We start from the raw sequence: 72,089 nt of genomic DNA, 5'->3' as shown, positions 1-72,089 counted from the left end.
ATTCATGCTCGAGAGGTCAAAATTAGTCAGCACGGAAAAATCATAAAAAGTCAAGTCAAAGTTTGACTTTGACAAAATGACTATTTTGCCCTTTGACTAAAGTTAGTGGGAAAATCCAAACTTTTGTTGGATAATTTCACTAACAAAATAGTGGGCTAGGTGTTGGCTTATAGTGGAGACATTAAGCCCACTTACATAGTGGATTCTAGGTGTTGGGTTTTTATGGATTTGTTTCATGCAATTGTTGCATGGCTTTTTTTCTATAAATTAGGCTTTCAATTTAGATGAAAAAACTTTTGCCCATTTTGCCAATTTTAGTTTTAAATTTGGGTTGTAAAAATCAAAATTTTGGAGAAAAATTTTCAACCCAAACTCATGGAATTCCATTTCTTTTTCCATCTTTTTCTCTCTCTCGGGTTCTTCATTCATCGGGTCCCACAACCTGGTTCTGAGTCTAGAGGATAGTAGTCAACTCTAGTGGTTGTCCGGAAGAGCTCGGGTCGAGATTCAGTGAGGAAAAGCGGTTTTCGAGAGCTTCAAAGGTAATTTTTAATTTACCATTTTTTTTGTCCTTCAATTGCATGCTTTTTTCCTTTAAATTAAAAGCAATTAGAGTATAATTAGATCCTTTTTCCGCTACGTATGTCTCTTGTTCCATCAACGCATACCTTTATTTCTCATTGCATGTACTAGAATCAACTTAATTTAAGGACGGTCAATTCATGAAATATTTCTAGAAGTTAGTGGTCCACCAGCTTTCTTTCAAAATGATCCTTACAAAACTTCCTAAGTATATCGCATGAATCATTTCAGTCTATTAGCAATAAGGACATTGCTGCGTTTAAATTTGGAGGTGCCAGTATTTATTTTCAACCTTGTTACTTTTAGACATTTCAACTTAAAAATAATAAAAATAAAAAAAGAATATATATCATAACGTTGAGATTGGATCTTACTCGTAGTTGGATGTCCGCATGACACCCATGAGGGCAAGCCAAAATGAAGGTAGGAATAGTGATCAACGTATAAAACAAGTGATCACAACTCTGCTGCCAGACGGGCATGAGTTTAGATTGAGAAAGAGCGTCTTGCTCGTAGTTGGATGCTCGCATGACACCCGTGGGGGCAAGCCAAAATGAAGGCAAGGCACGTGGATCAGCGCAAGGTCACAAAAAAAATATCTAAATCGTGCAAGGATAAAAATCATTTGGAAACACCCTGGTTGGAAAAAGTTTTGAAATAAATCATGCGATATCTTGGAAACAAGTCAAGTATTTTTTAAGGTTAAACTTGCGGTCCCAAAATATTAGAAATATTTCAGGAAGAGACCAGGATAGAAATTAAGAAGATTTTGGTTCATAAAATTTGAATAAGGCACCTCGAGAAATCTAGGTAAGGAAAAGGCGGCTGACTCACTAAAGAAAATCGTTAGTTTATGCTTGAGGACAAGCATTGTTTTAAATTTGAGGGTGTGATAACGAGCAAAAATGCACGTTATTACAGTGCAAATAAGTAAAACAATGAGGGAATGCGACGGTAAAAATACATAAAGTCATGTCCAAAAGCGTTAAACTAAGAATATTGCGATCGCATGCTCTCATCGCATAACCGCTGCTAATTTACTTATTTTTTGCAGGAAAATTGCGTTGGCGCAAATTAAATTGTGATCCAAGGAATTAAGCGTCCACGCGCATGGAAAGATGGCAACTGCAAAGTCATGCGATCGTATGCGCTCGCGAAAATTCGCTCAAGAAGGTGGCCGCATAAAGACGACGCATCAAGGTGAAAGCATAATAAATCATGATGGGATGGAAAGCTGATGACGGTCGAATCCGAATTTAGTTGACAAGTCGTTAATGACACACTGTAATAAGTATATTCAACTTTTCGGTGACCATTAATCGACGCATCAGACAGAAGATTTAATGACCTCCCATCGTTGCAATCATTAGAAAGAAAAGCTTCTTCACCTTGAGCTCTATAAATACCGAAGGCCACCATCGATAAAGTAGTTTGCCATATAGAGAAGTTAGATCACATACAAATAGATAGCCATTAGTTTGTAATTATTTATATACTTAGAAGGCGGAGGCGAGCAATGAGAAGAAGACGCCGAGAGGACATTCCTGGACAACTCAGAAGACTGCTGGGAAGCGCTACAAAAGGAGAGAGGGCCAACACTTGCGGAAGCAAGGATGTTCATCTGAGCAGAGTTGGAAAGAAAAGACAGTTTAAAAGGCCACGGGAAGCAAGACATTACTACCGGGCTTCTTATCTTTGCATTTTATTATTATTTTATAGTCTGCATTTAATCTATAGACAATGGAAATCTCAATTCTACTTGAGCTCAATCTCTCTATATCTCGCATGAGTAGCTAAATTTCCAAATGGGTTGAGAAATACTTAGCTAGCATGACCTGAGATCTTCACTTTATGCGATCATCTTGTCTTATGCATGCATCATTCATCCTTTAGAGATTGTCGAGAGGGTGGTTTAAAGATAGAATCTAGGCTTGGAAAAGTCATATTAGAATCCAGGCTCGGGAGAGTCAGATTAGAACCGCGTAAGTAAGAGATAGAAACTTAGGAATAAGTTCTGTTTGCTATTAACGCATTGCATGCACCCTAGAGAAAGGATATGATAGTATGCGGTCACCTTGTGTATGTGTGCATCATTCATCATCGCATAGACAAGAATAGAGGCTTAGGAATATATCCTATCGACATTATCGTATACATTGCATGCGTTCTAGAAATAAGAATTATGGCATTTGCATTGGAAGATGATTTGCTGTTGTGTGTGTGTAGCATGATCTCATAACTTGAACACAATCTTAGGAAGTGTTAGCTAAATTCCTTCTCAACCTGTTCACCGCATACTCATTGTACTTATCGTTGTCATCAACTCTTTACTTGAATTCGTCGCATAGGATTTATACGTAAACAAAACACCAACCAAACTTATTTGTTTTTGTCACCGCAAAGGAATCAATTTTACTGACGCATTGTAACTCAATAGTCCCTATGTTCGATCCTAGACTTACCAGGAAACCTAGTGAGATTTATACTTGGGTTTTACTAGGAAAACTTGCATGTGCAACGCATAACTCATCACCACAATTACCATTATTTCATCACATTCACAACACATCAATAGGTTCCCGGCGGTGCAAGTGTGAAAGTTATCCCTCTAAGTAAAAGAAATGCCAATTACGTTCTATGTATGTGAGTTTTTTTTTCTTTTTTAAAAAGGCACCCTTGTATTAGAACTGCCTCTATCAAATGCAATTTAGGTATATCATAGACCGATAACCGGGCCGGTGTAAGGCGAAGAAGAATTGAAAGTTGGATGCCTTCTTTCTATTAGTTTATGACTTTAAGTAAACTAAAATTAGGTAGTCTTTTCTTTTATGATTTTGCAAGAAAAAGACCTTTTCTTTTAAAAATAAGCTTCAACCTTTTGTTAGCAAAGCTTTGAATTTCTAAATGTTTGCTTATATCCTTACTTCCTCGATTGTTGAAAAAAGAGATGAAAATCAATTCATTGTGTAAAAACACTTGAATGTATAGACCATTAGGATGTGAAGATGAAAATGTACCAACTTGAATTTGTCAATTTTGAATAAAAGAATGAAACTTTGAATAAACAATAAACAATCCATTTTTGCTTGAATTTATGCATATTTCTAGTTTAGACTTGTTCGGGACGACCAAGAGTTAAGTTGGGGGTGTTTTATTAGGTTTTTAAAGGGTATATATTTTCTATGATAATTTTTCCAAAATTGTGTTGATTATTTGCTTTAATTGCTAATTTTGTAGGTAAAACGATCCCCGACGCGTTTAGGAGTCATTACAAGAAAATTGGGCCAAAGAGATAAAAAATGACCAAGAAAATCAACAAATTGTGAGAATCAAGTATCATCAAATATCATCGAGTAAAAGGCTATCGAGCATCGAGTATTCTATAGTTTACCATCGAGCGATGCATCGAGTAAATGTCAGTGAGTATCATCGAGTAATCGACCATCGAGTAAGGGCTGTCATGTTATTAAGCATCGAGTATCATCGAGTACTATCGAGTTTCTTCTTATTCATTTTTTATCGAGTAAAAGCTATCAAGTAAAGGCCATCCAACATCGTGTATCAAGTAAAGCATCATTGTGCATCGAGGAACGAGTATAAGACAGAAAGGTCACTTTTGCTGCAAAAACTCGATGCATTGAAATGCTCCTCACAATGTTGCAACGCTCCAGATTTTGACGCAATTCATCCCCACGGCTCACGACACTATGCTGCTGGTATAAATTTTGGTTCAGTTCTTTAGCAAAAGGGGGAGAGAAAGAGAAGAGGAGAAAACCCATTTTTTTAGAGAGAGACCAAATTTACAGAGCGATTATTATAATTTTTTTGAGAGATTCAATCAATTTGTATTCAATCTTTGTATCAAATATGCAACTTTCAATGGATTACTTTGAAGAATTTCATCATCTATGAGTAGGTAATCTTTTTTCTTGGGGAATTATGTAGATTGACACTTTCTTGAGACTTTTCCTTGAATTTTCTTTCATGTAATTACTTTATTTTGAATGTTCTTGTTGAGATTTAGAATAAAATTAACTAAGATTGAATTGACAACTCAAGATTAATTAATTTTTGTTTGCAAAAATTACATGGTTCTATAACAAAATTGTAATTATGGTTGCAAATTAGTAGTCTTGATAGAAAATATGGATTTCTTTTCCTCTTTTCTTTAAAGAATCTATTAATTCAGAACGTTCATGCAATCAATCTTGAATTTTCAGTATTTTGATTTCAAGATTGGAATAGTTAAGAAAACCCATGAATTTAATGTAGTTTAGGAATTAATTGTGAAATGTCTTTAGGAAGCAATTAAGACCTAGATTAGGGTTAATTGTCAAATTAGCTAATTAGGACATTAGGAGTTTATTCTTAATGAACTATTGAAGAATCTAATTGCATGATTCTTTGTTAAGTCAATGATAGAATTGCTTAGTTTACATAAAATCTTCAAGATTTCATTTCAATTGAATCTTGTCTCACAATCTCTCTTATTTCTCTCATTAATAGAGGTTCTCTTGGGATCGACTTCTTACTCCACTATTACTACATGTTAGTTCTAGTTGTAGCTATAGTATTATAATTTCATTTGTTTTGGGTAAGATAAAATTAACGACACCTATTTCATGCCAAGCAGTTCCCGAGGACACCTCTCTCTATATATACTATGGAAACATATTTACATAGCACATGGGTAATCACCAAAGATACATGAGTTTAGTGTATTAAAAACTACTTTAATCAAAAACTCATTGTCCATAAGCTTATCTAGAACTATTTTCAAGCTACAAAATGACATTTTATAACCTCAAGCAATTTTTACATAAGTCACAAGATTTTTCAGAATTCTCAAATAGTCACATGAATACATATTCCAGCTAAAACCATAAAATTAATTTATCTCAAACATTTCTCTAAAATCAAACTTAACAATGGTTTTATCTAATACCATAATAATAATACTTTTAATAACATAAAATAATTTATAAAAAAACCACTCACAACTACTATGGATAAGACATGATATTAATTGTGGGAAATTTGTACAAATGACCCAATTTTTGGGTCCAAAATGTCAAATGACCAATTTTTAAAATATAATGTCAATTGCCCCTCTGCTGACATCATCGCCATACAAAATTACATAAATTACCCTTACTTCTTTGTCTTCTTACCTTTTTACTGAGAACCCACCAAAACTAAAAACTCTTCATTCAAATTTTCAAAGGCTAATGACTTCGTATCGCTCATAAACTAAAAAACTCTTTAGAATCCATCATTTTGGCTTGCAAACAATTCTACTGCAGCCGAAAAATCGAATCTGATCGGTAAATCTTTCAATATATGCCTGAAAATTTCTTACACTGATTGATAATGGGGCTTTGTGGGTCGTTTTGGGTTTAGAAATACACTGATATGGTTTTTTTTGTTTTTTTTTTTGTTTTCGATGTGTTCTGTGGTTGAAGACGAGTAGAAAGAGTCTGTGAGCGAGATAAGTGAGAGTGAAATTGGTAGAGCGACACCGGAGAGAGAAAATGTGAGCGATATAAGTGAACCTATGGTTTTTTTGTTTGTTTTTCTTGTTTTCGATCTATTATATGGTTGAAGACGAGTAAAAAGTGAGAGCGACACCGGAGAGAGCGACACCAGCGAGATTTAAAAAAAATGTTGTTTTACATTTTTTTTCTAAAGGAGTTTACTGATTGAATCTTTATTTCATGCAAGAGTGATTTAAGATGGCAACACATTTCAGAATACCCGAAGCCGACCGATTTCCCGGTCAAGTAACCAGCTTGGCCCACATTGCTAATGCAAATAAGATTATGAAAGAGAAACTTACGCCAAAGCAGTTGAACATGTTCAAGAGAACAATTTTTAGGTGATTTGTAGACGTTGACATGGTGTTTAACAGCCCAATTATCTATCACATGTTGCTGAGAGAAGTGAAGAGGATGAGATCAGATTCAATGTCATTTTCTATTTGTGGAAAGGTTGTCACTTTTTCGAAGGATGACTTTTTGTTGATGTATTTTTGTAATCGAATGATGAAGGACACCTTACATCTCCGTCAACTTGAAGAAAAATACAAGGACTTGGAGTTTGAAAATGATGATGATGGTGTGAAGATCACAGTAGTTTACTATACTGTGGTCGCAATGATGGGGAAAAACAAAAAGAAAAATGCAGTGGACCTCAAACGTTTCAAGGACGTTCAAAACTTAGAGTACTACAACAGTCTTGATTGGGGTACCATTATTTGGGAGAGGACATTGGATGCCCTAAAGACTGCGTTGAATGATAAGAGCAGTCTATACAAGACGAGAGTTAAAGGAAATAAAAATTATGTTGTGAAGTACTCTTTACATGGATTTCCACAAGCATTCTAGGTAAATTTACTTAACATAATAATCGTGTTGTTTGATTTAACATTACTATTATTCTTAATATATTTTAAATTTTATTTAGGTATGGACGTACGAGATCCTAGCTTCATCAATAGCTGGGAACATTGCGGAGCGAAGGAGCAAGTAGCTTTGCTCCGCATATTACGATGGTCATGCTCCCACTCACTGTCCTTCAAAGTACTCGAGAGAGAGATATTCGAGTCTAACAATGTACGTTTACTCTATGCATAATATGTTTATCTGGTTGTTAAATTGACACTAACTAGTTGATGAGATACAGAAATGCACGTCATCTTTGGTCTTTTATTTAGAATTATGAGGGTTGTTAAGCAGAATATACAGCGATTATGTTTGGAATTCATGAGAAAATGAGTTTTCGTCCATCGACATTAAGAATCTTGGGTAACCCACTATTATGCGTTATTATGCGTTCAATTGTTTTTTTTATAGCAATCACAGAAAGCGATCGCATGCGCAGAAGCCAGGCTATCGCAAAGACGACCACATGCGGGGATCTCTCCATCGCAGATGCGAACGCATATGTTTGACGCATGGATGTTACGGCCATTAATGCATGCGTCCATCACATTGAAGTTGCGGCTGTCAAGCGAATGCGGTCATCATATAGATGTTGCAGCCATCAACCACATGCGTCCACACATGAAAGTTGCGACCGTCAAGCGAATGCGATCATCGCAGAGAGATTGCGGCTACAAAATAATAACCATAATAGAGGGATGATCGCAAGGTTGGTGAAATGCAACATGAATGTATATCTCGGGAGTATCAAAAGATGATGTTGACATTTCACCTACCACAACGTTAGTAGCAGAGATTTAGAAAAGAACCATCGCGCAGCTAGTGTCAGATTCAGAGCAGGTCCATTAATTCTGTCGGCGATCAAACTCTATAAATGGAAGCCGCTGAGTAGAATTTCATATCATCGAAGTTTCTACCTTCGGATGGATCCTTGTGATCCAGACGAAATCGTTAGAAGATAGCTTGAGAGTTCTTCAACCTCTTCATACATTTTGAGTGACAACCGAAGCCTTCACCAAAGTTAGAACTCGAGAGAGTCTGCTCCACCGCCCATCCATGGTACCACCAGCAGCCTTGACACACATCTGCTGAAAGCAAGACATTGCTTCCAACTGGTTCTTCCATTTCTCTTCTTTTTTTGTATTGTATTACATTATGCTTTAAGGAATTAATACGTTTTGTGATCAATATATTTCTATATTTTCCTTCGACTCCATCTCCATCTTCAGCATCCTTTACTTTCATTGCATCATTGAGTAAGATTGTTAAAGTATCGCATACTCAATCATGTGACACAGGAATATGAAGTAGCAAACCACCGAGAGGTGTACGTTGCATGAGTGTTGTGAGAAAATCTTACTTGCTTAGTGTGAAGCTGTAGGAATGCTTGTCTATAAGCGAACGCAATACTTGTCTATGAGTAATATCAGCAACAACTAACTGCCCGAGAGGGTAAGTGGTTGGTCGCATTAAGCAATGTAAGCAAGTGTTCACTAGGAATAGGAATATTCTTACGTCAGCCCGGTTTATGCGATTACCTTGTCTTATGAGCGCATCATTCATCATTTAGGCATACTTGGGAGAGTAGTCTAAAAACCAAATATAAGTCTTGGGAGAGTGAATTAGATCGCATAATCAAGAATTGAGAACTTAGGAATAAGCTCTGTTTGCTATTACACAGCGTATGCACCCTACAGATAGGATATTGCATGCATCTAGAAGTAGGAGACAGTGGTATGTGGTCATCACAGTTATGTGTGAGAGCACGTGAGCGGGTTATGGAGGCTTAGAAATAGGCTTCTCGGCACTATCGCATATACATCGCATGTGTCCTAGAATTAGGCACAAGTGTTTGTAGCATGATCGCATAGCTCATGTTGGCTTGGGTTACTCTTGCGGTCAAGCTTAGTGTTGCAGTGAAGGCATCCTAACATTTTATATATTTTTCCATGCATTTTACTACGTGTCAACAGTTTCCGTGTCTCTACCTTTCATTCGTATTCTCACTGCTTGGAGTAGGAGTAGTTATTAGCTTACAACCCTTATCATTCTTTTATTCATCTGCCGCAAACACATCACCACATAGAATTTAGTTACAATTTCCTAAGTTCGACCTCGAATCACCCAAGAAACTTGCGTTCGTGTTATACTTGGCAAGAGCGCAAGAAAACTTATGACAGGAATGCATGGTCATCGCATAAGAGATCAACGTATATTTTCATTCCAACGCATGACCACCGACGCATGAGTTTAAACGCATAACCTAAGACATGCATCGCATATTGTGTTCACAATTTTTAGTCACCAAGTTTTTGGCCAGTTTACTGGGTTGTTAATGCAGATAAAGGTTAAAGAGGGCACTGTCATGTCAGATGCTGAAAGGGAGTTTCGGGATACCCCAGTGGATAGACGACCTATATTTGATCTAGGTGCGGATGATGATAGTTCTGAAAGTGGAAATAGGTCGACTAGTGATGAGGGTAGTCCTGAAAGTGAAAGTGACGGTGATGATCACCGTGGAGATGACAATGATGAAGTTGTCAGAGTGGAGGGAAGAGATGAACCTGAGCATTCTGAGCACGAGGATGCTGAATATGGAAGGGTGGAAGGAGGGACATACACACCTAGTGATGATATGTTCCATTATGTGATGGGGGACGTACGCGAGGAGGAAGAGTTGAACCAACTTGATGTCTATCTTGCGGACTTCCGTAGAGAGCGACCTATGGATGAGGAGTGTCCTGAGTGTGCTGCCCGCCGTAGGGAGGAAGCCAATCCCAACGAATTTATTTATTCGTACCTGCGGACCATTGACAGCTCACTATCGAGGTTGGATGGCCGTATATCGGGTTTAGATAGTTGTGTATCCAGTATGGAGGGAAACATGACGAACATGAAAGGGCAATTGTCGGCCATTCTGTCATTGTTGCAGTCTATGTGCAAAGTTTGCATTTACTATCATTTTATGTTTTTATGTGTTTAGTTTTTATGTGTTCGTTAACTCATCATTTTACTTTACTAATTGAAGGATACCACGATGAATGAGAAGACGACCAGATCACCCATCCTATCTCAGGATCCCGATACCAATAATGTGACTGCCTCTGACACTCTCGTCCCCCCTCTACAGCTTGATACCATCAGTTCAGCTACTCCCACCCCCTCTACAGCCTGATACCACCACGACATCACCAATTGACGTCGAACCTATAAAGGTTAACGTCCCACAAACGTAGCCCGATATGTCTGTCTTACTCACCATGCCACATATAGAGGCTGACATGTCTGGCATCCCAGAGGCCAACACTTCTGGGATTTTTACGACCACAGAAGAAGTTACACTTGTGAGTAATTTATTGATCAGTAATCTTTGTTTATATTTTTATATTTCTTGATGAGTAATGTTTTGTTATCTGTTTATGTAGGAATCTCGAAGAATTAGTCGTAAGAGAAAACCTGTTGATAAATATACACCCCCAGCTTAAGTAAAGAAGAAAAGTGTGGTTAAGCATCCTCTCCCAGGTGTAGCTACGTCACTATCCAGAGCGATCGTCACATATAACGTAACACATGATATTCCATACAATATCCTTATAGAAATGATGGGTTGGATCTCAGACGAACATACAGACAACGAGGTTCGAGAGAACTCCTTTAAACCACTCGCCAAGCAATTCTTCAAGGAATTGATTACCCTAAATTCGTTGGTCGAGTGCGATGTAAGTTTCCAAGTCTTTACTTCTTTACATGTTGGCTATCTTGTACTTTTATTGACATAGTAATTTTTCGTGCAGACCATAAATACTTTATTTTATTTTATGAAAAACAAATTTTATATCCGGCCCGACATGTGCATGCACAAGTTCACCATCTTGCCAATTGGTGTAACGGTAAATTTTGATATTTCATTTCTTAACTTCTCATTATATTTCGTTAAGTTTCCTAGTCTTTACTTTTTTACTTAACTTTTCATTTTATTTGACAGAGTCACCTTAATGCTCAAGGCAGGGTATTTAAACAAATAAAGAATAAAACACTTCTAGAGGCTGCTCTAGCATAGGAAGATGAAGACACGTATAAGAACTACGTCACCAGTAAATTTGATGTCAAATGGGCAGATATGGATTTCGTTTATACGGCGATGAATATCAGTGACCATTGGATGGTCCTTGCAATGGACATTAACAGAGGCCACATATTCGTGTTCGATTCACTTCCGTCATGCACACTAATGACAAAGCTGGTGAATTGGCTAGAGCCATTGACAGTCACAGTACCATCCCTACTTCACTACTGTGACGTGGATCGTTCAAAGTCGGACCTATCCCCAGCCCGTTGGAAAATCTCACGAACTATGAACGTCGACATACAACACGGGTCGCTTGATTCTGGCATCTTCACAATCAAATTACTAGAACACCTGGTGACTGGTGCTGATCCATCCGTAATCACACGGGGTTCATGTTAGTTTTGCTAAAACCTTATTGGATGTTGTTTTTTTTTTAACAACGGGTATTTGCTTAAAACCTAACATAGGTTAATGTGTTTTTCTTTTCAGTAACTCATTAGTATTTCTGTTTAAAGCTTTTAAAAATGACAGATTATTTACAGTGGAAAGAATTGCGTGAAACGAATTTTGTGGCAAACGACCTCTATCCCGCTACTCTCCAAAAGAGGAGACAAGACACTAAATATGTTTATTGGTCTTGGAGACATGTCTGGTAGAGAATGATGATTCTGCCTGGATCCTTGATTCAGGTGCTACCAATCATGTCAGTTCCTCTTACCAAGGATTCAGTTCCTGGCAAACGTTGCCACAGGCAGAGATGACTCTTCGAGTCGGTAATGGTGAGGTTGTTTCAGCTGTTGCTGTAGGCAGGCTGAAGTTGTTGACAAGAAACATTATCTGTTACTGGATAATGTGTTTGTAGTTCATCATATAAAGAGTAACTTAATCTCGGTTTCTCGTCTCATTAAACAAGGCTATACCGTCTTCTTTTCTGAGAATAAAGTGTTTATTTTCAAGAATGGAATGGAGATTGGTTCGGAGTATAATGACAGACCGAGAAGCTCGGGCTTATGTTCTTAATTCGAATGATTCCCCCGAAAAGTATTTAGTGCCCATTTCGGCCAACTGCCGGTTGGTTTCATTATCACAAGGCTGCTCCAAAATTGGCTTGGAACAAAAATATCAATATGGAAATATTTATCCTCCATCGTCTCACTGGCAGACCTTGACCCCTGTTTCTAGAGATCCCCAATGACTAATCCTTGCAAGATAAATTGACGAAACAATAGCTGGGCCCCTTTTTTGTAATTCCTATGATGCAATTGCCTGTTATCCCTAGAGTAACTTTTATCTTCAATGGAAAATAACTTATATGTACTAAGGCCGTTAGTCATAAAAGCTTTATTTAACACTGAAATGTTCAGTATGGAAACAACATCTAAAAGACCAAAGGTTTCTCCAAAGGAAAACGCCCATCTTTGGCATCTAAGGTTAGGTCACATCAACCTCAATAGGATTGAGAAGTTGGTGAAAAGTGGACTTCTAAAGAGTTTAAAAGAAAACTCCTTGCCGGTATGTGAATCATGTCTCGAAGGCAAGATGACCAAACGACCTTTTACTGGAAAAGGTTACAGAGCCAAGGAAGACTTGGAGCTTGGACATTCAAACCTCTGTGGTCTGATGAATATTAGAGCTCGAGGTGGGTCTGAATATTTCATCTCTTTCATAGATGATTATTCAAGGTTTGGGTATCTCTTCCTAATGCAACGTAAGTCTGAAGCTCTTGACAAGTTCAAGGAGTATAAGGCTGAAGTTGAAAACTTGTTAGGTAAGAAGATAAAAACACTACGATCTGATCATGGTGGAGAGCATATGGACCTTCAATTCCAAAACTATATGATAGAACATGAGATTTCGTCCTAACTCTCGGCCCTAGGTACACCTCAGCAGAATGGTGTATCAGAAAGAAGAAACAAGACCTTGTTGGACATGGTTCGGTCTATGATGAGTTATGCTCATCTTCTAGACTCGTTTTGGGGTTATGCAGTGTAGACTGCATGTTATATCCTGAACAACGTTCCCTCGAAAAGTATTTATGAAACACCTATTGAGTTATGGAGAGGCCGTAAAGGTAGTTTACACCACTTCAGGATTTGGGCTGTCCGACACATGTGCTAGCGACTAACCCAAAGAAGTTGGAACCACGTTCGAAGGTTTTCCTCTTTGTGGGCTACTCCAAGGAAACGAGAGGAGGATACTTCTATGATCCGAGTGAGAACAAAGTGTTTGTTTCCACTAATGCTATCTTCTTGGAAGAAGATCACATGAGGGATCATAAGACACGAAGTAAGCTCATTTTACGTAAGATCTCTAGTGAGACTGAGACTGCTAAGGGTTCAACAAGAGTTGTTGAACAGGCCGACAGATCAACAAGAGTTGATGAGGTCGGAATGTCTAGTCAACCAGCTTAATAGTTGAGACTGCCTCGACGTAGTGGGAGGGTTATGAACCCACCAGATCACTACATGGGTTTGACTGAAGCCCATAACATCATTACGAATGATAGGGTCCTCAAGTATCTTCAGAGAACGAGTGTATGTGTGTGTGTGTATGTGTGTGTATGTGTGTGTGTGTGTGCGTATGTGTGTGTGTGTGCGTGTGTGTGATACTACTGATAGAACATGTTATAATTTATGTAAATTAAGCATGTTATAATTTATGTAAATGTACAATTTGTTCTTTCTTTTCTTGTAAAAATTACTTTCTCTAAAAAATAGAAATTGGGACGATCTCACTTCCACTCAAGATTCTCTTCAATGAGATCCTTCAACAATAGGGAAGGAGCGAATTCCTTCTTGTGTAGTTATGTTCCTAGCTCCCCAATCAGATGAATTCCCAAAATGATAGGCTTATTGAGTTGACGAATCTAGCCACTTTCACCCATACAAATCGAAAGACCGCCCTCATAGGCAAGAGTTCACAACTCACTTAGGATTCAAGTCAAGTCACCTATAGTCATCCTGGTGAAATGTAAGTCTCTTCTAGCAACGGTGTTGTAAAGAGAGACTATTCATTTCGTGGTTTGATCTTATACAAACTCTTTGTATAGGATACCCCCACTCACATGTCTCCACATAAATTATCAGAATCAGGTCATTTGTAGCACTTTACAACAATTGTGACAACTACAAAACGGGTCATATCAGTAGTATTACAGGATAAAACACCCAACCTTATCCATATACTACAAACCATTTAGATTATCACTTAAACATGATCCACCTAGATGTCTCCACATACATGTTTAAGTCACATCGGATAATCCTAGATCTTTGTATAATGGATTATTGCATATAAAACTAATCAACCATTGATTCACATAACATATAACTACAAGGCTTTAGGACATACATCCCAACATTAGTCAGGGTGGCCGTTTGAACTTTTAGTGCAGTATCTCGTTAAGCCCATGTAAACTAGCTACTCTAATGGTGTCTCACTCATATGGCCAATTATAACTCATTGTGGCCATGTCTTCCGGCAAAATTCGAGCTCCCTTTACTGTCTCTGAGAAGATCAAACCTCCTGCAGCAGCATCAAGCATTGATTTAGTGGGTTCTGTCAAACCATTATAAAACAGCTGGATTTGCAACCAACCTGGGTAGCCGTGCTGAGGACACTTTCTAAGCATAGCTTCAAATAATTGTTCACCTTCACTATGCCTGAAGGTTACAATTTCAGTCCTAAGCTTTGTTGATTTTGCTAGAGGAAAAAAATTGTTCAGAAACACCTAAGCCAGCCCATCCAGGTGGTGATGTTGCCTAGTGTAAGAGACTTAAGCTAGTCTTTGGCCTTATCCTACACAGAAAATGGAAATATACGTAAGCGAATAGCATCCGGAGTAACACTATCCCCTGCTACAAATCTCCAGAAAGAAGCATATGTGCCTATGGGGGTCCTCAATTGGACTTCCCCGGAATGCACATTCTCGTGCCATTTGGATAAGTCCTGACTTCTACTCAAAATTATTGACATCAAGAGGCGCATGTGTAATCCCAGGTTTGACTGCAGGAACACTACTTGGAAGTGGTCTAGAATCGTTCTGGGTACTGGTTGTACAACCATGGAATCGAACATGGGTCTTAAATTTCTTCTTATGTTTCATCTGAAAGTCATTCTATCTCTAGATCAAAGGAAGAAGTTCAGACCGGTAACTATGTCGCATGAACTACAAAAACAAAAATAAAAATAAAAACAAAAATACACCCTAAATTAAAATCAATTTTACCGTCTTAATATTAGTCAAATAAAATAAGACTAATCTCTTGGCAATAGTGCCGAAAAATTGGCACGCGCAAATGTACGTATCGAATTAAAAAAATCCCAATACTGGGTATCATCCTCAAGGAATTAGATATTAGATTTGACTAGCTATCAAGCAATCGTCTTAACTTTATTTAGGGAATTGAAATAAGATGGTTTATAAACATAAAACTAAAGAAAGCAAATAAATATTGAAACTAGAGAATCACTTGACTAAGATGTCCTCGGGTATTGATCTCATTCAATATTGTTATGGACTCAAAATATTTTCTTTCAATTAAATCAATGTATCAACTTAGGCCTAGAAGGTCTATGATCCAGGTTTCCTCTTACGAGCTCCACCCTTTCTTATGTCTAAAAGTCAATTCTACTTTCATACAATTGAAACTAAAAAAATGTAGCATCGAGCCTCTTCATTCTTATCCTCTAATGTTTTCCTATCATTCTCACGCATATTCCAACATCAGTCTATCATGATAGTCCCGATTTAGAAATCTCTTTGTCAAGCATATTTAAAAGCCTAAAAACAATTAAATGGTTATCAAGCATTCAATTGAGAAAATGCAAACATAAGAAAAAGTCAATGCGTTCTATTAATCAAAATAATTAAGACTCTATAATTCTTAAATTTGGATTTTTACACCAACTTTTGCTTATTTCAATGTGAACTGCTCTTGTAACTTGATTTCCTAAAATTGACTAAATAAACCACATCAAATCACATCAACTACCAACAATAGCCCCAAATTTGAAAACGAGAGAGACACATTTTAAGTGCTTTTCAGTAACTAGCAACGAGTTCGGGGATTGGTGGCCAACGCCACTTCAGTGATCATCGACAAATTAGTCATTTTTCATCGCCCATCGGTCCCCATTCGCCGACAATGGTGGTGGTAGCGAAAGCCCGATCGGCTTTGGCAATCACCAGTGGTAGGTAGTGGTGGTTGATCATGCCTTGGTGGGAGCAAAGGTAGAGAGATTCGGAAGGGTAGTATGGAGATATTTGGATATTTTTTATACATTATGAAAATTTGAGATATTTACAATTGAACACTCAAAAACCCTTTTAAAAAAATATATCGATTTCAAGTATTTCTCTCAGATTTACTTTTTCTCTCAAACTCATTTATTAAAAAGTCATTTATTTTAAATAGTTGCCAAAAGTTACAATCTTACTAAAATATTTTTGAGTTGAAAAATTTCACACATAGAAAAAATGTCAAATTATTTACAGAAATAGCAAAAAAAAATACTAATAAACATTGATAGACTTCTATCAATTCTATCATTGTCTATTATCAACCTCTATCAGTCTCTGTAAAAAAAGATTAAATTTTGCTATTTTGTGTAAATAATTTTCCTTATTTTTCTATTTTTAAAAATGGATTAAATACTTCAAAAGTCAATAAAAAAAAAATACACCCTGAAAACATGTAAAACCACTAAAAAAAGAACCCTTTTTTTTCTAAAATCATTAGTACTATATATGTATATCATTTGTACTGTGTATGTATATACATATTTTCAAAAGTCATCCTATGCTCACTCTAAAATTTGAAAATACCAAAATTGAGTATTTAAGACCAACATAGTCAACCTTAATAAAGTTATTCACGCTTGAAAATAAGCCACTACAAAAATTACGAATAAAATAGCAGTAACTTTTTAACTATTAAAGAAAAAGAAAAACTAAAATCAACAAAGTGCTTATACTATCAATCTCGAAATTAGAAGGAAAAAAAACTTATATAAACAACTACATGACTTTCTTCAATATTCTCACATCACCACAGGAAAAAAATCAAAGAGAACAACTCAAATAAAATTAAGAGTAAAAAACACTTTTGGTCCCTCAATTTAGATCAAAATACCAATTTGGTCCTTAAACTTTGATTTGTAACCATTTAGTTCCTAAATTAAACCATTACCAATAAAAGTTGAACTAAATTGTTACTTCTAAAAAAATTTAGAAATGAAATTGATTTTTAGCCTAAAATTAAAAAGAGAAGCGAGAACCTAACCTGCAGCTAATAGTCCTCATTGGTAACAGGGCATTCTAAATTGATAGAATTTTCAAAAATATGACCCCTAAACTTTTTAACTTTCAAGTCTTTAACAACAAATCAAAACAGATCTTCAGATTTTAATTGATAAAAAGAATCAAATTATTGATGTTTCAAGACATGATCATTAAAAGAAAAAATAATAATAATAAAAAAATGCATATAAGCCACATTTCTCATTAGACTGGGAAAGAAAAATCTGCACATCTTTTCTATTTTACATTCAAAACTAAGGATACAAAGTTTCATACTTTTGCTAGCTAAACTGCATCACAATAATATAACACTACGGCGTGGCAATTGAGATCAGCCTCGGTGACGACAATGGCAACGATACCATAACTATATAATCACATCGGTGAATAATATACCACCTTCCATGACTTGACAACTCGAAACCCAGATGAAGCTTCACTTTTCTCTCCACTTCAACGTCTTCTCAACTATGCTTTCAAAGTTGTCTAGGCTAAAGAGGTCCAGAAAATTTAAACAGACAATGGCTAAAGCCAATGCTGAGTGTTGGTTGGCCATATCTCCTCCGTTGCTGCAAGATTCTTGCAACGGGAAATCATAGCCGTACTACCGATATTCGACGCTATGAACCTTGAGCTAAAAATTATAAGAATCAGTTACCATAAGGGAATGTTAGCATTTAGGCAGTGTGTTTAAGCATTTCCACCATCTGAGCTACTGCAGGCTTGGTTCGGTAGGACCCCGTTGCCAAAATCTCCATCCAAGCTCATTTGTTGGACTTCCTGTGGGGAGAGGATCTTGATGCTCCGTACACAGTTCACAAAGTCCCTGAAATTTTGAACAAACTCGAGTAAGAATAACAACTATGAGCTTGTAAGAATAAGTACAACGAATGTAGGATGTTTGTATGAAAGAAGTAAATGAAAAAGACTTACTCCCAAGGATCATCGCCTACGAGCAAAACGTCATTTTCATGATCCACATAAACAAGTTTCCAGCCTATTTTTTGCCTGTCCTCTAATTGTCCCTCGATACCGAACCTACGGGCAAGATCTTGTTTAAGCTCATCATAACCCGAGTAACGGGTGATATCAATAGATCTCCCAACAGCTCCACGTTTGTAAACCTTCAATATTGAAAACCAAGCAAGTTAAACATGGAGAATTTATAAGAAAATAGAAATGTAGGAATACTACTTGGTCAGGATTTTATTTGTAACCATACCTTCGTGTAAGTTCGCATACGCTGGAACGGAGGTGGAGGGGCCCACTGGTTTCTATTCAAGAAGGCATTATCGTTTATCGTTGAATCCATGGAATTAAATGTCATGTCTGGAATACCAAATGATTGGGAAACTATAGAGGAAGAAATTTCCTGTTGAGGATCTTTCTGCGCATCGTAGGTGGTGAGCATGGCCCCAGAAGAAAAATTATTGGAGAAATCTTTCCCCAAACCTCCAATGCCTTTGTCTAACAAAGGATCGGAATTTAATTGCGCTACCATTTGTCCATCGACATGATTCCCGTACGGAATGTTATGAAGATCTGTTGGTACTTCCAAATCATGAGTACTATCTTTAAATAACATTGGCTGTGAGTTGAAAGACATCATGTTATTCTGCTGTAACTGAGCATCATTCTGAGAAAGGCAAGCCGAGGTTGTGGAGGATGACGTGTCCAAGAAATCCGTCTGAGCAACGACACCACTCAAGAAAGTTTGTTGTGCAAACATTCCATTGCTTTGATTCTTGGAAATATTCAGTGAAGGTTTAACAGCAGTCTTCTGTGGCAAATCTTTATGAATTAAGTTGGCATTTGGTGACATGGTATCCAATGTATTTGAACTGAATATTGTTGCAGCTGATTGAGCAACATCCTCAACCAATCCCGTGGTACGATGAACCCTTCCATTGGCTACCGGTTGAACCAAACTTGGACAATTGTTCGTGGAAGGTGACGTGGAGCAAGATGGTATGTCGTCGGTGATTCCAGATTGGCCAGCCCCTGCTGCTCCTGTCACTAAACTACTAGTAGCTGCAGAGAGCTGATTGTTTGTTTGGGTCGGAGGAAGTCCCATTGGCCTAGACATATCAGAAAGTACAGTAGATGAAGGTGGTTGCTGTAGTTGAGGAAGTTTTGGTTGCAAATGCTGATTCGAGAATCGATTATTCGTCTGGCCATTACAATTTGCTGCCTGCTGTGGTAACGCATTTGATGGAGGGCCTGTAGCTGGGGTGGATTGAGGAATGTCGAGTATTTGGTTAGACGACATGGACCTGGAAAAGCTTTGGGATGCATCTACCGACTGTCTCTGCTGCTCCGGTAGTTGGGCGAGTTGAGCAGGCTGAAGTGCAGACTGCTGAGCCAAAATCGATTGCTGCTGCTGCTGCTGAAACTTCTGTAACATCTGTATTTGAACCTGATTATCCGACATTTGCAACTGATGATTTAACTGCTCTGGGACCGGGGACTGATTCATATTCTGTTGTTGATTCTGACCTAAAATTTGCTGATGTTGCTGCATTTGCAGATTCTGAGGGACAGTCCTCTGCAGCTGCTGGTTTTGCAAAGCAGTTTGCTGCTGTAGGATCCCATTAGTGTGAGGCTGCTGCATTATTTGAGCCTGAATCTGACTCGAGACTGCATTTTGGTTAATCAAATTCTGTCGAGTCTGCTGAGACATATCATCCAACTGCTGCGGTGCCTGCACCACAGACCCCAACGAGTTCATACTTGACGGTAGCTTAGGTAGCTGATCTAACTGTTGAGCCTGAGAAAGTAGCCTTTGTGCATTGAACTGTATATTGTTTGATTGAGGAATTTGCGCATTTGACAAACCAAGTTGCCGAGAAATATCGACACCACCAAGGTTTGGAACCATAGACCCGGAAAACGAATGCATGTAATTTGGCTGCATTGAATTAGAAAGTGAAGGGTTTTGCATATTCATCCATTGGACTAAGTTTAAGCCGGGATATCCCTGATCTTTCATGCAAAAATCATCACCAAACATTGTTCTTTTAAATATGCCATCCAAATCGGAGGAGTCATCGTCTGCAAGCAAAAACTAAAGACATTAGATTTCCTCTCCAAAAATAACCAGCTCAAATCCAGACAAATATTCATCACAAGGCCAAAAATAGTGGTCCGAAAACGACTTGAGTTTCTGGACTGTTGAATCTCTCTTCTAAAATTGATTAAAAAAAGATGTTAGATATGGATTGTCTATTTTCATGAGTGTTAGTGTGTTACAACACAAAGGTCAATATCCCTTTTAGGTTACTAACAGATTTGTAACGATGAATGGACACAACTCAAAGACTTGACTTAAGAATTGAAAACAACTCTTAAGTAAGTATTGTACCTGGCATTCCTGGTTGCCTCGGACGTTTTGATCTCAAAAAAGGAGGGGGGCAAATGAAAAATGGAGCAATAACGGGCTCAATCTCCCATATGGAGACTCGATTTCGTCTTTCTCCTCCAGTCGACTCATCCCACCCAACCTAATCATGAATGCACTATCCTTTAGCAATATCCCAAACTATAGGTAGACACAATTGTTTTCATATATAAAACCATTTTTCAATAACTCAAATATAGGGGGAACAATGCTGCTAGCGAACCTGTAGATTACGCCATTGTGAGCCCTTCCATCGGACAGGATCAAGATCACTTATACCAGTAATAGTGCCCATATACCTGAAAAAAAGATATATGATTTTTTCCACAAGAATTGAAACATGTTTTGAGAATCAAAAGACAGATAAACAGGAAACAAAATTCACTAGATCTACCTTCTAGTTCCAGACTCTTCAGTCTCGAACATCATTCTGAAGCGCATTCCGAGTGATATTTGGTTTGCAGACACTGCCTTGTAATATTTGGCAAGAGGAATGACAAACTCTGAAGGACTTGCCCTGCATTTCAAGGGATATGCATTATAATACTTAAATTTCTTTAATTCATCAACAAAAGATTTATCTTCACAATTATCTATATTTACAAATTAGCAAAAACATTTAAGTGGTTAAGTAACTGACACGAACCTCGGGTTGTAGAAGACAGTGAAAGGGCTATTGTTTGCAGCAGCATGGGCAGCAGCTGCAAGAATACCAATATGCATACTGTCACTTGACAACACTGATGATGATAAGTTTGTAGGTTGCCTGTTTGCTCGCCTAATGCCCAATAGAAGCTGTTGTTTTTCATCTCTGCTCAAGGAAAAATAAATATCAAGAAAGATCAGGTTTTCTGATACAACATTTCCTTCTTTGTGAAACACTTGCTTCACTATTAAAAAGCATCAAAGTTTCCCTTATTATTTGATCGGCTTAATCGATCCACCGAACAATATAAGTTAATGATCATGAACATGGATTTTTATTTAACAAGTAACATCCAGTTAATACCAAGACATATCATCATCACCTTATGAACAAAACTGAATCGCCAGCAAGAAGTCTCTTTCCACTAACAAATAAGCTCCAACCCGTTGTCAGCAAATGGCGTTTTGGTTGTCCTACATTGAGGGAAGAAAAAAAGAAACAAAACAAAGATGCAAGCCCGTGCTTAGAGAGCGAATCTCGAACACTTTCACAAACTGTGCTCAAATTAAGATTTCCAAATGACTAGCAATAGTTGCACACCTCGATATATGTGACGGAAAGTCCACACGTTATCATGCAAATCTTTAGCAACAAGCTCTTGTGCAGGGGGTTGCATTGAGAAATCCTAGCAAGCAAACAGAACAAAATTACATTTTGAAATTGACACAGAATAGATAAATACCATGGCAAAAGTAAGCAAAAATCTGCTCACAAGAGGGGGGAAGATCTTCTCTGCAGCACGGCGCGGCACGGAGAACCCACCATGAGTACTTGTGTCACTTGCAGTCAATGTTTTACAGAAAAACTCTGGTTGAGGCTTATTAGACTTGAGAGCTAGATCTGATCTCAACAATGCATCCTTGTCAAACTGCAAAGTAAACATCAAGAGAGTAAGGTTGTATTGCCAATTTGAGATTATTTACTTCTATATCAAATCTAGTCCCAATGGTTCGAATTCGAGACTTGGGAGGTATTCCCAAATTCTCACCAAGAGGTCCACCCTAGGAAGGCAGTTTAGCCATCAATTTTGTTTTTCTAATGTAAAAGCCACTTTCGTTAAGAAGAAATGAAAGAACACAAAAGGACATAAGGAAAAAATAGTCCAGGAACACCCAACCCCCAACTAACTATACGAAAAGGGGGTTCAATTCAAAAGGATGGACCTAAAGGATAATTACAAAAAGTCTTAGTAATGAAAGTCCAAAAAGACACATTAAGTCTAGCGAGAGACTGCAACTCCTCACACAGCCTGTCTAGCACCTCAAAGACTCGTCAAATGTGGAAAACTGAGAGAATGAAAATCTTGTAAGAAAATTGAGTAGGGAGCTTACAGAAGGAACTGGTAGTAGTGTCATTTGAGCATATACTTCATCTGTCTCCGGGTCAGCCTACAGATATAAAAAAGAACAAAGTTAAAAAAAAAAGGAAAAAAAAAAAGAAAAAGAATGTAAATTGTGAAAAAAAAATGGCTCCTAAACTTCGCTTTTTGTTTTGAAAATACTCTTATTCTTTTAAAAATCACAATATTACTATAGCGTATCATAAACGTTTCAAAACTAACTCCTTACAATTTCTTATGGAAGTTGGGATCCAGAACAGTGTGACGGTGACCCAGATGGTCATCTGAATTTCGTTCTAGATCATTGCCAAACAATTCTAGGTCCAAATTTCTGTTCAAAATTCTAAAGATAGTTTTGAAACGTCTGTTAAAAGGCTAAGGGTAATATTTGCAACTTTAGAAAGAATAGGAGTATGCTTGAAACAAATGATAAAGTTTCAAAGTATTTTTTAATAATTAAACCAAATAAAAAACCCATAAATTGAAATACACTAAAAGGGAAGAGAGTGGGTGCAGCAAAGCTTGCAATCATACATGTAATGTTACATTATGAAGCAAACATAGTAACTTGGAAGGAAGATTTGGGTAGTTTGGGACTTGGCCATCCACATCTTTCCTCAAAGATGCTGCTACCTGAAATTACAAATTTAATTTATTAGATGGGCACACATTTACTCCAAAAAGGAAAAAAAAAAAAAAAAAAAAGATTTCTATTCATAAAATACAAAAATAGTCATTTTCAAGTATGGTAATTACAAGAATATTCAATTCAAATCATAATGAAAGAAAACCAATAATTCAAATGGTTTTGACTAACCCTTTTTTTTTTTTTATTTAATCTTAGTATTTTCCACTAAATATTGATAAGTTTTATTTTATAAAAATAAAAAACAATAAAATCAAACTGCACATGAAATTAATGTAAAAATTGAAATTACTTCAATAATATAAAGAACTAAGCCAAAAATTAAAGAAGCATGTTTTTTCATAGAATAATATATATTCTTTAGATGGAAAAAAGATTTAAATACTTATTATTTAAAAATATATATTTAAGTCCTATTTTAGTACTATCCCATACAAATTTTATTTTAGTTCCACAAAAAGCTAATTTAGTTCCCAAAATTAATTTTCAATTAATAGTTTGACAAAAATCAAATGTCATTTCAAAATTTTAAAACATTTACCGATCAAGTAAATGAACAAAAAAAAGCATACCTTGTAAGATTCTTGCTTAATAATTTATATAAAAATTAAGAATATTTTTTTCCCTATTTTCCTTTTTAGTTTTTTTTTATTATTATTTGCATAAATATTTCAATAGTGACCATAATAGAACAAATAAGAAAAATTTAAAAACGAAAATAGAATTTAATGATTTTTCTTTTATGGGCTTTGTTTAGAAGTTATTAATTTAAACCATTAAAAGAGAAGACAACAAAAAATAATTTTCATAAATTTTTCATAAATGAAGCTAAGGAAAGACATAGGACAATAATTTAATCCAATGTGTAAATTAAAGTTGTAAAAGGAGAAATTCCAATGGTTAAATGAAGGATATAATAACAATAATAACAATAAAGAACAAATAAAAGCAACATACAAAAACGGCGCATAATAGCAAAATAATGGCTCTAAGTGTAAAAAAGTAAAAGGGGAAGATAAAGGGAGAAAGAGAGAGAGAGGCGCCGCCGCCGTCACCGCCACAGCGGCCCACCCACCTGTTCGCTGTGTCCTTGAGGAAAATACACCACGTGGTAACCGGCCGGCGGTAGGTTCACCAGTGGACCGGCGCACGCTTGCCATAACTCTGGATTTATGATCTTCTTCTCCAATCCACCTGCAAATTCACCATCTGTCAGTCGCTCATTCACTCAAGCTTCTACGGTATGTCAGATACAGAATCGACTGTCTTGGTTTCTTGCTTTTTCTGTTTGTTTCAAGGGAAAATGATCGAATTCTCGAGGTTTTTGGAGGTTTTTGACGAGTTTTTTTCGATGAAATTGCTGGTTTATTAGGTTTATTAGGGCTGTAGCAAGTAGATTCGTGATCGATTTTGAAGAGAAATTGATAATACTGTAGCGAGTAAAATTTATCATAGTTCGATTGAAATTAAGCTTGAGGTAGAATTCACGAAACAATTCCTAATGAATTTCTGAAAGTTCGATAGAAATGAAGCTCCAGATTGAATTCACAGACTTACTGAAGGTATTAGAAAAATTTCTAATCTCTCTGGTTCAACGAACCGTAGCGAAAATTAAGCTCGAGATTGAATTTACGGGAGTAAATTCTTGAAAATTTTGGAAAAAAACTTCCTAATCTCTCAGGTTTGTATTAAAGCTCGAGATGAAATTTTCAGGTGTTCTTGGAGATTTGGGGAAAAAACTCCCAATCTCCCTGAGCTCGATAAGATTAAGCTCGAGACGAAACCGAGGAAGAAGATTAGGATTTACGAATCTCACTGTCTTGATTTTCCTTCCTTAGGAAGAGAGATAGAGAAAAAGAGAGAAATAGTACCTTCGTTGGAATTAGGCACGGCGGCGGCACCGGCGGCACCGTTCGCCGGCGTCTTCATTGCTTCTCGCCGTACGTGAACTTGATTGAATTAGATGTAAAACCAAACAAAAAGTAGAAACACCAACTGAAATCTCACTGATTCATCTTCTCCGGGGGAAAAGGAAATTTCCAGTAACTTAAAACAGATCGAAGAACCAAAAGTTCTGGAAAAAGTCAGCTTTAAGAATCACTCTGCCACTTCTTAGATCATATCTCCAAAAAGAGGGAAAAGGAAATAGGAAAGTCCCTCAAAATTTCCCCGAAAAGTAAAAGAGAAAAAACAAGCAAAGATGAAAAAATGAAGAAGAGGTCAACAACAACAACAACTATAACTGTGGAACTCCGGTGAGGGATTCCGGCAAAGTCGCCGGAAAAGAAAATCGTAAAATTAAAAAGAATCGCAAAAAAAAAAAAAAAACAAAAATGGAAAGAGGAGACAAAGAAGAAAAGAAAAGGTTTGGTTTTGCTTAGTTACAGAGAGACCAAATGCTGAAGCAGTGTTCCCTATCTTCCCCTACAATCTCCAGACAAACTTCTTCTCTCAAACACATAAAAACTTTCCATTTTTTTCCTTTCTCCTTCCCAATGTTCTTCTTCTTCTTCTGCTTCTTTTTCTCTCTACAACCCCAAAAAAAGAAAGAAAAACAAAAACAAAAACAACCCTTTTTTTCTCTCTCTTTCCTTGAAATTAAACTAAAAACTTTCTATCTTTCTCTCTCCTCTGTGCTTTGCTTTGTTTATGTCTTCTGTTTGAGTTTGCTTTCCTTCTGGGTCCTTGAAAATGGCAATCTCTTAGTACTATTTTTCTTTTTAGGGGGTTTTTAATTCACACCTTAATCATGGTTAATCTTTGTATAAAACTGTTTACTTAATCCCCAAAATGCCCTTCCATCATAATCAACCAACCCACTATCTAAAAGGGAAAAAAAAAATAAAAAAAGAGGCAAAAATAAAAAACATTTAACTAGACAGCATCATGTGCTAATTTTGACCATTTTCTTGACCATCACTATCTCCATGTTATTAATTGCTAGCCCCTTTCTTGCTAAGTTTTATTATCCCTTTCCCCTCCTCTCTCCTTTTTTTCTTCTTTCTTCTTTTCATTTTAATTCTATTCTAGCAAAAAAATGAAACCATGCCTTGGTTTATATCATCTCAAACAAAATTGGTTCACTAATATACTCAAACAGAACAATAATAATAATAATAATAATTATTATTATTATTATTATTATTATTATTGATTCACACCTAATTCATAACTATTTGACTTTTTGTTTTTAACAATTAAATTTATAAAGACTATCTGATTGATTTTTTTATTTGTTCTCGACATTTTAAGGAATTATTTTCAAAATTCAAACTGAGTATTGAAAACTAAAAAAAAAAAAAAAAAAAAAAAAGGGGCAAATTGAAAAAACCACTCATAAAGTGTGGTGGTAATTGCAATTGCTTCCTAAACCTTTTAGTTGTAAAAATTTGATCCTAAAAAAGTGTTAAAATTGGCTCTTAAGTTTACAATAAATGTAGAAATTGGACCTACAAATGGTAAAAATTGAACATTCAAACTTATACCATTATTATATTTGTATACTTATGTAAGTTTGAAGGGTCAATTTTAATCTTTTATGAATTTGATGGCTTAATTTTTAAGAGTGAAAGTTTAAGGGTATAATCGCAACCATCATCATAAAGTAGGAGTGATTTTTATAAATTTTATAATATATATATATATATATATTTATACACTTATGTAAGTTTGAAGGATCAATTTTAATCTTTTATGAATTTGATGGCTTGATTTTTAAAAGTGAAAGTTTAAGGGTATAATCGCAACCACCATCATAAAGTAGGAGTGATTTTTATAATTTTTTCAAAAAATTATTTATTTATTTATTTTTTTTTTTTATAAAATTTAGTTAAGATGGAATCCATTTTAAAAAATTGTGAGAAACAAATAAGGTGAATAGTGTTTTATTTTTCATTATGTTTTTTCTTTCGCACTTTTGGGTTTTTTTTATTAAAGGACTAATTTTCAATTTTTCATGCTTCGTGTTCCTAGTTTCCAAATATTTTTTTTAGTGATCTATGTATTTGGCAGTTGATTTTATTTTTCATTTCTCTTGTTAGAAAGTTGTGCATAATTTTCATGAAATTTAGCTTGGTTGAGTAACGATTTTGTTTTTAATTTTTGGAATTTATACTTATTATTTTTAAATTTTTGTATTTTAAAATTTTACCTATTTTAAAGAAATATTTAGTCAAATTTTAAAAACAAAAACTACTTTTTGAAAATTACTTATTTTAGTTTTTAAAATTTGTCTCGATTTAAAAAAAAATATAGACGAAAAGTGGATAATAAAATATGTCAAATTTATAAATAGAGAAAGTGTTTATATGCTTAATTTTTAAATGCCTAAATTTTTTGTTTGTGGTTTCTATTTCAAATATTTTTTTTAAAAAAATCATAGAATTAAGTTATAAATACTTAAAAGATGACACATTAGCTTTGAATTTTCTTTCCTTGAAAAGTTCATTTTTAAGTAAAACTTCCCTTCTCTAATTAAAAGTTCCAAAGAATAAAGAGAGAGTTGCTGTAGATAAATTCTATTTATTTTTCCTAGAATTAGGAAAGAATTACTTAGGACATTGTTGTTTTTTTATTATATTCTTTAGACCAATTCTTCTCATTTTTAACTCTAATACGTAGCTCAAATAAATGAGACGTGAGATACTTATTTATGTGTTGTCATGTAAGATTCCTCAGTGTCGTAAGGAAATCAACAAGAATTAAAGTAAAATTTTTACACCGTTCAAAAACTAACTTGGGGTATTTAGAAGTACAAATGATTGTGAAATTTTAAAAAAAAAAAATTAAAAATCCCAATTGAATATAAAACAGTTCTTTTTTCTTATTTTTCAATATTCAGTTGAATATAAACCTAAACTGTAGGTTTTTGAAAATTTCAATCATGAACGATGAAGTTTTAAATATCCTTATATAATTTTATTTCAACTTCAAAAAATATATGTATAATTTTATTTCACAATATTCTTCGAAAAATTAACCAATTTTTTCTTAAAGATAATATGGTTCTAAAAGTTTAGTTAAATTGATCTGAAATTAGGAGAAAGTCTTGTAAAAAAATTAATCTAAAAAATCAACTAAAATAAACAAAATAGATTTAATACAGGAATTTTTTGGCATTAGGAATTTAGTGGAAATTTAATTTCAAGACTTGTGCACATCCATACCTTAAAGAATATTCAATCTTGTGAAAAAGAAGATGCCATAATTAGAAAAGGTAACATGTAAGTTTGAACAAAACCTTTAATCCTTGACTTTAATGCTCTGTTTTTACTATTTTTATACTTAAAAATGAAATTATGGTTGATAATACTTATGTTTTTAAAGAACATAATCGTTAACACACTAATAAATTCTTTGTTTCTTTATATATAAAAGTAGTAAAACTTTAAAATGATAAACATATTTTTAATATTTCTTGCTTGTAAAATTGAGTTATGATCTTTAAAATATTTTTAAAAGGTAGTTATAAAAAAGACAAATTGTAAATAAAGATAACTTTTTTAATCTTCTAGTTATGGAGGTTTTTATCACAAAGTTTAGGCATTTTTATGGCAAAGTTTTGGGCGCTTTGTTGGTCAGCTTTTGGGTGATATATTGACTTGGTTTTAGGTAAAATTCTTTCAACTTATTTTAAAAGAACGTGTTGATTTTATTGGTTAATCACATTTATGTTCTATTTGATGAAGTCAAATTTATTGGATTAAAGTTCATCCAACAATATTGAAATCCCCCACCCCACCCTCTACTAACTCCGAGTTTTATTTGGAAATCATCTTTGTTTTGGGTATCGTTCTTTCTCTAGTTCAAGATTTGAACATCTAATTTCAAGGAAAAAAACAAACTTTTTAATAGTTGTAATGTTCGAGTTTAAGAGGAATACGTAAAAGAACTAGAGATCACATCTTAATGAGAGGGATCTTGAGGATATGAAAACACGATTAACAAATGCTTAAAAGAATTGATAGCTACAACCTATATCAACAATATGGGTATTCCTTTTTGGTGGCTCAATTATAAAGCCTACTAAAAGTACCTATGTTGGTTTGTGGGAATAATTTTCACTTTTGGAAGCAATTTAAGACAAGTAGATAACATTTTCAGGTCACAAGAAAATATTGGAACCATCAAATGCTAAATCTTGATTCAAATATTGAGCCTAGGGCATCATAGTAGAACTTAATGATACAGTTGTGCAACTTATATAAATCAGATCATGTGTCAACTAAGGTCTTGCGGAGGAGATATTTTAACTTGTTTGTTTTATTTCAACGTTATGTGAGGTTGAAAATGCGAATTTTTTACTTTTTCATTGAGTATGTAATGTCTTAACTAGTTGAATTATGTTGGCGTAAATATTTTATCTATAGAACCATATTCATGTCCACAATCACATCTTTGTTTCGCTATCTTATAAAATCTTCTAAAAGTAACTTTAAAACACGTTCAAAGTCTAAAAAGATTATTATACTAACAAAGTATAAGTTACTTATTTATAGTGTGCATGTGTAATTTTCACTTAAGTCAATATCGTTATTCTAACATTATAATATATCATTTAACATCAATTAAAACTTCTTAACTCAAAGACAACATCAAATAAAGATGTTAAATCGAGCACAGTTCAACTAACATATAGCATGTGTTAGCAACCAAAATATATGTGGTTCTAATCCTTCCACTCTTGTTATACTAAAAAACATCAAAGTAAATATTACTTCATATTTTGAATTTTCAATCTACACCATTTCTTACTAAATCCATAATCAAATTTCCAAACCTTACTTGTCTCCCTTTTGTCCTTTTGCAAAATTACATGATTAATCAATTACTTATGTTACAAACGCATTCATAGAAACTTAAATAGACATTTATTAAGGATCTACAAAGGGAGAGTTCATGGGCAAACTTGAGATTCAAAATGTCATGGAAAGTAAAATATTTTGTAGTAAGAACATATATATATATATATATATATAAAACATTGGGAACATAAATAGAATTTTCAAATGCTTGAAAATTAAGATAGTAATTTAAACCAACCATAATATTTCAAAATTAAAATATACAAGTACTTAAATTTAAAATATGGGCCATTTTATTTACCTATTAAATTGAGCAATAAATTGAATGCATCCATCAATCAATCAATAAATCATTGTCTTAAAAACTTAGAATTATTTAATAGAATGATCCTTGCTGTCTTTAAGATAATGTTAAAAGAACATACAACTTGGAAGATTTTGCCCATAAATATTGTGTAAAAGCTTACATTATACTCACATTGGGCGTCAAGTTTGATTATGTCGGTGCATAAATCTAGACCAAGAGGCTAATGTTATGATTATTATTTTCTTCTTCTAAGTTTCGATCATTTTTAATTATTATTATTGTTTATTAGGTTCTAATTTTGGTAGTCCTTCAACTTGATATTATTCTATTTTAATCTCTAAATTCAATTTTAATTTTAAAAATATATTCTTTATGTTATTTATTTTCTCGTTAATTTTGTTCAATCGATGAATGAAGTGAGTTTAAACATGTTTAAAGAGTAACATATGCATACATTCAAGTCATATAGATTATCTGCTCATTGTAGAGCGCAACCACAAAGAACATGTCATGTTGAACTTTTAGTATCTATTTGACAAATTTTAAACAAATGATAGAGACAATAATGAAACTTTTATAAGTATAAGAACAAAATTGAAAATAATTAAGTTTAAACCATATGACCAAAAATTAAAATTTTTAGATATGCTATCACTTATGTAACAATTAGGTCGGTCTATATTATACATCTGTCATGAGGATATATATGTTTGAAATTGTTAAGTACATTATTAAACCCATTTATAAAAATTAAAAGAATTAAATATTCAATAAAAAGTTTTGTTGTTTGCTTTTTATATATATATATATATATAATTATCTTTTTTAGTTTTAAGATCATTGTTACTGTTGCATTGTTTATCATCGTTGTTATTAATATTTTTATTATTATTAATGGGTGAGATCTTGTATTTCTTTGATCATTAATGTGCAAAATATATTTTTTTAGTGCAATAAAAATGGGAAAATTCGAACTTCAGTCTTTTTAGTGACAAATATATTTGTATCTCAATCGAACTAGACTCGTTTAGGTAGGTGCAAAATACATTTAGACTCTAAAAAATTGTCTCAATTTTTTTTACAACTACTTCGTTTCATTTTGATTTATTTATTTGTTTTTGAAAAATTACTTTGGTTTATTTTATTCTAAAAGAACATGTAGAAAAAATCATATTCTTAAAAGAAAGGTATATTATAATCATGAAGAAAAGACAAAACAAAAACAAAAGAATACATACATAAGCCTTCCAATGTAAGCGAATTTAACTCCTAGCTAGCTTGACCTGTAACTTAAATATACATATATATAAGAAAAATAGTATATTGAAAACTAACCAGACTCCAAAGCACAAACCTCCTCACAAATAATAGAGAAGAACCAATCGAGCAATCTAAAAGTATTCCAAACAACTTTTTCAGAGACCGAAGAAGAGAGATTTACCAAACTAATTCCAAAATTACTGTTAGACACCCCGTAGGAATGCCACCTTCTCAAATAGGCCTCTAACCACTGCTAGGATCTCCATATTCTCATAACCCACATAGACAAGAGACTGAGTAGAGTCACGTATGATCTAGTTGATCCTGCATTAGCATTCAATTTGCAGCAAGGACCACAACACCTAACTCAACTGACTCTCCAACCTAGATGGGGAAGCTGACTTGTCAACACTAACCTCAAACTCCTTCGCATGTAGAGGAATTTTATGAAGTGAACCAACGTCAGGGACAGAGCCGCAAGCTTCGATAAGGTTCCGATGATTCCATGCATCTGACAGAAGGATGGTCGCAACCTCCCTATCCGAACCATGGAAGAGCTCCAACAATCTATGAAAGAATTCCCGAAAGACCTGTGAGTAAGGGAAGAGGAAAAGCTAAATATCTTAAGTAAACTTGCATCCTCGAAAAATGTGGCTTGCCGTCTCAACAAACTTTATACAGAAAAAGCAAAACCAATTAGTAGAAATTCTTGTTTCAACGATGTTACTCACGGTGGGGAGGATATCCATCATCGCTTTCCACACATTAACTTTCACCCTCAGAACCACATTGAGCATTCTAACTTCAATCTTTGTTGCCTTTTATTTGTAATGTTATATTAACTTTTAAATATTATTTATATAAAGTTCTAGTTCTTCAATTCAAAACAAGTTTCCATTTGCTTCCTGGCTTTTGTTGTAAAAAAATTACATATGTAAATATATATTTTCAATAATGGTTAAGATTGCGTTAAACATTCCTTCGTTCGTGTCCACTTATCTATAATTTAATATCCTATGAATTTTCTCAGTATCTAAATTTTTGTAGATTTGGATAAGTTATCCTTTAGGATTAATCGAAGTGCATGAAGTAAGATATTTTTTTCTTTTTCTTTCTAATTATAATCAAATAGATGGTACAAATATTCGAACATCTTATCTTAATTATAAAAAAAAGTACATGTCAGTTGTTTTGATTGAGCAAATAAAATGGTTGGGTGCGATTAATATATGTTTGTGATTTATGTTTTCTAATTTTTAATGAAAAAAAGATAAATTTTAACACAATGTTTTATAATTTTTATTGTTTCAAAATTACTGTAAATTAACTTTGATTTAAAAGAACAAAGAGGCATATGACATGGACATTCAACTCTTTCTGACAACAGATGTATGATAGGCTAAATTTGAAAAGTTAAAAGTTATTTAATGACTAATTTTTAATAAAAAAAATTACCCCTTGTATTTTTTTAATCTTTTTTTTTTTATGTTATATATTTTTAAAAAAACAAATTTAGAGTGGGCCTCAATTCAATTTGGTCATGGTCTTGGAATTATATATGAATTTTTAATTTACATTTGAAATTTTAGAAATTTCAAGTATATTTTATCAATTCCTTATGGCTTCAAATTCTAATCATCCTTTCATTTATTAAAGAAGTAATGATGTGACAATATATGTGCCTTCAAACTTGCCAACATATATTTTTTAAAAAAACATATATTTTAAAAATATATATATATTCTCCAATTCCTACCTTCTATTTTCATGAGTCCCAAGGTTGTTCTTGGGAAAATGACCCAACAATAAACCATACACAATTATTTAGTTCCATCACTTTTGTGAATGTTTTGATACTCCTATTATTATTGCCTTAAATTCTATTGATTCTTGATTTTTTGTGATTATTTTATTTTTATTCTGAAATTTTTTTTAGAGGTTATCCTTGTCTTCAAGGTTTAAATATTCAAAGTTAGTTCCCATCCTTACTTTTTTTTTAATTAATAATTTAGCAAAATTCTCAAAATAAATTTGATATTTTATTGTGAATTGAATATTTAAATTTATAAAATTTAAGAATTTATTTGACATTTTAAGATTTATTATTCACAAAATTGAAAGTTTAGGGACCGAAATTAACTTACAAAGAAGGTTAGGTCAAACATATTTAAATGATGTTTATTACTAATAAGGTAAGTCATATTGTTCTTGCATGTTTAGTTTTTTTTCTAAAAAAAAAAGAATAATACTTTAATGTAGAATATAGTTATGTTGGGTCGATTCTTTTTTTAATGTTTATTTTTTTTAGTACAATAAACTTGAGATACGAAAATTTGAATCTCCAATCTCGAGAGCGAAAATAAATGTCAATAATTGTGTTCCTATTAACCATTCTAATGTATAATTTAGTTGGATTACATTTGATTAAGCGTCAACCAGAATTTAGTCCAACGATGATTAATTTGATCTTCCTCGTTTGAAGTTGAAAGTCGGACTTTATATTAAAAGAAATAATAATAGGTATTATCTTTGTGATTTTACTTTGTATCATAATTGTAATTATGCATTTTGTACTCATCAAGTTTCCACATATGGCAACCTGCTAAAAAAAATGCATCTGTGATCATTTTCTCTCTCTTATCTCATGTATTTTTAAAGAAGACAAAATATTGTGAACTTGCACTTGTAGAAATTAAATGATAACAACAACAATATATTTTTATGGAAAAAAACATTAGTCTTGAAAAAAAAAAGTTAAATTATATGATAACAACAACAATATCTTCTTTGATGTATACCTCTCTCTATATATTTTAATCTATGTGTATTTAGAGAGAATTATACCTTATTAACTCCTTACAGGTGTGGCTTAAGAAGCTTACGACTCTCTATACTTCATAATTTCAAGTTGTTTACAACTTAATCCCTTACCCCAAACGCTCTCTTAAAAGTCTGTTTAGAATAATCTTTCAAGTACTTCAATCAATTTCATAGGCACCTCCACACCAACAAGTCAATTGTCGGATTTATTCTTTCATGTACTTCAAGAAAATAAAGGACAAATATCAATGTATATCCCTAATATTTGAATCAATTAAAACTTTGAACTCGTAATTGTATCAATTTGAACTCTAAACTTTCGTAATCGTATCAGTTTACACCCTTATCTAGATTCTATTCGTACAATATTGTGGGAAACTTATAAGTTGAGTCAATTAAATTCTTGACTTTTCTTAAGTCAATCGATTTAAACCCTTCATTATGATTACTTTTGAAAATCATCAATGCATTAATTCTCAAATATGTGTAGACTTTTTTAGATGTCCATTTTACAAAATGGACGATTAAAAAAAAATTATGGATGATTTTCAAAGAAAATTATGTCTAAGAGTTTAAATTGATTCATTTATGAAAGTTTAGGTGTTTAATTGAAACAACTATAAGTTATATATGATTTTTTTTAAATGTAATAATGAGTGCAAACAAATACAATTTAAAAAATTCAGAGATTAAACTAATATAATTATTAATTCAAAATTTAATCTAATACAAGTCCTAAAGTTAGTGGTGGATCCAGGATTTTATGTAAGGGACACAAGTTCATATAAATTAATTTTAAATGTATTGATATAATATTTAAATCTTATAATATCACCAAAGAGAGCATATAATTAACTGGCATACGAACAGTGACATATTCAAAATTCATGTTAGGGGACACAACTTTATATAAGGTTAAAATTTTAGCTTATTAACTTCTAAATTTGTGTCATATATAGTTCTTAAACTTCAATAAATATTTTATTAGATCACTGAAATCTTGATTTGTGTGCCTAATATGTACTACCAAACATTTTTTTCAATAAAATATAATATAACTATTGGCTACAAAGTTGAAAATTTGAGATTCAATTAGAAAAAAAATAATTTTTTTTTGTCTAATAGAACAACAAATTTTTAAGTATTTTAATATTTTATGAGATTGTTACTCCATCTTTTGATCTGAGAAAGCACGCGTTAATATATATTTAAATCATAAATACATATTTTTTATATTTAATGAAAAACAAAGTACATATAAGTAAAACGACATGATGTGAAGGAGGCACGTACTCCTGACCCATTTATAGATCTATCTCGCTTGAAGTTTATGGATATAAATTGATATTTTATCGAAAAATTTAAGTACTAAAAGAAAGGATTATTGAGCAATTAGAATATCCTTCCCAAAGTGGATGTTAGGAGGCTAATACTTAATACTAGACACATTCCCAAGTAGGTAATTCCTCAAGAGGTGCTTGTATAAAAAGTTGCTTTATATAAGAAAAACCACTTTTTTCAAAAGCGATTTCCAAGATACTCAAAAATTAAGATTGCTTATTGAAAGTTGGGATAATGACGTAATAATAGGTAGCTGAGAAGGGCAAAAGAGTAAAAAAGCTGAAAAAAGGAAGGGTGGTGGAGGGTATTGAGTGCCCTTTGCAAGGGATGCCTAAACTCACATGCCCATTGTACGGACGGCCAACTTGTGATTTGTGATTGAGATGATCTTTCAAATTTAAACCAAAATGGTGTAATTAATTATGACTCCTTTTTCATAATTATTTGCATATTTTTATTTCAAAATTATTTTTTCTTTTTAGTTTTTAAAGTTTGATTTAGTTTCGAAAGTATTAGTAGAAAGTGGATAACAAGACTTAGAAACTTGTACGTAAAAGTCAACTTAATGTTTAAAAGAAAAAAAACAAAAAATCAAATGATTACCAAATGAGATATAATCTGTAGTTTTATTTTTTATTTTTTTTTGAAAATCTCATTTGTTTTAATTATGGTGTTTACCTTTTTAAGTTAAAAGATTGGATTTTTTTTTTTTTTTTTTTTTGCAGAATTTCAAAAATAAAAACAAATATTTTTTTTAGTTTTCAAATTTTGGTTAAAGATCTGAAAACACTTATAAAAAGTAAATAACAAAACAGAGTAATCAATAGATAGATGTACTTTTTATAAGATCAATTTATAAAATCTAAAGGTTAGAAATGAAATAGTTATCGCACGGGATCAACACAACTCATTTCTAATAATTTTTTTTTAGGCAAGTTGAATCATAAGCAAAGAAAAGACAATTACAACATATCTCCTCGTCAAGAATGACAGAGATAATAATATCTCAAAAAGTATATTTTCAAATCAAAGATTAATCATGAGAGGATGCCAAACTGTAATTTTTTGGGGTAGTTTTATTGTCCTCCTGAAAAATATGACAAAAGCATAAGGTATTAACAAACTTTAAAAAAATAATAATAATGTTCTCAATAAAAATTCAAAAATAGAAAAGAGAGGAATCCACCTATGGATGAGATTGATTTGAATGGTTGTAAAAATTATATTAGCCATCATCATTATTTAGTATAAATTATATGATCCCCTAATTTGTCAACATGTATTTAACTTTTCCTTTGATTCACAAGTTTGAAAAGTAGGAATGTTTATGGTTTAGGATTGAAATACTCGAATTTGTATTGTTTGTATTTACATTTTTCTAAAAGAGTAACTTTTAGAAGTTTGAATTCGTATAGTATAAGTGAATTCATATTTTATAATGATGTAGCCTAAGATATGAGTTTAGAAAATGTAGATTTAGGTAGTTTGTGAGAGTTAGAAAAATGTTATCTGTTGCCAGATGGTCTCCTTCTTCCTTGGCGGCATTAAAGGTGAACTCTAATGTTGTCATTGTTAACGATAAGGTGGGTATATGAACTATCATTTGTGATTCAAAAGGCGATACACTATGACGCGCTAGAAAGCTTCTAGCCCATGATTGGTTTAGTGGAGCTCAATGAGATGATTGCTTTTCATGAAAGATTTTCTAAGAAGTTAGAGACAGGTTGAAGTGGATTACAAAATCTTGTAGAATCTCTTAAAGATCGAGAACAACTTGTTAAGCTAACCAGCTGCAAACTTTTGTGGATTTCATTTGTAATTTTTATCATCAAAGTAGTGTAATCCTTAGGTTTTTTTTTTCTTTATCAATCGAGATTGCAATTCTGTCGCTTATGAGCTTCTCTTCCATGTTTATAAACATTGCTGGTTAGGGATTTGACTAGAAGATCATCCTCCATAAGTATATTATATTATTGGTTATTATAGTTTACGTTTTGCTTAACCATCTCGTTTGTGTTTTGTTATTCAACAAAAAAAAAAAATCTCAATATTAAATATATATATATATATTTAATATTGAGATAGCTAACTACGGATCATATATATTTGAATGGTACCATATTTGATATCATGACCAATAAAGTATAAAATTTAAAGATTATAATAATATAAAATTGACATGTATATAACTTCAAATCAAATAATTATAATTGAATGCTAACCTATACAATTATTGATTTATTAATTCTTGTTATCATTTTCATTATATCATATTCTAAATTATTTGTAGATAGACTCTAGATTACAAAAGATAATGTATTGAAATTTAGTATAGATTACAATAAAGATTATTTACTCTAAATGAAAAATTGGACTTTTAGATAAATTCTTTTGAAAAAGTATAAAAAAGTAAACATTATCAATATTTATGAAAAAATAATAAAAATAAAAATATTAAATTTATTTTCTATGAATTGGGAAGAGTGAGTTATCTTTAGTTCTTTACTATCAACATGAACAAATATTATCACTTACATGATGTATGCTTTTCAATGTGTAGTTGTAAGAATATTAGTTAGTTTTTTTAAAAAAATATCATTTAATAAAAGAATAAGAGTTTTTGGCGCTTTGATTAGACAATATGTTGCATAAGTTGAGACAAAAAAATTGAAATCTCACACAAATGATGGATTGATTAGAACCATGGGTTGACATATGGGTTTGATTTGAAGCACCACTTAAAATGAGAGATAATTGAATGACTATTTGACCACTAGAGATAAGACTTGGCATATATCACTTGAACAATGAAGATGGACTTAGAGATTGACAAAAAATAATAATAATAATAAATTAAAAAAAATTAAAATCCAACTTTGTGTCGAGATTTGTAATGCTTCAAGTTCAGGATTTATGGATTATGACTTGAATTCAGATTCGACATTTCCTCTGCTTTTTATTTGATTTGGATGTGATATCTACTTAACTTGACTTGTTTTCTAGAGCATAAAGACCGTTGGAAAATCAATACGGATCCTAATATGTTTCATCTTCATTCACATACTTGCTAAAAAAATTCTTTTAGAGATTGCTTAATGTAAGATTGTTCTAAGTCAAACACAGTTTAACTTTTAAAATAATTCTCGTGAATCGAAGATATACATATTCTTGATATAAGTAGTAATTATCATTTTTTATCGTCTTTTTTAATCATTCATTTCTACAATCAATTTCTTTTATTTTCCTCCGCTCGAATGTCACATATTTCACTTGCTTTTTTCATGATTGGGGATGAAAATTATTAGTATTTCCAACCCCAATTTTGATTTTATATAAATATTTAACTAAGTTTTTCACAAAATATTACAATGTTTTAATTTAACGAAAAATTGATGTACAAAATACACACTGACATGCATAATTTCAAATTACAAAATCGATAGTACAAACTTTTATATCAATTAAATTATGCTCATTTTGTCAGTTTAATATAATATATAAAATACACTAATATACTGGTGTATTTTCAAACATTACAAAAAGTTCAAAATTTATAGAATTGGCATAATTCAAATCCAATCTAAGTTCAAATATATTATACAATACAAACAATAAAAGTTCTACTTATACTATATTTGAATTTCTTTCAACATTTTTCAAGATGTATGTTAAATTTGTTTTATTTAGTAAAATTTAATTTTTTTTAAAAATAAATAAAAGGCATAATCCAAATCCAACAACCTAAGTTCAAATGTAATATCCTTCTAAAAAAAGAAGTTCAAAAGTCATATAAAGCACAATTGTAAAAGTTCAACTTGTGCTATATTTGAAGAAAGTATCATTGTCTGATACACACTAATAAACCTTGATAAACACTGTTAGACATTAACAGATGTCTATCAGTGTCAATTAGTGTCTATCACTAATAGATTGTGACATTTTGCTATATTTTAAAATATTTCCAGTACTTTTTCTTTTTATTTAAAACGATTTCCCAATAATTTTAATATGTTTGAAGACGTATGTTAAATTTGTGTTATTTGAACCATTAAATAATATATTAATTATTCAAATACTCCCTAATATTTGTTTTAAAATAATTTTTATTGGAATTGGTGTCCTAATTCTCCCGGAGTCTCGTAGTTTGTAAACTGTCCACATTGTTATGAATAAAATAAGAGTCATTTTATTTGACATTTACTCATATCCAATAAACAAAGCTCCATGGTTATTGTATGTAAACTTAAACATGTATATGAGATATACAAGTGGATCATGCTTTAAGTGATAACCTAAAAAGAATTGTAGTATAAGGATTAAGGAGGGATGCCTGATCCTTGTGACACTACGGATACCGCCCGCTTTGTAGAGGTTTGCAAGTGTTGTGAACTACTACAGATGGTAGATCCTGACCATTCATGTGGAGACATGCGAGCGGAGGTGTCTTATACAAAGAGTTTGTATAAGAACGAACCATGAGATGACTAGTCTCATTATATAACGTTGTTGATACTTGAGACTTACATCTCACCTAAACGACCATAGGTGACATGACCTCAATCCTGAGTGTTTTGGGAACTCTTGCCTTTGAAGGCGGTCCTTTAATTAGTATGGGTGAGAGTGGCTAGATCGCTAACTCAACATGCCTACCTTTTTGGGAATTTGTCTGATTTGGGAGTTGGGGACTCAATTACATAAGATGAAATTCACTCCTTCTCCGAATCAAGGATAAGTAGATAGGTTGCTCCCTTAAGGGCTGATTTTAGGTCTTGAACATAGTGGCCACAACTTCTCTTTAGAAGAGAGGACTCAGTCATAGTAGAACTATGACTTATGTTCATTAGATGGAACAATGGTATTTAAGAAGTTAGATGTAACTACAGGGGCATAACGGTTATTGGCTCAGCTGTACTTACGAGCGATCTGTGAAGGGTTATCGCACTGTTGATTGGTTGATATGGACACAAAATATATATGTAGTAAGGAGAATGCAGCTGTCGATCTTTAGTGGAGTCCTGAAAGTTAACGAATGGTGGATCCCGTGACTAAAGAGTTTAGTCAGTTATTCACGTACTATTGGAGTTTCAAGCTACATGTCCATAAGGTCCCCCTGGTAGCTCAATTGATTTAAGTTGAGAATCAGTTCTTGGAGTTTATTTGAAATGTTCAAATTGACAAGAAGTAATTCGATTATACATGATATGATCAGTGTGATGTATGAGATACATCAAGTGGAGGATTAGTGTAAATGAGATTTACATTAAGTACCATGAAATAGAAAAAGAGCTATGGTTTATATATTTCATAAGATGAAATATTAAAACTATAGGTTATAAATATAGTATGGTAAGTTGGTTATCATATATATTTATAATAATATTAGTTATTGGATAATTATCTATTTTTCTCTAATAACCAATTGAGTGAGAGGTTATTGGTGGTTTCATGATAACCGTGAGATAAAAAGGAAAAATGTTTTCCTAAATTTAGTAGATTTGAGATTTGCAAGAGTTGCTATTCTCGAAAAAACTCTCGGAGTTGCTGTCAAGTGAATTGGATTCACTAAACAATAGCTGAAGAGAGACTAAACGATCGTGGAGTGACACTACACGATAATTCACTCAGCTGGTCATCTTCTAAACAATCGCGAGGCTTTTGCTATACGATAGCTTGTCATCTTCTAAACGATTGAGCATTTGTCTATACGTTAGACACTTCTTATCTCTCACTTGCTCAATCGTTTACACGATTATTATTCCTTCAGTCTCTTCCTCTAACCAAGTCCACACAGACCCCACACTTCTGGAATCTTACACTGAGAATACCAAGGTAGCCATTGTGGTGGTGTCTTACTCAACTCGACTGAGTTGAGGTTTTGGAGGTCGTTCGTTGAGTTCAAGTTTGCTGTTGATTGTGATGTGTTGCGGTCGCTGTATTCGAGCATTTGTGTGTTGCAGTCTTGAAGATTGAACGAGCGTTCATGATCAAAGGTGTTTGAAGATGAGTTTTCAAAGGTGTGATGTTCTATCCCTTGATCTTATTGTAAAGCATGCTGTAATTTCGTATGTTGTATGACCAGTTAGTTTCCGTTTGTTGACTGTAATTGTTAGTGTTCAATTTCAAATAGAATTTGGAATGATCATTCCGCTGCTCATGAAAATCCTCATGTCTGGTTTCTTTCAATTTAAAAAAAAACTTTATGTTAAAAAACTAACTTTTATATATATAACTTTTTAAGATTTTCATTTAGGTTTCAATACAAAATTTGAGTATCATATCATAAGAGACTAAACTTAATTAGAACTTTTAGCAAGATATATGATTTACGAGATTGCTTCAACACACTTTGATATGTAAGGAGTGATTATATTCCACGTGAATGACAACTTGAGCTCTATCTTTTAATACATATAGTTTTTTTCCATTTTTTTTTATAATTTTCTTCTTAGATAGAATTTCTCGAAATATGATAGATTGATCTTATTCTTTCAATCTTTCTTCCTATTTTTTCCCCTCACTCTAGCTCTTTATTTTTACTTTTGTTCTCGCTTTCTATGTTATCCTCACTCTTATTCCCACTCTTTCCTCTCCCTCTCGCTCCTTTATTTTGGCAACAACTTCTTGATTTGATTGAACCTTTAACATAAATCATGATAGAGAGTAAGAGGAAGCTAAGAGAGGAAGAGAAGGGTTGCGAAGAAGAGTGGAGTGGGAGAAAAAATAGGAAGCGAGAGCGAGAATTAAAATTATGAAAAATGGTTTCCTAACACAAACAAAGGGTTCGGAACACTTATTTTGTAAATGTTCCTTATTTACATTTCTCAATATTGCTGACATGAACATGATTCAATGGTGATTTATATTTACTCATTTTGTGAATTTGAATGTTCGAATTTTCATGCATTTCACATTTGTTGTACTAAATCATTTTTCATTCAAGAAATATTTTCTAAAATTGTTTACCAAATTTTGTTAGGATATATTTTGGTTTATTGTTCCCCCTCCTTTGAAATATATTGATAAAATTACTATTTTACTATTTTCATGCTTGCAAATTAATGAATTAGGGTCTGTAGTTTGATAGAGGATCCAAATTCTATTTTATGTTTTTACATTTATTGACTTTAGCAAATATATGTTTGACAAACAACCTGAATTCTATTTTTGATGACTATTTTCAAGTTTGATCCGTGTATGTCTCCACATACAGTTCAAGAGTCACAAGACATCTTAGGATGTTAGTTTATTAGATTTAGAGTTATTAAGACAAAATGAATACAACACAAGCAATAACACTTATTGAAATAATATCGATAACTCTTTACTGATGATAGTCAATTATTTACATTTACTATCCACAAGTTTTAAGGCATAAAACCCAACAACATGTATAATTTTTCATACTACTTTCACTTTTTGTGTGTCACGTCAGTATGCTTTTAAAAATAGAGCGGGACCCATTAAAATTAATGTGGGGTCCATTAGTATTTATAAAGACAAATTTATAGTATAAACACAGGGAATATGGTATTACTGTAGTATTAGAAAATTTGGATTTTTTTTTTTTTTTTGTATGGATGACCTTTTTTTAGGGACCCAAATGAAAAATAACCCACAGTTGAGATACGAAGAAAAAACGAGCTTCTGCTTACGATAGCATGTTGTCAATTTACCCATTCGATCTTGAGAACTACCCACACGCTACAATTTAGAAGTACATGTTCTACGTCTATGCTTGATTCAAAAGTTCACTTTGTTGGGTTTGATGCTCTAAATCTCGTGGTTCCTGTAGTTTCTAATTGTAATGTACAAACGATTTATTTATTTAATAAAATATGAGGTATTTTATTCTACATTTAGTAGCATTAACCCACTAACCCACAAAACCAATAAACTAATATCCGAGATTATCTTCTGTAGCTTAAACATGTATGTAGATACATACATGTGAATCATGTTTAAGTGATAACCTAAATGATCTGTAGTAGATGAATAAAGATAGGTACCTTATCCTGGTGACATTACGAATACGATCCATTTTTTAGATGTTATAATAGTTGTAAAGTGCTACAAATGATCTGATCCTGATCATTCATGTGGAGACATATGAGTGGAGGCATTCTATACATTTGTATAAGACCGAACCATGAAATGGTTAATCTCATTATATAACGTCGTTAATAGTAGAGGCTTACATTTCACTAGGATGACCATCAGTGACATGACCTAAATCCTGAGTGAGTTGTGTACTCCTGCCTATGAAGGCGGTCTTTGATTTGTACGTGTGAGAGTGACTAGATCACCAACTCAATAATCCTACCATTTTGGAGATTCATCTGATTGGGAAGTTGGGAACACAGCTACACAAGATGGAATTCACTCATTCCTAATATCGGGGTAAGTAGATAAATTACTCCTTTAAGGCCTGATTCCGAGACTTGAACAATGTGACACCACACACTCTCTTAGCCCGAGAGGGATTTGGTCATAGTTAGACTATGACTTATTGTTTATTAGAGGGATCAATGGTACTTAAGGAGTTAAATATAACTACAAGGGCAAAATGGTAACTTTGACCCAGCTGTACTTACGAGAAATTTGTGAAAGGTTATTGCACTGTTGACTGGTTATATCAAATGGACATAGAAATATATCTGTAGTGCAAAGAGGGCAGCTGTTGGTCTTTAGTGAAGTGACCAACAGTTAATGGATGTTAAGTAATTTAATTAAAGGAGTTTAATTAATTATTTAAGTACCATTGGAGCTTCAATCTACAGGTTCATAAGGTCCCCTCTGTAGCTCAACAAGAATTATTGAGAATTAATTTTGGATTATTTTGAATTGTTTAAATTAATTGAGGAAATTAATTACATATGATATAGTTAATTTAAATTAATTATATGTGATATAATTAATATAATGTATTTGATACATTATAATATAAAGTTTATTTTGAGAGAAATTAAATATTTGAATATAATTCAAATAGTAATTGTATGGATGAGTTCATATAATTAAATTTAACATGAATTGGATTTATATTAAATACCACGCATTATTGAAAAAAATTCAAACTATAGGTTATATTGTATTTGATAGAACATTAAAATTATAGGTTATGTGTTATATTTGATATGTTATATAGTTTAATATATACTATATGATAAGGTATATATATATATTAGATAATTTATTATTTATTAAATTATTTTGAATAAAATTAAATTAATTTTTTGAAATTAATTGTCCCAGGTTTAATCGTGATGTTGTGGGTTGGCTGAAGATCTTCATCTTCGTCCTTTTGATGTTTTTTTCACATACTGATCTCTGCCATTCTCTTAGAACACACAGAAAAATAATAAAAAATTCTCTTCCTCTCAAAATTTCTTCCCTCTCCCAAAAGATAGCAGAGTCCACAAACTCTTGCTTATTCTTATCCCTTAATGAGAATACAGAAGGTTCTCTTATGGTGGTGACCATTTAGGTTGTTGCAGGTTTTTGGAGACCGAAGTGTTCATGATCGAATCAAGGAGAAAATTCATGAAGATCTTGGTTCTTCAAGGGGGAATAATTTTCTTCCCTAATTCCTTAAGCATTTGTAAATTCTGTTATTTTGCATAATCTTTTCTCTGTAATTTTAAATTCTATGAAATCTAAAAATTTGGGAACAATGTCACTTCTGCATTGGACATCACAGTCCTTCACACTTGACACTACAACAAAAATGTGATTCCATGACATTTAAAAACTGTCATATTTAAAATTTGTGACAATTATTTTTAGTCTTTGTAATGATTGTAAAAGTACGGGCATCAACAACGGTTTTTGAAAAATGTCATAATTAGTCTTCTAATGACAATAATAATTGTCAACATCGAACAATTATAAACTACCGTTGTCAAATATACTATGATATGTTATCATTGTCATCAATTGATTCAAAATTGGGTAATTTTTGTAGCATTATGAGTATTGACGACAACTATAAAATGTCAAAAAAGAATATGTAGTGACATTTTTTTCTTGTCAAGAATATCTAAACCATGACATCCTGTTTTCAAGAATATCAAAACCATGACAAATGTTTTATGTCAACAAACTTTCTATAACGACACATTTTGTTGTCACAAATTTTTTTATATATGACACTTTTATATTATCAATAAAATACATGTCTTGATAGTTTGTTACTTTTTTGAACCTTGTGATTTCCATCATCAACTAATCCTATTTTAATACAAAATCGGTACAAACATGAATAAGAACTTTCATATATAAGGATAAAGCTAATAACGTTTTTACAATATATATATATACACACACACACAAGAAACTATCAAATACCCTCAAAGGGACAAATACAAGCAAAATAATAACTATACTTGGTAAAGGTTTTTACCAAAAACTAAATACAACAAGGTATTATAACGAGTAACTATAATACAATAATTTTTATCGCTAACCAAACTAAAGGAACCGTGAGGTCTACTGCAAAAGTGGGATCGCCCCAATTTCATTTTTGAAGAGATTAAAATTACACAGAATATAAGATTATGCATAAACATAAAAATTACAACATGCTAAAACAAAGGGGGAAGGGTGAAGAGTTAGAATTCAACTTACCTTTGAATAACCAAAAGTCTTCACGTATTACCTCGAACTGGTCACGAACAATTCGTATAGGAACAACCCTCAACGTGGACACTACCAAAAGAGATTCTTCTATATTATCTGTAGGGGATGAGAATCACAGGAGATGTGGGCTCTATGATCTTTTGGGTAAAAGAAGAGAGAGATTTGAAAGAAATTTTTTTTTAAGAGTGTGTTCTAGGAGAACAACAGGGTGTTCCTAGAAAAATAAACTAACAGAGACCTTCTCCATAATCTTCTATGAAGAACATGAAAATGTGGAAAACTTAACAACCATTCACATCTTCCACCAGAGAGAAAAGAGGGGAGGGTGTTACAACTCCCTCTCAAATTAATTTAAAAAAATTAATTTAATAATATAAAATTAATTTAATAATATAAAAATAATTTAATAAATAACAAATTATTTAATATATATATATATATATATATATATATACACAACCTTATCATATTATATATATTAAACTATATGTTATATCAAATATAACACAATCGTTTTTATATTGTATTAAATACAATATAACCTATAGTTTTTATTTCTCTCAATAATGCATGAAATTTAATATAAATCATATTAATATTAAATTTAATTATATGAATTCCATCCATATAATTAATATTTGAATCATATTCAAATGCTTAAGTCCTCTAAAAATATACTTTATACTATAGTGTATGGAATACATTATACTAATTATATCACATATAATTAATTCCCTCAATTAATTTGAACAATTCAAATTAATCCAAAATTAATTTTCAATAATCCCTGTTGAGCTACAGAGAGGATCTATGGACCTGTAGATTGAAGCTTCACTAGTACTTGAATAATTAATTAAACTCATTTAATTAAATTGTTCCAACATCCATTAATTGTTGGTCACTTCACTAAAGATTGACATCTGCACTCTTCGCGCTACAAATATATTTTTGCGTCCATTGGATATAATCAATCAACAGTGCGATGACCCTTTACAAATTGCTCGTAAGTATAGTTGAGCCAAAATTACCGTTTTTCCCCTATAGTTACATCTAACTTCTTAAGCACCACTGATTCCTCTAATGAATAATAAATCATAGTCCAACAGTGACCAAATCCCTTTATGGCCAAGAAAAGGTGTAGCGCCACATTTTTCAAGCCCTGGAATCAGCTCTTAAGGGAGCAATTTGTCTACTTACCTCAACATTAGAGAAGGAGTGAATTTCGTCTTATGTAGCTGTGTTCCCAACTCCCCAATTAGATGAATCCCCAAAATGGTAGGCTTATTGAGTCGGTCATTTGGCCACTCTCATCCATACAAATCAAAGGACTGCCTTCATAGGCAGGAGTTAACAACTTACTCAGGATTTAGGTCATGTCACCTATGGTCATCCTGGTGAAATGTAAGTCTCTATTATTAATGACGTTATATAATGAGACTATTAATTTCGTGGTTCGGTATTATACAAATCTTTTTGTATAGAACACTCTCACTCACATGTCTCCACATAAATGATCAGAATCAGATCATTTGTAGCACTTTACAACAATTATAATATCTACAAAGCGGGTCATATTCGTAGTATCACCAGGATACATCAGGATAAAGTATCCAGCCTTATCCATCTACTACAGACCATTTTGGTTATCACTTAAACATGATCCACCTGTATGTTTATATATGTTTAAGCTACAAAAGATAAACTTGGATGTTAGTTTATTGATTTTGTGGGTTAATACTACTAAATGTTGAATAAAATCTTTCATATTTTATTAAATAAATAAATCGTTTGTACATTACAATTACAAACTACAAGACCCACGAGATTTAGGGCATCAACCCTAACACAAACGTCAATTAGCTGCTTGATAGCTTCACTACTTCAGTAGGTTCCTTCAAGACCTAGTAAAAACACAATATTAAACCTTAACTCAACACTAATTAGTTCGAACTATAACAGAGAGTTTTCAAGAATCATAAACTAGGTTCAATATTTAGAAAGAGTTTGAAATGATCTAAGTGAAGTTAGAGCACCAAAAACTAACAAAATAATATGAAACTTTAATTCAAAAACTCTAAATCAATCCCGAACTACAAGGAGAGAGTAAGAGTTGGAGGCCCTTTGTATAATTATTCTAGAAAAATTCTCTATATTACTAATAAATAATGATGATTCATTTAATTAAAAAAAAAAAAAAGAAAATGAAGAAGAATCATAGGTTTTTTATACGGATGACCCATTTTCAAGAGCATGAATGAAATTTAGCCTTTTGTTGACGTAAGCGCGCTATGAAATTATTGATCCAGCCTGAAAATTAGGATCTCACTCTCATTTCTTGCTCCTGTTTCTTGTATTTTTTTTTCTTTGGTCTAACTCATCTCACTCTCATTTCTTGCTCCTGTTTCTTGTATTTTTTTTTCTTTGGTCTAACTCACTCTTCTTGATCTCGCTCCTTAGGAAGAAGAAGAAGAATGACGAAAAAACGCAGAAAAAAGGAAGAAGAAGTCAGATTCTTGCTCTCGTTTCTTGCTCTTGCTCCTTGGTCTCGCCTTCTCTCTTCTCGATGGTTGAAGAAAAAAACGCATAAAAAGGGAAGAAGAAGAAGAAAACACATGAAAAAAGGAAGAAGAAGAAGAAGAAAAATGCAAGAAAAAAAAGGAGGAAGAAGAACGTAGAAAAGAACTTAAAAGAAAAATAAACAAAAAAAGAAATGCGAAAGAAAAGAAAAAAAGGAAGATGAAAAAAATGCAAGAACGAAAGAAAAGAAAAAAAAAATGCAAAATGAAGAAGGATAATGCATTTTGGGTTAATTTCACATGATGATGACATAAGCAAAAGGCAAAAATTTATTGATTTTGAAACTTGGGGTTAATTTTCATTTGGTCCAGTGACCTTCTGCACAATCATTCCCTCACCCCTAAGTATCTTCTTCTTTTTCTTCTTCTTCTTCTTTTTTTTTTCTTTTTTTTATTAATTTTATGGATGGCCATTTTTTAGGAACCCAAATGAAAAATGACCACCTGTTGGAAATTGAATGAAAAATGGTCTTCTACTTGTTTTAGCATTCTGTGAGTTTACTAATTCGTCCCCAAAATCCAAATGCACACCTTTATGTTAAGAAGGTCACACGATGCTCGATATATGACACATATTGACTTTTTGTATGATTAAGTACATACTCATCGCTCGATAAAATAATCTTAGTGCTCGTTCTTCGATGCTTACCAATTACATTTGTGATAGGATTTGTAATGCTTCATGTTCCTTCTGCGATGTAGCTAATGCTCTTGTACGAACATACACAATTACAGAAAATTTTCGACAATTCCCATATTCCTTTTAGATCACTTTGATGAAAAGTGAAATAATTTTGCTATTAACAAACAACTAACACAACACACCATTTGGAAATTACTCTGAAAAAATTTAAACTCACTCACGTTCCTTAAAAAAACAAAACCCATCATGGCACACTTGCAATATTTGAAAAATATCAACAAATAGGAAGGCATTTGGATCATTGTAGACATCAATTGCACACCTCAAGTTAGTAAATGTACACTTGCAAACATCTTTTTTATTTTTTTTGATCTTAAGTGAGACGTTTGAACGTAGTTAAGAGAACGAGTGCATGCGAGGGTGTGACTGTTCAGTGCCTTCACCAGCGATGAACTAATAACTATTAGTGGCATTTCTCAAAGAAGAAGGAAAAAGAGCAAGGACTCGATAGGCATTGAGTAGCGTGTAAAGATGATTGAGTAGCGGGTAGGGAGGAGCGAGGATGGAGTGACAGAGCAAAGAGGTTTTTTTTTTTGTTTTTTAGAAATTGTATTTCTCCTAATGATATTTTTTTTAGTGATGGATAAGAAGTATCTATTCATGCAATAAGGGGTACATGGGGCGACATGAAACAATTTTATAATGGAAGTTGTTTAAAGGTTATCCTAATTTCGAGCACACTGATGTATCCGAATTTGAGAAATCTAGTATATAAATTTATGAAAGTTAGTTCGTCAGAGTTCAACATTATAATGAAGGTGAAGTATAAGTTAGATATTGATTCTTCTCTAGTATGTTTAATGGAAAACGATGATGTCCAATTTCTCCTTTCAGAGTATGATCGTACTTGACCCAAAATATTCATAAGTGTTGAAGAAATCCGAAAAAAACCTTTAGTGACACAGAGAGAGAATACCAACTCATGTGTGGAGCGGATGTGAATGAGTCGGATATTTTTCCATCGGCAGTCTCATTGGAAAACAATAAAAATAACCCATGGGAGAGGTATGCTACCCAACCTTCGAATGTGCTCCATCCAAATGTGACAATAAAAAAGGTTGGGAATGACACCAGTGATGTGACATGTGTAGATGAAAATATAGCGAACATGTCGCATCCGATTTTGGATATGGAAAGGAATGTTCCTTCGTAAATGAGTCGCGTCTGACCCTAGCTATTATAAAAAGTGGTCCTTCTGTTGTGGACGAAGAATAACTGACTCCGATTCTATCCAATGATTTTGGTTATTTGATTGGGAATGTGCCTCACTTAAATTAGACACCCAATGTACCATCCGATATTAGAATTGGGTTCTTGATCATGCACCATAGTTAGGGTTAGGTGTGAATGTTGAGGTAGGTTAGAGAGTTGTTCTATTCTTCTTCTTCTTCTTTTTTTTTGTTTTTTGTGTGTAAGAATGGTGTGAATGAGGCTATCAATGTTGGACAGGCCCTCATAGGCAGAAGTCCATAACTCACTTAGGATTGAGCTCGAGTTACATATGATCATCTTTTGAAAATTTAATCTCTTCAATCAATAGTGTTACATAGAGAGATTAACTATTTCTCGATCCGATCTTATACTCTTTGTATATGATACCTCCACTCGCATGTCTACACATAAACGATTAGGATCAAATCATTTGTAACGATTACAAAGTGGGTCATATCCATGGTGTTACTAGAATAAGGTATCTAACTTTATCCATATGCTATAGACTATTTAGATTATCACTTGATTATGATCCACCTATATGTCAGCCACATACTGTTCAAGTTACATGAAATAATCTTGGATATTAGTTTATTGGATTAAGTTATGTAAGTATAAATGTCAAATAAAATAGCTCTTTATTTTATTAAATAAATAATTTGTTTATACATTACAAATCACGAGATTTATGGCAAAAACTTTAAAACTAGGAAGACGTAAATATCTTTCATAAAGATGTACGAAGGGTACGTGTGATACAACAATATGCGCGCTATGTTCACATCGATCGCCATCATAATCCAATGTAAACGATAATTGATAGGACTGTAAACGCAATTAACATTTGCCCATCCCAACGGATGATTCATTTCAGTCCAAGAACGAAGTCCATATACATGTCCTTCTTCGGCTTACTTCCATAGTCTTTTCCTTTGTTAACAGTTCATATTCGATTACTTAACTTCTAAGCCATGCAATAAAAAAATGCATGTATAGCATGGCTTAGAAGTTAACAGTTCATACATACCAAGATGCCAGGTGGCCATGTCATGAATTTATAGACATAAATCTCCGATCAGCTAATAAACTTTCTTTGGAGAAACAATAGGGCATCAAGAACATGTAATAAGACATATAGAAGTTATTAAACATATGCAAAATTAATAAACGCATCAAGAGATATGTCTTACATCGTTTTCGACCCATTCATTCTCTTTGATGAACTCCTGAAACAGTTGCTTCATGGTATAACCTCTCATAAACAGAGGACCTGTGCACACTAATGAGGACCCATATCCACACTAGTCAGCCACCCCATAAATTCTTTCATGACATCCTCTAGCACTGGAGTTTTTGGATCGTAGGGGATCAAACCATGCTTATCGGGTAGACAAATACCTAGATCAGTGTATCTCCTGGATAACTTCCTACTTGTATTTACTAGAGAGGTGTATGGTTGTGGAGTCTTCCTCTTCCTACCCGTACGTCTCGGTTTGTCATCATCTTTAACATTGGTAGAAGATTCTTCGACCTTCGACTCGACCTTGACCATCACGTTATCATTGATCTTAGGCTCATCCTTAACCTTAATTTTCAACCTCTTGGTCGGAGGTTTAAACGAAAGCAACTCAAGATGTTGTACGGTCGATGGAGGTAGAAGTGGTATCACGAAAGACTCGATCAGAAGGGAGGATGATGTTGGGTTGTATGTCCTTAAACTCGCAGTTTGTAATGTTAAACATTTTCTATTATCATTAAAGATGTTATTGACGTATATTCAATAAAACTGTTGTTGAATATGTAAATTGCACTCGTAAAGACTAAATCCAATAAACTTAAGATTCATGACTATTACATGAATACTTGAACTTTATGTGATGACATAAAGATGGATCAAGTTCGAGTAAATAGCCAAAACAATCTATAGTATATGAATAAGGTTGGGTGCCTTATTCTAGTAATACTATCGGATGTGGCCCACTCTGTAGTTGTTACAATTTGTTGTAAAGTGCTTAAAAACGAAGTGATCCTGATTCATTCATGTATTGGCATGAAGATCCAAGGCATTCTATGCAATGAGTTTGCATAAGATCAGACCAAGAAATAAGTCACTCTTACTTTATAACATTGTTTACTGTCAAAACTGACTGTTTCAAATCGATGACCTAGATAACTCGACCTTAATCCTAAGCTAACTATGAATTCCTATTTATTTGGTATTATCCTTAGATTTTCATAAGTGAGGGTTGACTCAATAGCATCGGCTTAATAAGCCTCCGATTTCAAGGGTAAGACCGGGTAGATAGCTGAGGACATAGGGTGTAAGACGAAATTCACACCTACCCGATTTAGGAATAGTAGAGAGGTTTTTCTCTTGAGTACTGAATCCAAGTCTTGAACAAGGGACCCCACTCTCTCAATTGCCCTAGAGGGACTTGGTTTAATGATTGGATCACAAACCAATTATTCATTAGAGTATTAGTGGGACTTAAGAAGCAAGATATAATTTCAGGGATAAAACAACAATTGACCTGACCGTGATTATGAATAACCTATGAAGGATCGACTTACTGATTATGGTTATATCAAGTGGATAGAAATATATCTACAATGAGGAGAGTGCAACTACTGAGCTATAGTGGTGTGTTTCGGTAGCTAACGAATATTGATTAATTCGGTTTAAAGTGTTTAGCCAATTAATCTCAAATCGTTGGAGCTCATGATCTGTAGGTCCATAAGGTTCTTCTACTAGCTCGTAAATCTTGGATTAGTATATTGAATGAATTTGAAGCATTCAAATTTGATTTGGAAATTAAATTTGAAGTGTACAAATTTTAAATCAGGATTTGAATTTGAAATGATCAATTTCAAATTAGGGTTTGGATAATTATATTCCATATAATTAACGTTTAATTCATCGAAATTAAACGTAATTGGAGAGTTTAAAATATTTAAATTTTGATTTAAATATTAATTACATGAATAGGATTCATGTATAATAGAGGTGTTTAATTAATTTAATATTTGATATTAAATTATTAATTAATTAATTAAATTTGTTTAATTATTTAAAAATCAAATTAATTTTCAATTTTCAAATTCAATTTTAGAAATTGAAGTTTGTATTTGATTAATTTCGAATTAAATCAATATAAATTGAAAATTAATTATTCAATAGTGGGATTACCCAAATTTTGAAGTGTTGAAGTAGATTAATCCCAAATGCCAACATCTAGCCCATTCAATATTGTCATTTGAAGTGTCATGTGGCTGATAGCTTGAGTGCTTGCATGTATATGATACATAAAAAGCTCAAAATGTCTGAATTGGATGATGATGAAACTGAATTTTTGAAATTCAACAAAATTCTCTCTATCTCTCAAACCCTCTCCAATTCTATATACAAATTCACTTCAAATCTGAGTTCCACCATTCAAATCTAAGTTGGAGAATAGTAGGGAAGACTCTCTTGGTGGGTCACCGTTGATTTGAAAGTCCAATTCGTAGAGAGGAGCAAGGATTCAGAGGAATTTCTTCAAAGGTATATGTTCTGAAACCATATTCTATGAAATTCTTTTCATGCATGCTTTTATAACTCAAATTAAATGTAATTAGAGTGCATATTGATTCAAATTACTTCTACTGCATGCTTGTATGTTCCATAAGATGATAGGGTACTAGAGGATGCTTGAGGAAGAATGGACTCGGTAGGTGCTAGAGAAAAGAAGGTGGGTGTTTGGGGAAGCTCGATGGGTGCTAGAGGAAGCTCAGTTGGTGCTAAAGGAAGCTCGATAGATGTTAGAGGAATAATAGGCTCAATAGGTTTTAGAGGAAGGGTGGACTCGGTGGGAAGTGGCTTAGGTGGTAGTGGAGGAATGGAGTTAGTGGGAAGGAGGACGGATGGCAGTGGAGGAATGGACTCGGTGGGTAGTGGCTCGAATGAAGGTGGATGAATGGGCTTCTTCAGTGGCTTAGTTTAAACTGCTAAGTGTCTTGGTAGGAACTGTGTTGAGGTCTCCACCACCTTCATGTGACTCATGTCGGGTGTTCTTGACATCGTTACTCCATACACCATTGGCCTATATGTTTAAAGAAATATGTTAGATAAAAAAAAACAAGTTTTAGATTTACATTAGAACATATTACATAGTATTACATACCCGACACAATGATTGAAGTAAACTGGTGATGGTTTGTATCTTGGCCTTCATCTCATTCATGTCAAACTTTACTTGTTTCAAGTCTGACTGCGCATCCTCCAATATATGCTCCATCATCGATACCCTAACATTCATGTTATAGAGCTCTACAAATACCCACACCCCTCGTGGGCTTTAGCTAGTGGGCATCGGGCCATACGTCTCAAGCTCATGAGTATTGGGTCGGTGCGTCACGTGCTTGTAAGCCTCAGGATTGTATGTATCGGATTCTTAAGTCTCAAACTCCCGAATCTTATGCTTGTGAATCTCATAGTCACCTGAATGACTATGAACATCTTCATTGTGGTGTGATATGTAGGATTCTAATGGGCTCATCACAACATCACTGGGTTAGTAAATGGGTTATTCCTCAACTTGAGTGTCCATGTATTGCTTCTTAACGTCAGACATGATAAACGTGAGAGTGATCACTGTTTACACAAAACAACGAAACAATATGAGTTACATACAAAATTGACACGACTTTAAATACATAAATATTACTTAAGTACTACTAACCTCGCTAGAGTCAAGCACGTCTTGCTACATTATTTTGGTCGGTAGTGAGTGCGTACACTCTTATCTCAAGAATCGAAGTACAACATCTCCATTCAATCGGGTTGTAACATTTCTAGCTATCGTTAATCTGATCTCGTATGCTCACACCTACCATAATTAATACACGATTCCAAGGCATGAAAAGTAGTGATATGCATCATAGTTACCAACTAAGTAGAGGATATTACCTGAATGCATGAGGAAATCCTTATGAGTTGTACCTAACAATGTAGTTCTTATTGTTCTTGGACCTCTGCTTGTAGTTCTCAACATTACCTTTCAATCCTTTTTGTAGTCCTTATAATGTCTTCTCCCCTAATACATTTTCCTAGTCCGTACTATTGAAGTACTCCAAATTCTCCACATCAATGAATAACTTCTTGTCAACATTGGCCATGTTATTCTCTTTTTCTATCATAGCCAACTTAGTGTAATAGACCAATGTCATCTTTACAATATTCATGACATTTTTTAACTCCATCTTTTTGTACATTGACTCTAAGGTACCAATGTGAATGTCCCCTACAAAATCATTTTTGAAGTACTTATTGCATAATGATCCAACCGCTTCACCTTCAACCCTCTTCACAACTACTAGATTAGGTGACTGCCACAATCCTGTCACCAATAGGAATTCTTCTTTAGAGAAGGTTACAATCATACCATTCAGATCGAACGTCATTTTATCCTTCCTATTTTCATCCACCTCCATTCATAAAATATAATGGACTAGTGGGTTATTGAAAATAATGTCCATATCTACAAACCATCCAAAAAAAAAAAAAAAAATTCTTGATGAGGGCAAGCTGAGTGGTGGTAAGCTTCTCTTTCAAAATATTATTCGCAACTTCAACATGAGAGGAAAAGCTAATAGCTTGGCCTGGAAACCGATCTCGAGCACCAATCTTGAATTATCTAGCCATATTGCATTGAAGAACAAAAAAGAGAAATTTAACATTTTGTTAAATACTCGATACTTGATGCATGATACTCGATACTTGATGCATGACACACGATACACGATACACATTGTATGATAAAAGATACTCACTACATGAGACTCAATGATCGATGATTGATACTTGATTTGAATGGTGTTGCTTGATATTCCACCTTATTTACATAATCCTAGTCAAACATTAAACTCTAATCTTGTGGGTCAAAAATGCAAAAGATATGAAAATCGAAACTAAAAAGAAATAATACTTCGAACTCGACCGTTCCAAAAGAAAAACGTAATGTAAATACTAAAACAAATGAGTATCAGAAACGAGTTACATGCAAATGAAAAAAAAAACTGAAATAAAAAGCAAAAAAATGGTGAACTGCCAAAAAGAGAAACGATGTTACCTATTGCAGAGAGAATCAAATTCAAAAGGTGTATTCCAACCTCTGATAAAGACGGGAAATACGAGAGAGATCTGGCAAAAATATTATGAAAGGAGTTAAAATCATGCAATACATTTTAAATGGGTACTTAAGAATTCAAAAAGTCAGGATGGTATCAAGGATCGTGTATCGAGTATCGAGTATTGAGTAAGATATAGAGAACATTGAACATTGAGGATATAACATCAAGCAAAGGCCATCATGTATCATGCATCGAGCATCGAGGGATCGAATATTGAAATCAAGTGGTCTCTCAATGTACAGGCACACTCATAACTGGTAGAAATACAAGTTATTGAAGCATTTTATTTAGAATTATGAGGGTTAACAAATAGAATATGCGGTGATTATACTAAGAATTCATGTGAAAAGTGAGCTTGCATTGATCAGCATAGGAAATCTTTGCTAACACAATATTATGCGTTATTCTGCGTCAAAATGTTTATTTTTATAGCTATCGCAGGAATCGATTGCATGTGGTGAATCCCAGACCATCGCAAGGGTGATTGCATACGTTCATCACATGGATGTTGTAGTTACAAAGTAATAACCATGATAGAAGGGTGATCGTAAGGTTGGTGGAATGCGATCGTATTTTGGCAAAAATAAGCATGAACGCATTACTTTGGGAGTACCGAGAAGATGATGTTGACATTTCACCTACCGCGCCGTTAGTGGCAGAGGTTTATAGCAGGATCATCATGCCGTTAGTGGCAGAGATTCAAAGCGAAACCATTAATGTTGTCGATGATTGAGCTCTATAAATGGAGCCTTAGAGCCCAAATTCAAAGGATCCGAGCTTCTGCCTTAAGGCAGATCCTTGTGATCACAGATGAGAGCGTGAGAAGACATTCTTTGAGAGTTCTTCATTCCTTCACCCATTCTGAGTGACGACCGGAGCTTTTCTGGAGATAGATCTTGAGAGAGACTACTCCATCGCCTTTCCATGGCACCATCGGTAGCTTGACACACATCTGATAGAAGCAAAAGATTGCCTACATCTAGCCCTCCATCTATCTTCTATCTTTGTATTATGTTACATTTTGGCTTAAGACATTAATACATTTTGTAATCAATGCATCTTTTTATTTCCTTCGACTCCATCTTCATTAACTTCTACTTTATCATCCCTTACTTTCATTGCAACGAACTACGTAAGATTGCGAGAGTATCGCATACTCAATCATGCGGCATAGACATATGAAGCATGTAGAAAATCATCGAGAGGTGTGCGTTGCGCGAGTATAGTGAGTAAATCCTCTTTGCTTAGTGTGAGGGTTTAGCAACGCTTGTCTATGAGCTGATCAGAGACGACTAACTGCCCTAGAGGGTAAGTAGTGGAACTCACTAAGCAAAGTAAGCAGTGTTCCTAGAGATAGGAATAATCTTATGTTCAACCATGCTTTATGTGATCATCTTGTCTTATGAGTGCATCATTCACCCCTTGGACATACTTGAGAGAGTAGTCTAAAGATAGAATCTAGACTAGAGAGAGTCGGATTAGAATCGCATAAGCAAGAAGTAGAAACTTAGACATAAATTCTATTGCTGTTTACACATCGCATGTGCCCTAGAAATAGGATATGGTGGTATGCGGTCACCTTGTCTTATGTGTGTTAGATCGCATAAGCAAGAATAGAGACTTAGATATAAGCTCTATCAACATTTTCACATATGCATCGCATGCGTATATTTGTGTATAGCATGATCGCATAACTTGTGGTGGCTGGGATTACCCTTGCGATCAAGCTTAATGATGCAGTGAAGCTATCCCTTTCACCATTTTTTCTATTTTTCCATGCATCTTATTATGCGCTAACAGTTGTCGCGTCTCTACCAGTTCTCATAGTCATACTTCCATTGCTTAATCTGTTTAGTTAGGAGTAAGAGTAGCGCATAGTCCTTTAACTTCATTATTCTTTTATTCATGGCCGTAAACACATTAATTCACAGCATTTAGTTACAAATCCCTGAGTTCGACCTCCGATCACCCCGAGAAACTTGCGATCCCGTTATACTTAGTGAGAAAGCAAGAAAACTTGTGGCAGGAATGCATGGTCATCGCATATATTCTTAAGCGCATCTTGTATATTTCTTAGTCCAACGCATGACCATCGACGCATAGAGAATGAACACATATCATAAGATGAACGCTTATTTACTCTCCATTTTCCACCCATCAAGTTTTTGGCGCCGTTGTCGGGGACTTGATAGCTAATAGTTTGTTGAGTTTTGTGTTTTCACAAGCACCCTTTTTTATCTTGGGCGTATTGTAGCTTGTGCGACCAAGTTACAAACAATATTTGAAGTGTAGGCGATGCGCCGAAAGCTAATATTGACCCTAAGATAAAAAGGCTATCTGTCGCATGAGCTGAAAGCAGTTATAGGCGCGTGTCAACCAACATGCGACCAATAATTGCCGGAAGTTCCAATGGTCAGGACAAGTCTCTTGACCTAAGCAGTTGAGATCAATCTTCTGCATGGAAGATTCCTTGCGGTGGCTTCACTCCAATTTCTCCAGGGACGTCTTCTACTCTATCTTTACCTTGCTTTCCTAGTTTAGTTTATTTATTTGATTATTGTTATTTTGGATTTGCGGCTGCTTTCTTGGATGTGGTGTGTGTTCGCTCCTGTAAGTGCGATAAGAATTATCCTTGGTGCGTAGTTTCAACGGAAGAATCCTCTCCATCATTCAACGCATGGCTATGACTGCATGAATTCTAAAGTATGGTCGTAAGTGTTATTCTACTCGAAGGTTCTTTTCTCGTTATCTTTTATGCATTATCCTTTTGAAGTACTCTTTTGTCAGCTTGCCTTTCTTTGCGTTGAAAAATTAGCATCCATGATGATACTTATAATTCACTACATTCGCTAACTAAACATCGCAAGGCTCACCTTATTTTAATAACTTCTTCAAGGTTTGACAGTCTAAGTTTTATCATGTGTAAACTTCTGCTCAAACATTTGTTACCACATTCCTGATGAGTTTGTTTTTAGTTTTTCGGCAGAAGCGCTTCCACTTTTTAAGTTTGGAAGTGGTAGTGGTTTGAGCAAATGCGTCCATCACATTGCCATGCTTTGAATTTATATATATATAATAAAAAAAAGTGGTAATAAAAACTCCACTGTCAGCGCAAAGGGGAAACCTATGCTGATAAGAGTTAAAGTTGTGAAAGACACTTACCCATAGTTGGATACTTCGCATGACACCCGTGCAGGTAAGCCAAAATGAAAGTAAGTGGTCAAGATCAACGCATAAGAACAACCTCTCTGTCTGGCGCAAGTCCAAATTAAGCTAAGACAAGAGTTGAATTGAATATGGCACGCAACCGAAGTTGGATGTTCGCATGACACCCGTGGGGGCAAACCCAAACGAACAGGATTTATTTTTCTTTATTTGAAAACAACCTAAAGATTGTTGTGCATATTTATTTCTCAGTGAATAATTAAATATTTGTAGGTAAAGAGATTTGATTGATTTAGTCAATACAAACATGATTCAATGGACTTGAATTTAATACTATCAACTTTTAAATTAAATTTTTTTAAAAAGAAAAAGATTTGATTGCTTTCAATGTGGTCAAAAGTGACACGAATTAATAATTTTTCTTTATTATTTTTTTCATCTATATTATATGAAGTAAACTTTTGACATACAAGTGATACTATCAATCATCATAAATTTTGTGTTTTATTATAATGTATAAAGTTTTTTTTTCCCCTAAAAAACTATATATTAAAAGAATTAGAAGGTCAGATTTCCTTCGCAATCGCCAGCACATTCCCTAGGGATATATAGTATACATGTATCATCCACTCAAACTTGTACAACATGCCTTTTCATTTATTTATTTTGCTACTTTTTGTATTTTGTTATTATTATTTTTAATATCATATCCCAATTTTGTTAGGGATATATAGTATACATGTAGCATCCACTCTTCATGACCCTTTTTTTAAAATTTTTTTTTTAATGAATTTAGGTCTAAGTCAAAAATTAAAATGATGTCATTTGAGGGAGAAAAAAAATTTAAGGTTAAGCACTATCAATAATTTTTGGGTATGTTTTGCTTATAAAAGATCACAATGGCGGATCCAGAATTTTGTGTAAAGGTTGACAAGAGATATAACAAGTTTTAAAGTTTTATTTAGAAAAATGGTAAAAAGGTTTTAAAATTGTAAACGTAGCACGATGAATTTAAATAATAGAAAATGCTAATTAGTAAATGACCAAACTACCCCAAAGGCTAATAAAAGGAGTACAAATAGACAATAATTCAAAAATAACTCGAAAACCACAAATACACTCTATTTAAACATTCTAGAAGCAAAAAAAATTACAATCTCAACCATAAACTAGAAAAACAAATAACATGGTCAAAATCTTAAAAATTGTTCCAAAATTAAAAACCAGCCAATATGGTCCTCACCCACAACCAATTGCCGCGTGCTTCTTCAATGGATGATCACAATGGTGTACTTGCGGTACGATGGTCACAAGTGCTGGCATGCGACTACTTAAAGAGCGAGTTGGTGATGAGCAAAAGAAGACTTGACAATCATGCAAGTCAGAATGTAACAGAGAGGGTGATGGTGAGAGAAGAAAGAATGAGAGGTTCTAAAGGAGGTGACCTAAGATATGGCTGTAGCAAGGAGGGTGTGCTAACATAGATTTTAAAAGAGGGGTTGTGAAGATGTTATAGATACATGTTTGTTGCAAATGGGAAATAGGAAAGATAGAAAGAAAAAGGTAGGATGAGAGGGAGGTAAAGTAGAATTAGGGTTTTTAATGTCTCAATTTGTGTCATATATAGTTCTTGAACTCTAAAAAATATATACTAAATCATTGACATTTCAATTGTGTGTCTAATATATATTACTGGACATTTTTTTAAAAAAATTAATTTAACTATTGGGCAATATTGAGGTTCAAGCAACAAAAGTAATTTTTTTCAAACACTAAAGTTAATTTTAAAGTATTTTTATATTTTATGAGATTTTTAAATATTAAATTGAAAGTTTTATATATATTAAACATTTTTTAAGGGACTTGCTAGAGTTAAAAATTAAAAATTTATATATTTATCAATCATAATTTTTTAAATAAGAATTAAATTTATACTAACTCGAATGTAATTTTAAAATAATAATAAAACAAATAACAGAATAAAAAATTCATGTAAAAATGGTATATATATGCCATAATTTTTAAAAACTAAAAACAAATAACTAAATGCTTACAAGGCTAAAGTTAGAAAAATATTTCGATATAAACATAAACACATGTGAGAAAAAAATAAAATTGAAATACGGTTTTTCATAACCCGTTATATATATTTGAAATTTTAGGAAAAAAGTTGTTAAAACGTTAGGATATAAACAAATAAGAGCAACCTAACAAAAAAAAAAAAAAAAAACTAAAAATGAGTTTTTGGTTAAAAAAAAAATCAAGATTAAAAGTGTCAATTTTAAAATCTAGGAACAAGATGAAAAAAAAATCAAAATTAAAAGGTGAAAATGTAATATTTTGAAACTTAGAGACCAAATAAAAATTAAAATCAAAATTTAAGATAAAAGTATAATATTTTTAAACTTAGGGATCAAATAGAAAATTGATCCAAAATCTAAGGTGGGAAAATACACCTTTTTTTTTAAAAAAAACAAATTAATGAATAATGAGAAGAAAAAAAGTCAACTTCTTCACTGCAAAAGTCAAAGACTAGAACAAAACATTTCAAAGTTTGTGAAATTAAAACAAAACATTTAAAAGGTTAGCAACCCAAATAACCTTCCTCCAAATAAAAGCAGCTTTCAATTTTATTTTAAAAAAAAAGATGAAAAATGAAAAAGTAAAGATAGCATTGTTGGGTGAGATAACATGGCAAAGACTTCATTGAAAATCTCTTTTTGGCAATAATAATAATAATAAAAAAAAAAGTGTTATGATTTAGCCAAAATTCATATGATTAAAAAGGGATGCCTAAATCTTTTGGTTCATACAAATTTAAAGAACAAAAGTACCATTCCACTAATTAAATTGGGTTAAAATACCATTTACATTTCATTACTTCATGTTTCCTTCCATTTCAAACCTTTAAGAATTCAAATATTTAAATTTAGTCCGATCATTTTCAATATATCTTAAAACTGATCATTTGACGTTAATTTTTTTTATTGAATTTTCAAAAGAAAAAAATTTGGATGTAATGAGATTGCACCGATATTTCTTTTACAATTCAACACTAATAAAAACTTGTCATATGACAATTTTGTAAATAAAAATGTTGAATTATTTTTATTTTATTTTACTATGTAAAGACATGGAGAAACATGAAATTATGTGCAATATCGTTGTCATTTTCAAAATATATAGGAGAACGATTGATAATGATTTTTTTAAGAGAAATAAAAAGTTAATAATAGACTATCCATGGAAAATATTTTTAAATTTTATTTAAAGTATTGAAAAAATTTTAGACATTTAAAAATATAGGATAATATAATTAATCTAAAAAATACAATGTCTAAAAAAAAATCTCACAAATATACGGATCAAAATGATATTTTATTTTATAATATTCTTTTAGCTAAGGAATTGGTTCTTTCTTTTCAAGCTTTTATTAGGCGTGAAGAATATTCATCACCATATCATATAATAATTATGAGTGAATCCAAAGTTTCAATTATAATTAATGATTTTTATCAATGATAATTGGTATTTTTTTTTTTTTTTTTCAAAATTTGAATTTGTTCAACTAATATTTTCTAGTCAAAATATTTGCAACTGGATTGGCAATATTGTGGTATGTGAATGGAGAAAAACTTAGGTGCTATTGGGCATAATTATTTTTATGCCCCCATCTAATTGTTCAATAATAAATTATTATGAGCTAAATATTTTTTTTAAACAATGATTTTTTTAATTTTTTTGTTTATATATAGAAGAAAGGGATGCATAGGATTAGGTGTAATATAGACGACATCTAATTATTGCTCTTGTGAATATATTCTCTCTCTAATTTTATGATAATTTTTTTTGGTTAAAATATAATTTTGGTCTTTATACTTTGAGACTTGTTTAATCTAGTCATTTTATTTTCAAGTGTCTAATTTTAACCACTGCACTTTTAATAAATCTTAAATTTTTAGTTTCTACTATCGATTTATTGAAAATGTCTCCACTATTAGTCTCTACTATTATCTTAAATTTTTTTTCGATATTTACAATATATCTTATAAATTCAAATATTCAAATGTTCAAATTTAGTCACGACTATTAGTTTAATGTTGATTTCTTAAAACTTTTTATTATATGATAACATATTTACTATAAATTTTGAAATCATATTCACATATTATATTTTATTGCATGAAAATTATTATTATCATCATTTAACCAATTTTGATAAAATATAAATATGGAAAGACTAAATGTAAGATTTATCAAAAGTAACAAAAATTAAAATTAGATATTTAAATATATATATATATATATATAGACTAATATTAAATAAATTTTAAAATACAAGGATCTAACATAGTATTTAGTACTGATTTTAAAGTTTAGTTATAAACTTCAATATTGTATTAATTAAAAATCAAAAGATAAATTAAGTAGCCTATGAATAAAATAGACCAAGTAAATGAAGTGCGACTTTCATACATATTTTGTGTGGAAAAGAAAAAAAAAACCAAAAGATTACGAAAGGTAAAATACAAAATATGTAAAATATATAGATATATAATAGTGTGGATAGGGTCGAAATTGACGATGGTGTGTTGATTTAATGAGGGATTTAAAAGTCAATGATATGAACATTAGTATGATTTTAAATTATATTTATTCTTTTCGTAATTGCCAAAAAGTTAGTGAGAAAGTTTAATTAGACACTTAAAATCTATAAAATACTTGACATAATTTATTATTATTTCAATCTACGATACCTTCCTAAAAGAATTCGATGTTTTTTCTCCATTTGATGCACTAAAAATGTGATGTTTTGATTGAAGATGTTTGTCTTATAAGAAAGACCAAAAAGAGAAAAAAAGAGAAGTTAAATTACACGTTTACTCCTTCCATATAAATAAGTCTTTGGAGTTTTAAAAAATTTTAAAAATTAATTGAGGTTGAAAATGATTTTTGAGCTTAGACCTGTAACAAAAATTCAGTGGGAGAGTTTTGCCCCACATTAGAAGAGTTAGTAATGTTTAAATGGTATAAATACCAAGACATACTAGATGTGAGTCCACAGTGTGTTGGTGGTGGAAGTATAACTCTTTCACCACATACGTCTGTCGTCGTTGTCGTTCACTCAGTTGGGTGGGTGGATTTGGGTAACTATGTGCATAAAAAAGAACTAAAATTTTATTACTTATCCGTTTAATTTTTTAATCCAATTTATTAAAAAAGTTACGTTTTTTTCTTTTGCCCGTTTAAGAAAGTTTTATTATTTTTGTCAGTTTATGTTTGCGAACGTTTCCTCTTTTCCAAATCCCGCTCCGTTTCTATTATTCTTCTTCTTAACAGGTTCATCAGATCTGGGGTAGACACAGATCTATGTGTTCATACTATTTTCTCATTCTTATTATGTTATGGGCAAACTTTTCTCCGATTCTAATCCACTTTCCGGCAAGTGCATGCTTGAATTTGGAGGCTATGTTAAACTTAGGGAGCAACCAGCGTAGCAATTAGCACCAAGGTCGTGCCTCAATTGCTTTCAGGGTAGTGGTTCCTCCACGAGGCAACAACTCTTCACGACATCTGTTCTAACAATCTAAAAGCAAATATTTTTAGGTGTCGATAAAAAATGGCAAGGTCCTCCCAATCTGTCCAAGCCCAAATCATTCAATTAAGTGAACTATCACCATTGGTTTCAGAAATTATTGATCTTCTTCGAGTAGCTGGAGGTTGACTATATCATCACCACAGAAGTGCCAGCTGATATCAACAAGGTAACAAATGTCTCTAATCCAGAATCCTTCAAATAACCCTTTGCTATTTCTAACCAACCGAAGCAGTCCTCCACTATTGATCTTGATAAATATGAGAAAGAAAACAAAACGCCATATGCTAAATCATATGACGGATTCGATGTTCGATCTGTTCATGGTCCAAAAGCCAGCAAAGGTAATTTGGAATACCCTGGGGTCTCAATATGGAGGAGATGATGCAGGCCACAAGAAGTACGTCATTCGGTAAATGGCTACAATTTTAGATGATGGATGAGAAACTTGTAGTGAAGCAGATTCATGAATATGAAAATTTGATGGCCAATATTCTATCCGAGGGCATGAAGATGTGTAAGGTTCTTCGAGCAAATATGCTGCCTGAGAAATTTTCATCATCTTTGAGCGATTATAGAAACCATCTGAAACACAAAAAGGACTTGACACTCTAGGAGCTAATCAATCACATGCACACGGAAGAAGCCAACAAGCTAAAAAATATGCTAATTTTTGGAAATTTGAATTCAGTTAATGCTAACTTGGTTGAATCTTCTGCTATTAACAAAGAGAGGTTCAAAAATTACAAGAAGTAGTATAGAAAGAATAATTCCTCTCAGAAGAAGGGACACCACGTAGTTGCTGGTGGGAAGATTGAAAAAAATTAATTTGCTATGTCTGCGGAAATCCAGGGCACAAGTCCTACTAATGAAACCAAAGAAAATGAAGGCCAAATCAGCAACCCATGCCATAAGCTAATCTTACTGAACAAGATGACATAACAGTTGCTGTTGTGGAAGCCAACCTAGTGGAAAATAAAATTGACTGGATACGTGACATCGGAGCTTTGAGACACTTATGCTCAAACGAAAGCTCTTCCTTGACTACGAGGTCACTACTGACGGAGAGTGTGTGTTCATGGATAACTCTGCCATGACAGGAGTACTTGGAAAAGGGAAGGTTCTTTTAAAATTAACCTCTGGAAAAACTTTATCCTTAAGTAATGTATTGTATGTACCTTCCTTACATAAGAACCTGGTGTTTAGGAGTCTATTGAATCGGGCTGAATTTAAGGTTATACTAGAACCTGACAAGGTTGTTCTTACAAAAAATGGAGACTTTGTTAGTAAAGGGTATCTCGCTGATGGTCTTTTTGTATTGAATATTGTCTCTGTTGCGAATATGATAAATACAAGTGCTTCAATTCCGCTTACATAGTTGAGTTTCTTGATATGTGCCATGGTAGACTAGGTCATGTGAATTGCATCGGTTAAGAAACTTAAGGAATTAAAACTGATTAGTGAAATTGAAACACATGAAACTAGTAAATGTTCTATTTGTGTGGAGACAAAATTTATCAAGAAACCTTTTAAACCTGTCACATCTAGATGTACAGAATTGCTTGAATTGATTCATTCCGATTTTACTGATTTTTTTAAAAAATCACAAGTAGAGACGAAAAAAATTACTACATATCTTTTGTCGATGATTTTTCTAGATATATTAAAATTTATTTTTTTAAAACAAAAGATGAAGCTGGTAGTATGTTTTTTAAATATAAAGTTGAAGTAGAGAATCAATTAGATAAGAAAATCAAAAGGTAAGGTCAAACAGAGGTGGTGAATACAATGTTAATTTCTTTAAAGAATTTTGTGAATCAAATGACATTATTCATAAATTACTACATCTTATTCACCACAACAAAATGGTAATGCAGAACGTAAAAATAGAACTCTTAAGGAAATGATGAATGTTTTGTTGTTGAGTTTTGGATTGTCTGATAATATGTGGGGGGAAGCTGTGCTTCTGCCTGTTTTATTCTTAACAGGGTACCTCATAAAAAAATGAGTAAGACACCTTATGAACTTTGGAAAGGCTATGCACCTAATCTCACATACCTGAGGCCGTGGGGATATTTGGCTAAGGTACCATATCCTTCATTCAAGAAACCTATGGTAGGATCTAAATTTTTTATGACTGTGTGTTTATTGGTTATTCTCAAAATAGGCATATCGATTTATATGTTTGATTGATAGATCCATATGTGAATATAGGGATGCAGAATTCTTTGAGCATGCTTTCCTTTGAAAAGGGAAAAAATTGACTCTATTAGAATTCTAATTATGAGAATGTATTTGTTTCTATGCCTTCTTCGTCTAATACTATGCATGAAATAGGAAATAATATAGCTTTTGGTAGTATGTTTGAAACTAAAGATGTTAGCATTTCTGATAGAATGCATGATATAGAGCCTAGAAGAAGTAAGAGACAAAGAATAGAGAAAAATTTTGGTCCTGATTTTTTTGACTGCTTTTTTAGTTGAAAGGCCAAATAATATTGAGTGTTAATTTGCATATATGTATCTAATAGATGAGGAACCTAAAATTTACCAAGAAGTTTTAAGTTCTGTAGACTCTAACTTATGGAAGGAAGCCACTAAAAGTGAACTGGATTCTCTAACCATGAACCAAACTTGGGACTTAGTAGATCATCCTAAAGAAAGTAAAACTATTAAGTACAAGTGGATTTTTAAAAAGAAAATAAGGCCACATGGTTCAATTGAGAGATACAAGGCTAGATTAGTAGTAGTAGGGTATACACAAAAACAAGGTATTGACTACTTTGACATGTATTCCCCTATAACAAAGATAGCTACTATTAGAATCTTGATTGCACTAGCTGCCATCCATGGACTTTTATTCACCAAATGGATGTAAAAACAACATTCCTCGATGGTGATCTAGAATAAGAGATTTATATGATATAGCCTAAAAGCTTTATAGTTGTCAGTCAAGAAAATAAAGTATGTAAACTTAAAAAATCTCCTTGGTCTTAAGAAAGCTCCCAAATAATAGTATGAAAAACGCAATGATACTTTCATAAACAATGGGTTAGGTAAACTCCTTTGATACGTATGTTTATTCAAAGTTGTTTGGAGCTGAGTGTGTGATTATATGTTTGTATGTTGATGATATGTTCATCTTTGGAACAAACATAGAGAAAATAAGTAATGCCAAGTTGTTATTATCATCGCATTTTGAAATGAAAGATTTAGGGGAAGCAGACGTAATACTTGGTGTTACAACAAGTAAAAACTGAAAGTAGATTTTCTCTGTGTCAATCACACTACATTGAAAAATTACTAAAGAGATTTGACCGTTTTGATGATCCTCCTGCAAGAACTCCTCATGAAGCTAACATCTTAAGAAAAATAAAAGAGATAGTGTATCTCAGTCTGAATATGCAAAGATCATAGGCACTGTTATATTTCTAATGAACTATACTAGACCTAATATTGCATATGTTGTGAGTAGATTGAGTAGATATACACATAATCCTAATAAAGATCATTGGGGTGCTCTTCGTCGTTTGTTGAGATATCTTAAGGGCACAATAGACTACAATTTTTATTTCAATAAATTTCCTGTTGTATTAGAAGGTTATTGTGATGCAAACTGGGTAGCTGATAATGACGAGGTCAGTTCTACTAATAGATATGCATTTTTACTCGAAGGTGGAGCAATATCGTGGAAGTCTTTCAAATATACTTGCATAGCTAGATCCAACATGGAATCTAAATTTATTGCTTTAGAAGTAGGAGGACAAGAAGCTAAATGGCTTAGAAGATCAGTTATAGTCTATGTACATTGTGATTCATAGGTTGCCAGAGGTATTGCCAAAAATAGTATATATAATGGCAAAAGAAGACATATACGTCTTCGACATGGAGCTGTGAAACAATTATTAAAGGGAAAAGTTATTTCCTTCGAATATGTGAGGTCTGAGAAGAATTTGGTTGATCCTTTGACTAAAGGCCTAATAAAGGAAATTAATTTTAGAATCCTTAGTGAATATGGAGCTTAACCCTTATAGTGATCCATAGTCTTTTGTCTAGGTGGTCTATTGCGATAAACTATTGGTTCATAGCCCTTTGTCTAGATGGTCTGTTGTGATAGACTTGATGATCCCTAGCCCGTTATAAGGGTGGTCTTAGGATGGACTTGATAGATAATACTAAAACCTTTTAACGATTCATAGCCATTTCTTTAGGTGGTCTTGATATGAACTTGATGGATAATGATAAAATCTTTATAGCTCAGTATTTGAGTAGTTAATCTTTGATAGATTTAATGAAGATGGTCCTGACACGGACTAGTTAATGAAGTCTTCATAGCTCGGTTATGAGTGGTTTATTTCTAACAAACTTGATGAAGCATTTGACGTGATAGTAAAGGTGTGACCGCTTTCTATGAAAGAGTTTAAAGGTCTTTTTCTAGAGCTTTACGGTGACCCAAGGTTTATGTGCATGGTTAGAATAAGCACACTCTATATCGTAGATGAAAAAAGGACTAGGAGTAAAACGTATTGTGGGGATCTCAACTAATGTTATTGCAAATTCACAAGGTAACTCACTTTCTCTAACAAGGTTGTTGCTCTGCTTCACTATACATCAATTCAAACCATTGGATGTTAATTTTTGTGTCTTATCTCCTTTATTTTCTTAGAACAGTTTCTTCAATTTTTTTTTTTTTTTGTTTTACTTGTTAATTTTTCTGTAACAGTCATTTGTGGGGGATTGTTGGAAATGACTTTTGAGCTTAGGTCCATAGCACAAGTTGAGGGAATGGGAGAGTTTTGTCCCATATTGGAAAATTTAGCAATACCTAAAGGAAATAAATACCAAGACATGCTAGATTTGAGTCCAAAGTGTGTTGGTGGTGAAAGTAAAACCCTTTCATTACATGTGTGTGCCTCTGTCGTCGTCTGTTCGGTTGGATAGATGGGTGGGTGGGTTCGAGTAACCGCATCATGAAAAGAACTAAATTTTTATTACTTATCAATTTAATTTTTTAACCCAATTTATTAAAAAGTTAAACATTTCAATATTTTACCCGTTTATAAACGTTTTATTATTTTTGCCAGTTCATGTTTGTGAACGTTTTCACTTCTCCACACCCTAGTCGTTCCGTTTTCATTCTTCTTCTTCTTAACCGGTTCATCAGATTTGGGATAGACATAAATCATTGTTCGGGATTGTGCCCTAAATCTCGTAGGGTCTTATAGTTTGTATTTGTAGTATAAAAACATATTATTTATTTAATAAAAATATATGATGTTTTATTTCAATTTTAGTTGCATTAATCACAAACCAATAAACTAACATCCAATGTTATCTTGTAGCTTAAACATGTATGTAGAAATATACGGGTGGATCATATTTAAGTGATAACCTAAATGGTTTGTAGTAGATGGATAAGAGTGGATACCTTATCCTGGTGGATACCTTATCCTGGTGACACTACGAGTATGACCCACTTTGTAGATATTATAATTGTTGTAAAGTGTTACAAATTATTTGATCTTGATCATTCACGTGGAGATATGTGAGCGAGGATATTCTATAAAAAGAAGTTTATATATGATTGGACTACGACATGTTTAGTCTCATTATATAACGTTGTTCATAATAGAGACTTACATTTCACCAAAATGACCATAGGTAATATGACTAGAATCCTAAGTGAGTTGTGAACTCCTGCCTATAAAGACGGTAATTTGATTTGTATGGGTGAGAGTTGTAAGATCGCCGACTCAATAAGTCTACCATTTTGGGGATTTATCTGATTGAGGGGATGGGAACACAACTACACAAGAAGTAATTCACTCCTTCCCCAACGTTGGGGTAAGTAGATAAATTACTCCCTTAAGGGCTGATTCTGGGGTTTGAACAAAGTGGCGCCACACCCTTTCCTGGCTCGAGAGGGATTTGGTCATAGTTTGACTATGATTTATTGTTCATTAGAGGGATCAGTAGTACTTAAGGAGTTAAATGTAACTATAGAGGCAAAATGGTAATTTTGGC

At 33.0% G+C, this 72,089-nt stretch overlaps 1 protein-coding gene and 1 long non-coding RNA gene across 2 annotated transcripts; one reads left to right on the top strand and one right to left on the bottom strand.

The window, feature by feature from the left end:
* Positions 1-17,563: 17,563 nt before the first annotated feature.
* LOC120080600 (auxin response factor 19-like) lies at positions 17,564-26,296 on the bottom strand. The gene is made up of 14 exons (XM_039035320.2): positions 25,352-26,296; positions 24,556-24,674; positions 23,369-23,467; positions 22,827-22,883; positions 22,208-22,363; positions 22,036-22,120; positions 21,818-21,908; positions 21,436-21,600; positions 21,184-21,306; positions 21,013-21,088; positions 20,754-20,892; positions 18,615-20,443; positions 18,326-18,516; positions 17,564-18,218 (listed from the first exon to the last, which is right to left on the bottom strand). Exons 1-14 carry the CDS (start codon positions 25,407-25,409, stop codon positions 18,083-18,085), a joined length of 3,324 nt encoding a protein of 1,107 aa, XP_038891248.1. The 5' UTR covers positions 25,410-26,296; the 3' UTR covers positions 17,564-18,082.
* Positions 24,582-32,828, top strand: LOC150035606 (uncharacterized). The gene is made up of 2 exons (XR_016530089.1): positions 24,582-24,721; positions 32,288-32,828. It is a non-coding gene; the product is annotated as an uncharacterized LOC150035606 (long non-coding RNA).
* Positions 32,829-72,089: the final 39,261 nt, after the last annotated feature.

Source organism: Benincasa hispida, chromosome 6, assembly GCF_027475165.1.
Source record: "Benincasa hispida cultivar pf3 chromosome 6, pf3_genome.v1.1, whole genome shotgun sequence".
Classification (NCBI taxonomy): Eukaryota; Viridiplantae; Streptophyta; class Magnoliopsida; order Cucurbitales; family Cucurbitaceae; genus Benincasa; species Benincasa hispida.
The sequence above is the reverse complement of the archived record's forward strand: the minus strand, read 5'-3'. Positions and strand labels throughout refer to the sequence as shown.

Coding starts and splice junctions, on each gene's coding strand:
- LOC120080600 (XM_039035320.2), bottom strand. CDS start 25,409: ATGAAGACGCCGGCGAACGGTGCCGCCGGTGCCGCCGCCGTGCCTAAT. Junction 21,307..21,435: donor ACTGTCTTCTACAACCCGAG/GTTCGTGTCAGT, acceptor CTTGAAATGCAG/GGCAAGTCCTTCAGAGTTTG. Junction 20,444..20,753: donor GAGGCAACCAGGAATGCCAG/GTACAATACTTA, acceptor TTTTGCTTGCAG/ACGATGACTCCTCCGATTTG.